Source organism: Phocoena phocoena, chromosome 19 (genome assembly GCF_963924675.1).
Source record: "Phocoena phocoena chromosome 19, mPhoPho1.1, whole genome shotgun sequence".
Classification (NCBI taxonomy): Eukaryota; Metazoa; Chordata; class Mammalia; order Artiodactyla; family Phocoenidae; genus Phocoena; species Phocoena phocoena.
Genome location: NC_089237.1, coordinates 32,707,281 through 32,779,369, shown reverse-complemented (window position 1 = coordinate 32,779,369; position 72,089 = coordinate 32,707,281). Strand labels below are relative to the sequence as shown.

Sequence of the window (72,089 nt, the reverse complement as noted above, 5' to 3'; positions counted from 1 at the left end):
ACATATATATATATGGACTCTAAAAAAATAAAATAATAAGTTTCTGAAGAACCTGGGGCAGTGCCAGAATAAAGATGCAGACGTAGATAATGGACTTGAGGACATGGGGAGGGGGAAGGGTAAGTTGGCACAAAGTGAGAGAGTGGCATGGACATATATACACGAACAGATATAAAATAGATACCTAGTTCGGAAGCAGCCACATAACACAAGGAGGTCAGCTCAGTGCCTTGTGACCACTTAGAGTGGTGGGATAGGGCTGGTGGGAGGGAGATGCAAGAGGGAAGAGATATGGGGATATATGTATATGTATAGTTGATTCACTTTGTTATAAAGCAGAGACTAACACACCATTGTAAAGCAATTATACTCCAAAAAAGATGTAAAAAAAAACCTTTAAAAAATCTAAAAAAAAAATAAAGATGTAGATTTTACAAAAACTATTGAAATGTAGATAATTTACAGTATCGTTTAAGTTTCAGGTGCACAGCACAGAAATTCAGTCATATATATATAACGTATAAGGGAGAAGAACCTGAAAAAGAATATATATTGATATGATTTGCATTTCTTTAATAATTAGCGATATTTAGCATCTTTTCATGTGCCTTTAGGACATCTGTATATCTTCTTTGGAGAAATGTCTCTTTAGGTCTTCTGCTCATTTTTTGATTTGGTTGTTTGTTTGTTTGTTTTTGCTATTTAGCTGCATGAGCTGAGTGTATATTTTGGAAATTAATGCCTTGTCATTCCCATCGTTTGCAAATATTTTCTCCCATTCTGTAGGCTGTCTGTTTATTTTGTTTATGTTTTCCTTTGCTGTGCAAAAGCTTTTAAGTTTAATTAAGTCCCATTTGTTTATTTTTGCTTTTATTTCCATTGCTCTAGGAGATGGATGCAAAACGGTATTTTTGTGATTTATTTCAAAGGGTGTCTCGCCTGTGTTTTCCTCTAGTAGTTTTATAGTATCTAGTCTTAATTGTAGGGCTTTAATCCATTTTGAATTTATTTTTATGTATGGTGTCAGAAAATGTTTTAATTTTATTCTTTTTCATGTAGCTGTCCAGTTTTCCGAGCACCACCTATTGAAAAGACTGTCTTTTCTTCATTGTATATTCTTGCTTCTCTTGTCATAGTTTAATTGACCAGTGGTCAGTGGGTTTATTTCTGGGCTTTCTATCCTCTTCCATTGATCTATATTTCTGTTTTTCCTCCAGTACCACACTATTTGGATGACTGTAGCTTTGTAGTATAGTCTGAAGTCAGGTAGCCTGATTCCTCCAGCTTCATTTTTCTATCTCAAGATTGCTTTGGATATTCAGGGTCTTTTGTGTTTCCATACAAATTTAAAAAATAATTTTGTTCCAGTTCTGCGAAAGATTTGGACTTTTTTTTTTTTTTTTTGGTGATACGCAGGCCTCTCACCACTGTGGCCTCTCCCATTGTGGAGTGCAGGCTCAGGACACGCAGGCTCAGCGGCCATGGCTCATGGGCCCAGCCGCTCCACGGCATGTGGGATCCCCCTGGACCAGGGCACGAACCCATGTCCCCTGCATCAGCAGGCGGACTCTCAACCACTGTGCCACCAGGGAAGCCCAGATTTGGGCTCTTAAAAAACTAGAATTTACATGTCAAAATATTAGACAAGAAGATGAATATTAGATTTTAAAAAATTAACTGAGACCTAGAAGGTGTTTAAAAAATCAAATAAAATCATGGAACCGAGAAAATAAAAACTGAAATTAACAACTCAAGATGAGATCCTAACTACAGAGTAAACACAAGTGAGGGTAGAATTAATGCATGTGAAAATAAGTCTACTGGAAATCTACAGATATAATCATGAAGATAACAGAAGAATGGAAAGTACAGAAGCGTCTAGAAAGATATGGATGAAGATGAAACATCACAATAAAAAAAGTCTAAAATATGTGTAATTATGATACCATAAGACTGAGAAAAGATAGTTAGGCAGAAGCAATATGTGAAGATATACTGGTGGAATAACTTCTAAAATTGCTGAAGGACATCAAAATTTAAGAAATGTTACAAGATTTAAGAAATGTTACAAACACTAAGGAGGAAAAAATATAAAAAAAACATTTTAATTCATCATAATATTAAATGATGAAACAAAATAAAATATTAAAAGCAGTCAAAGGGAATAAAATGATACTCTAGCTTAAAAAAAAATTCCTAAGGCCTGTGGCTGACTTTTCATCTGAAATGATGGAAGCCAGAGATAATTGAATGGCATTTTCAAAATATTGTAAGAATAAAACCCTGCCAATCTAGAATTCTACACACCGAAAAATATTCTGCAGAAACATTGACATAATAAAAACATTTTCTAAAAGCACAATCCAAGGGAATTCATCAGACACATAGTAGATATAATATTAAAAGTATATCTTTGCATAGAGGAAAATTGACTGCAGAATAAAAAATGGAAATGCAGAAAAGAACAAGTAGCAAACAGATTATATTTGTGTTTCAATCTAAAAGAGTGTTGACTGTATAAATAATGTCATATGGAGTTTAAACTATCATTAATTAAAATAAATTACAACATAGCACAAAAGAGAGTGAGGGTAAATAGTTTTAATTTTTTGCATTATTTTAACATAATAAAAATTTATATTTACATTAGACTTTAGTGAATCATGTATTCCTGTTTTATTATCAAGTATTTATATTAAAGAACTTGTTAAATAATGTATAATTAACAATCTAATAGAGGGAGGAAATGGAACAGTAATGAATGAATGGAATGAATGAAATGAAAAGATACATAGACATTTATTTAGTCCCAGGTATGTCTGTAATTACTTGAAATGTAAATGGATTAAATATTCAAACAAGTGGACAAAGATTTTCAGACTAAGAAAAAACCCCAACTATATGCTGCTTATAAAAGACACAGTTTAAATATAGAAAGGTTGAAAGTAAAAGCCTAAATAAAGAATGATGGCATATCTATAGGAATATCATACAAACTAGACCTTAAGGCAAAATCATTGATAGAGATTTTTTTCAAGGCATTTCATGGTGATAAAGGGTCAATTCACCAGAAAGAGAGCACAATCCTAAATTTTCATGCACTCAATAATATCACTTCAAAATTTATAAGGATAAAAATGAGAGAAGTAGAAGGAGAAATAGACAAACCCAGCATCATATCGGGAGGCTTTAATATATCTCTTTCAGGAGGTGAAAAACAAGCAGGCACCTTTAGTAATAATATAGATCTGCACTATACAATTAGGAAATTTACTGCCAGATTTGATTGTGTTTGGTTGTGCTTTCGAGACAGCATATAAGAAGTCCAGCTCTGCTTGCGCACTCTCTCTCTCTCCCCACCCTCTCTGTCTCTCCGTGATTTTACTGAAATCTATATGGTCCCACTGGAGAGAGTAATACATCGGAAGCATAAAAACATTTTTATTCTCCTCCAAATGAAGGCAAGCAGGCCACTGTGTTTCTAGGGAAGGGGCTCTCCTTAACATTCTAGAAGGGTAAATAGAAACCAAGTGCTTGGATTCTTTTTCAAAAGGCCATTAACTTCTTTATAATAGACCACTGAGTTCTATTATTAGAAAACAGAAGAACAATGAGAGCTTTTGGATTCAGAAAGGCAAGTGAGAAAGAAGAAAGAAGGGACTGGAACTCAAACATCTGGATACCTGGATGCCATACCTGAGAGGGACCCCCTAAGGAGAGTGCAGAGGCAGTACACCAGGAGAAGGATCTTATCACAGGATTATCCTGGAACTACTGGTTCATCCTGGCTCCCAAGGGCCTTTTGTGTGCATCTCTTCCCAACTCTAAGTTAAGTAACATCACATTAGTAGCTTAAAATCACCTGTGGTAGGAATATTCACACCACAGAAATGGCAAATGTTACAAATCAGAACGTTTTTTGAGGGAAGCTATTTTATAGACACTTACCACTATACCACTACCTGGGGACTACTGTCTGATACCCAGGGACTACAGAGGACCAGGAAAAGAACTCCATCCTCTTGGTCACATGACTATTTGCCAGGGTAAGTCGCCTATTGGAAACACAATCCACTGGGGAATCTGACTCCATTACTGGAATTCAGCCACTACTTTATTTAGTCATTGTGTAATTGGAAACATCATTCTATCTGTGCCCACAGTGGACCCCAGTCTATTATTCTGTCTGCAAAAGGGTAGGAAACAACACCCAACCCTATGGAGATAAATCCCTTCAGTACTTGAAAGTTCTTTCATGTCTCAAGGGGATCTCTGTACACCTACTGAGGGCAGTGGGGATTAAGAAATCAAGGCTCCTACCTCAACCTGAGGATGGACAGGAACCTGTGAACATACTCTGACTTTTGGATGGGAGTGTGGATATCACTACTACAGTCTTTGTGTTTGTGGGAGTAATATCAAAGAGTCTATTCCCTTTCATATATTTAAAGGCACAAGAAAATGTTGTCAGGTTCATCATAAAAAATCGGCTTGTGAAAGAGACAGAGATTCCCCAGCTGAGTCCTGGGAAGTAGTGACCTTTTATATGCCTAAGTTCCACACAGGTCATGGATGAATGTTAATCTGTTAATGACTCAGGAGGTATTTGGTGCACTTTCCCCTGTATTCAAAATGAAATTTACATACATGTACAGGAAAACAAGGCATAGCAGAACATGTGAAGAATAGCCATGAGAGGAACAGTAACTTTGGTGGCAGAAGTCCCTTCTTTATTTCCAGGACTTTTCTTTGATGAAGGAGTTAGGTTATAACGGAGTCTACAAAAGTGATCCAGGAAACATAGTCTAATTCTTAGGGCAATAAAATCATGCTGAGGGGTTATGGTGTTTTTTTTTTTTTTATCATCAGCATCATCACCATGACTGCTATTTGGAAACCACTGGGTTTATAACAGCTGTGTTCATGAAAGGCTGAGAGCTCTCAAATGTTCATAGAACTAATACAACTCAAGAGATTTCTACTGGCAGAAACTAGTCATCAGCATTCTGGGGTGCCCTAGTTTCTCCATTCCTTTCTCACTTGGGGCCTGAGAAGACTGATAATAAGTATCAGAACCGTACCTACAATTTTGGTTGAAGATGGAGTCTCTTCTTTTCCTTCTCATCTTCTCTGGGCATAAAGGATTCTTCCTTGGATCCTTACTGTCTTTCTCTTTGTAAGCTTAAGAGAACCCTATCTTGTACAAGATAGTAAATCTCTGACTGATACCCCATCCATGTTGATAAAATGCACTGTAAGAGATTTGACTGTCCTTGTTGTTAAACCACGTGCATGAAGCCAGTGATTAACTGAGCAATAAGCATACAGCTGAATTTTATAAAAGCAAACATCCCAACCTGGAGAGATTGGTGAAATGTGCTTGCTTTTTCACTTTCAATCATCTTCCAGCATTCTCAGGAGTTAAGACCCTGGAGTAGAGGAGAGTCAAGACAATTGTGACGTGCACAGCAATTATGTTGAATTCAATTTATTCCATTTGAAAATTCTATTTTTCAACCCCCTCTGAGTAAAATAAATTCCAACATTTTAAAGCTATTTATAACATTCTTTTTTTTTTATCAGGAATCAGTTTTATATCCCTTATCTTATTATAACCTCTTAAAATGCTAAGAGGAAATAAAGTAGATATTAGTGATAACGATAATTACAGTGTTGCTGAGAGTATTGGTTTTAATAATGATGATGACACTTCCTAAGTTCTAGGTCTTGTGATAGTTTCTTGACATATATCATTTAATGTTTCCAGCAGCCTTATGAAGTAGAGAACTAAAACCTAGATATGTGAGGATTTGTCTAATGTCATGCAGTCCATAAGTACTAGAACACATTTTGGAATCAAAGTCTTTTGTCTTCTGGCTCAGGCTCTTTCATGTACTCATGTATTTATTGCCAAATCTGATGCATAAAATGCCCTTCCTTCTCCTTAAGTGATGCACCTCACCTCTCTCAGAACTTGGATTAACCTTATGTCCTCTGAGAAGCATTCCCTGCTTTTTATCAGCCATGTAGTTTTAGGAAAAACTGTTTAACATGAATTTACTCATCCATAAAAAGCAGGTAAAAGTACTTGTCTTAAGAGTTGCTGCAAAAATCAAATGGGTCAACTTAGAAAAGTCTGGCCACTAGCACACACCCTCCAGATTGTTGTTTATTTATCTATACTGGCTGCTAGAATTTTATGCTTTATCCTAATCATGAGGAGTGCAAGCGACAAAAAGAGAGTCATGTTAACCCAAGGCTCACAGAATTTGGATGTCAGCACATTATTCCAGATCACTCATACTAGCCAACAAGTTGTAATATTTTCTTTCTGTACAGAGCTCTTAACAGCATTGCACTGGACTTTGGCCCTGCTACCACTAATGGAGAATAAAATTTCCTAAAGGAAGATGTCCAAAGAGAAGGGGAAAAGAGAGAACTCTGAGAAGTCAGTAATAGAATGAGCCAAAACTTGCACTTCTTCAGAGAACAACTTCTTTCCTCAACTCATTTAATATATGGCTTCTAAGAGGTTTGCCTAATAGACTTGAGCCAATGCCATATCAGGCACCTGCTGCAACACACTTCCCATCAATACCCGGCGAGGCAGTGGTGTCCAAGAAATATCGAGTCAGGGCAAAAGGAGCAACAACCCAGCCAACCCTGAATGCCACATCACTAGTTTCCTCCAACACTGGCTTTAAAAGACATGTTTGGTAAAAGACTGCTAAATAATACTTTACTATTTTTCTTCTCTGTTTCCAAACGAGAAACTGCAATTTGATACAAAAAAAAAGATTTAGGGTTTTCTTTCGTCTTCTAGTCCTCAAAATAGTGGTCGCTCTTTTCATTTTCTCTTCTCCTATAAAAGAGTCATCTTTTTCCTTAAAACAAGCAAAAGCTCTTTGTAAGCTGAGACTGAGTTCAGTCTCATTTTTCTTTTATTTTGAAAGGTTCTCCAGGCATTATTTTACATCTGTTATCTGTTGGCACTATGGCACCCCTTAGGGTAAGCAGGGCTAGTTTCACCATCTTTATTATACAGATGGGGAAGGAAGCTTGGAAAACTTTGTGACACACACTGATGTCTCAGGTCGTAAGTTGTGGGACCAGGACTAGAGCCTCCAAGTTCTGACTCTGCTTTCCAGGATCGGAGACCCGCAGAGCGTTTCTATATAAACCTTTGCTGTTATTGTTCTTGCTGTGTTGTATGTGTGTGCTGTGTATGTGTATGTGTCCTCCATACATGCCAAGTATAGAGATCCACTATGCTGAGTCATAAAAAAAGTGAAACCCCAAACAATGAAACTGCTATTACCTAGAAATTTACCTTCTGGTTGGCCTGTAAGTGACACTACCCTGAACAGAGAGCAAAGTCATTGTAACAAAGTGCTGAGCAAACCAGTGTTAGAAGCTGCATGAGAGTCATCAGAGAAGATTTCTGGGAATAGATCAGGATCCACCTTTCTGTGAAATTCAGGGCCCTGGTTTTCCCAGCTGCTGACACAACCAGGGGTGGGGAGACTGTCCCCCTGAGTGGCCTGTGCTTTTAGGAAGTTCCCTTACTGAGTGCGACTCTGAGGGGCTTTTATGACCTGCCACTGCCTTGATCACAGGAGTGAACTAGATCTACTCATTGTCCTTAAAACATGGCAGGCCAGGACTGCTTACCCCTGTCCTGCTCATGAGACTTGTAGGGGCTCCCTGTGGATGTAATATTTGAAAAGGGTTTCTAGGGACCTGGATCAAACTTCTCAGATGCCCCAGGAGTCAATTAAAGGAAACCGTAGTGTAGAGAGAAACTGGTATCAAAAACCTAAAGACTGAATCATGTGTTGATCTTATGGGGCAAGACTAGGATAAAATAATAGCTAGGCCATGTGAGTTGGTGTCAGAGTCAGGAGAATGAAAACAAGGATTGATGCATGCAGCAGCGGAAAACAGGTGGTTTAAGCAAACACTAAAACCTTAGATTTGTGTGTGTGTGTGCGTGTGTGCGTGTGTATGTAGTTACAACAAGGCTGCCAGAGTTCAATCAGGGCAGGCTGGACAGTTTTTACCAAGTTTTTCACCTTTCTTTCCCTGCTATTCCTTACTACAGTTCCTAAATTTCCTGCAAGGCTTAGCTCTAATTATTTTCTCCTGCAAAGAATTATTCTGAGCCACCCAGATTATAGGGATCTTGCTCAGTTATCATGTATTCCAAACAGCTCTGTATCTTCATTTTATTTGTTATATACAAAGTCTTTTCTGCTAAAAGAATATAAGCTTATTAGAGTAGAGGTGTGAATGTGATGCCTTTTGAAAATCCCAAAGCCCTTAGTACCGTAATCATTTTCATTATAGCAAACACACATTTGGGTCTTACATGTGCCATGGTCTCCTCTGAGCACTTTTCACACATCTCATTTAGTTCTGATAACAACAACTTATGCAGTACTTCCTATCATTAACATTTTATGCAAGCGGAAACTGAGTCCTAGAGAGTTTTAAGTGATATGCCCAAGGTCTCCTTGCTTAAACCAATGAGATGTTAGCTTCTGAGTTCTCCCCAGGTCCTGAACAATTTCTCCCAGGTGTTTTTGCCTCGCTCAGGTGCCAAGGAAGTAGGTATAATATGCAATCTGAATACAGCGCCTGGATGGTGAGCGTTGCTTGTCTGATGATTCACACTTTTAAATAAAATAATAAAGCCCTTCTTCCCTGGTGGCTCAGTGGTTGAGAGTCCGCCTGCCGATGCAGGGACGCGGGTTCATGCCCTGGTCCGGGAAGATCCCACATGCCACGGAGCAGCTGGGCCCGTGAGCCATGGCCACTGGGCCTGCACGTCTGGAGCCTGTGCTCCGCAAGGGGAGGGGCCACAGCAGTGAGAGGCCCGTGTACCGCAAAATAAATAAGTAAAGCCCTTGCCTGGACAACTTCACTGCCCCAGTCAAGCTGGGATGTGGCCACTGCAGTTCTAAACTACACTTGGGTGAAACTCCAAGTTGAATAGCATAATTTGCACATTCTTTGGGAAGTTCTGCATGGTGGCCTTGTGATCACAGTCCTTGTTCCGCACCTGCCAAAAGCTGGCTCCTGCTTTGGCTCCCTGTCCTGCTGCTCTTTGCTGGAAGCAGCATAGGGGAGGGTGGGATGCCTTCTCCTTTAGTTACAAATCTAAGCCAAAAGAGACAAACTGGGTGAGTGGCCCAAACTGAAGTCTTGGTTCAACCATTATTTACTGAGCACTTAGTATATATCAAACACTTCCCTGTATCTTATTACAGTGGATCATCCCAGGGGCCCTGTAGGGTGAATGTCGTGATCCATGCTTTACAGATGGGTCAGTAGATTCAGATGTGCTAAGTACTTGTCAAAGTCATTCAGCTACTAGAATGGAAGGGATCCAATTCCAAGTTCCCTGCTCTTGCTGCTACATCAGGGTGCTTCCAGCTCATTTTTCAGTGAATAAAGTGAAGAGTGGAGGGGAAATATAACCAACATGATGATCATAATAACAAACATCACTGCTAACGTTTATTGAGTTCTCACCATGTTCTGGGCACCATGGGAACACTTTACAAGCATCATTTCATTTCATCCTCACAACAACCATGTGAAGTAGGCTCCAGTACTTCCCTCATGTTACAAAGAAGGAAAACGATGCTCAGGGATGTTGTCATTAGACCAAGATAACAAACAATAGTGCCAAGATTGAGTCCAGGCATTTTGTCACTATAGCTTGTTGTAACAGCTATACATAAACATACAATATGTGGACTCTGAATTGGATTCTTCCCCTGCCCTGGATCTTGAGGGTGAGCATCAAGAAAGGGGTGAGATAATCAATTTCAGAAAATAGGTCAGACTGCCAACACTGCCAACAGAACCCATTCAACCAAAGTCACAGTTCTCAACCCTTATCTCCATGTTCTAAGGCTGAGTTAGGAAAATTGCAGACAGACTCTGGAGCAGATGGTGGAGATATTGAGATGCAGCGTCACCTGGCCTGGAGGTCAGGATGCCCAGGCCAGTTACCTGTGTCAGGAAGTCCTTCTTATCCCGTTTGATTGGGAGGCAACTGGGGAGGAAATGTGGGTGGATGCCTCAGCCTTTGAACATTCACAACCCTGTTATTGAGATATGAGAAGGACCCTTAGGTTAGTAGCGTTTTGACACCCCTTCTGGAAATGAACCAGTGGTGTGCCCTCTGCAGCCATGGGGATTGTCATTCTTCCCCAAGAGAGCAGTGGATTCTCCTTGCATAATGATTGAAAATAGAGTCATGCCTGACAAGAGAAAAAGGGAAGAAAGAGGAATGGCAGATTGAGGATTAGTTTTATATTAGTTTTGTGTGAGTATATTATTTGTTACACATTTTCCTTTCCCTCAATACAAAAAGGCATCATTTAAACAATATTATAACATCATTAGAAGTTTAACAAAGAAACTACTCACATTCTACTTTCATTCTGTATGTTCTTTGCTAGAATTTGCTCATATATTGTCCATTTTTATGTGTCTGTAGTCATAGACTAGAATGAGTGTTTTTCCATGCTGTCCCATATTCTTAAAAATATTTATTAGACAATAACTCAATGTGTGGATTACCCAGACCTATTACTTCTTTCTGTCTTCTCTTCATTGATATCTTTTTTTTTTTTTTTTTTTGGCGGTACGTGGGCCTCTCACTGTTGTGGCCTCTCCCATTGCAGAGCACAGGCTCTGGACACGCAGGCTCAGCAGCCATGGCTCACGGGCCCAGCCGCTCCGCAGCATGTGGGATCTTCCTGGACCGGGGCACGAACCCGTGTCCCCTGCATCGGCAGGTGGATTTTCAACCACTGCGCCACCAGAGAAGCCCTTCATTGACATCTTTGATGTCTGTGTCTCCATTCTAGAATGAGAGCTTATTCATATACACTCCACAGGCTGCAAAAAGCCTGAAAGTCAGGGGAAAAATGAATTTTTATACTCTGTCATATAGTCATGACTCCCATTAAAAATAAGACAGCTGTTAGAAAGAAGAAGGGAGAAGTAAAAAAAAAAAAAAAAGGTCAAAAGAGCTTTTCTTTTGTGGGGGAGTATATATATTTTTAAATTTTTTTTCAAATTTTATTTATTTTTTTATACAGCAGGTTCTTATTAGTCATCAATTTTATACACATCAGTGTATACATGTCAATCCCAATCGCCCAATTAATCACACCCCCACCCCCACCCGCTGCCGCTTTACCCCCTTGGTGTCCATACGTTTGTTCTCTACATCTGTGTCTCAATTTCTGCCCTGCAATCTGGTTCATCTGTGCCATTTTTCTAGGTTCCACATATATGCGTTAATATACAATATTTGTTTTTCTCTTTCTGACTTACCTCACTCTGTATGACAATCTCTAGATCCAACCAACCACGTCTCAACAAATGACCCAATTTCTTTCCTTTTTATGGCTGAGTAATATTCCATTGTATATATGTACCACATCTTCTGTATCCATTCGTCTGTCAATGGGCATTTAGGTTGCTTCCATGACCTGTCTATTGTAAATAGTGCTGCAATGAACATTGGGGTGCATGTGCCTTTCTGAATTATGGTTTTCTCTGGGTATATGCCCAGTAGTGGGATTGCTGGATCATATGGTAATTCTATTTTTAGTTTTTTAAGGAACCTCCATACTGTTCTCCATAGTGGCTGCATCAATTTACATTCCCACCAACAGTGCAAGAGGGTTCTCTTTTCTCCACACCCTCTCCAGCATTTGTTGTTTGTAGATTTTCTGATGATGCCCATTCTAACTGGTGTGAGGTGATACCTCATTGTAGTTTTGATTTGCATTTCTCTAATAATTAGTGATGTTGAGCAGCTTTTCATGTGCTTCTTGGCCATCTGTATGTCTTCTTTGGAGAAGTGTCTATTTAAGTCTTCTGCCCATTTTTGTTTTTGTTTTTGTTTTTTTTTGCAGTACGTGGGCCTCTCACTGTTGTGACCTCTCCTGTTGTGGAGCACAGGCTCCGGACGCGCAGGCTTAGTGGCCATGGCTCATGGGCCCAGCCGCTCCGCGACATGTGGGATCTTCCTGGACCGGGGCACAAACCCGTGTCCCCTGCATCGGCAGGCGGACTCTCAACCACTGCGCCACCAGGGAAGCCCTGCCCATTTTTGGATTGGGTTGTTTGTTTTTTTTAATATTGAGCTGCATGAGCTGTTTATATATTTTGGAAATTAATCCTTTGTCCATAGATTCGTTTGCAAATATTTTCTCCCATTCTGAGGGTGGTCTTTTTGTCTTCTTTATGGTTTCCTTTGCTGTGCAAAAGCTTTGACGTTTCATTAGGTCTCATTTGTTTATTTTTGTTTTTATTTCCATTACTCTAGGAAGTGGATCAAAGAGGATCTTGCTGTGATTTATGTCAAAGGATTTTCTTCCTATGTTTTCCTCTAAGTGTTTTCTAGTGTCTGGTCTCACATTTAGGTCTCAAATCCATTTTGAGTTTATTTTTGTGTATGGTGTTGGGGAGTGTTCTAATTTCATTCTTTTACATGTAGCTGCCCAGTTTTTCCAACACCACTTATTGAAGAGACTGTCTTTTCTACATTGTATATCCTTGCCTCCTTTGTCAGAGATTAGTTGACCATAGGTGCGTGGGTTTACCTCTGGGCTTTCTATCTTGTTCCATTGATCTATGTTTCTGTTTTTGTGCCAGTACCATATTGTCTTGATCACTGTAGCTTTGTAGTATAGTCTGAAGTCAGGGAGTCGGACTCCTCCAGCTCCATTTTTTTTCCCTTAAGACTGCTTTGGCTATTCGGGGTGTTTTTGTGTCTCTATACAAATTTTAAGATTTTTTGTTCTAGTTCTGTAAAACACGCCATTGGTAATTTGATAGGAATTGCACTGAATCTGTAGATTGCTTTGGGTAGTATAGTCTTTTTCACAGTATTGATTCTTCCAATCCAAGAACATGGTTTATCTCTCCATTTGTTGGTATCCTCTTTAATTTCTTTCATCAGTGTCTTATAGTTTTCTGCATACAGGTCTTTTGTCTCCCTAGGTAGGTTTATTCCTAGGTGGTTTATTCTTTTGGTAGCAGTGGTAAATGGGAGTGTTTCCTTAATTTCTCTTTCAGCTTTTTTGTCATTAGTGTATAGGAATGCAAGAGATTTCTGGGCATTAATTTTGTATCCTGCAACTTTATCAAATTCATTGATTAGTTCTAGTAGTTTTCTGGTGGCATCTTTAGGATTCTCTATGTATAGTATAATGTCATCTGCAAACAGTGACAGTTTTACTTTCTTTTCCGATTTGTATTCCTTTTATTTCTTTTTCTTCTCTGATTGCTGTGGCTAGGACTTCCAAAACTGTGTTGAATAATAGTGGTGAGAGTGGACATCCTTGTCTTGTTCCTGATCTTAGAGGAAATGCTTTCAGTTTTTCACCATTGAGAATGATGTTTGCTGTGGGTTTGTCATATATGGCCTTTATTAGGTTGAGGTAGGTTCCCTCTATGCCCACTTTCTGGAGAGATTTTATAATAAATGGGTGTTGAATTTTGTCAAAAGCTTTTTCTGCATCTATTGAGATGATCATATGATTTTTCTTATTCAATTTGCTAATATGGTGTTTCACATTGTTTGATTTGTGTATATTGAAGAATCCTTGCATCCCTGGGATAAATCCCTCTTGATTGTGGTGTATGATCCTTTAAATGTGTTGTTGGATTCTGTTTGCTAGTATTTTGTTGAGGATTTTTGCATCTGTATTCATCAGTGATGTTGGTCTGTAATTTTCCTTTTTTGTAGTATCATTTTCTGGTTTTGGTATCAGGGTGATGGAGGCCTCATAGAATGAATTTGGGAGTGGTCCTTCCTCCACAATTTTTTGGAAGAGTTTGAGAAGGATGGATGTTAGCTCTTCTCTAAATGTTTGATAGAATTTACCTGTGAAGCCATCTGGTCCTGGACTTTTGTTTGTTGGAAAATTTTTAATCACAGTTTCAATTTTATTACTTGTGATTGGTCTGTTCATATTTTCTATATTCCTGGTTCAGTCTTGGAAGGTTATACCTTTCTAAGAATTTGTCCATTTCTTCCAGGTTGTCCATTTTATTGGCATAGAGTCGCCTGTAGTAGTCTCTCAGGATGCTTTGTATTTCTGCGGTGTCTGTTGTAACTTCTCCTTTTTCATTTCTAATTCTATTGATTTGAGTCTTCTACCTCTTTTTCTTGATGAGTCTGGCTAATGGTTTATCAATTTTGTGTATCTTCTCAAAGAACCAGCTTTTAGTTTTATTGATCTTTGCTGTTGTGTTCTTTGCTTCTATTTCATTTATTTCTGTTCTGATCTTTATGATTTCTTTCCTTCTCCTAACTTTGGGTTTTGTTTTTTTCTACTCTGTCATATAGTCATGACTTCCCTTAAAAATAAGACAGCTGTTAGAAAGGAGAAGGGAGAAGTAAAACAATGAGGTAAAAAGAGCTTTTTAAGATGAGCTTTCATTCAAGTTATGAAAACCAAAGGTGAAGAAACTCACCAACAAGCTGAGGATCAGCTCTGCACTCTGCAGCCTTGGAGTGGCCCAGCAGCTACTCCCAGGGGAGGACACCTCTGCCTGCACCAGCAGCCTTGCCAAGGCTGGCCAAGGGGGAGGGAAAGAAATGCCTCATATTCCTTTGTCTGTGTTTAGTCACTGACTCGGGAAGTAGGTCTGTGTCACTCAGCTAGTAGCATCATTACCATTGTCTGGGAGTCCAAGAGTTCAAGTCCCACCCTAGAATCTTGGCAGTTTCCCGGAGGCAATACTTGCCTTGTCATTGAAGGTGGATGGAGGCACGCACTGGAAAAGGAAGCTCTTTCTCCTTGGTTCTTCCAGGGAAACAGGGATCAGTGGAGCAGGAGTGACACCACGTCACTCAGTTTAGTTTGACCCACGAACTCCAAAGAACTCAGGTATGAAACCTGCACAACTATAACCCGGTTGCAGGCACTTCCAAGAGGGAGGAATGATTGGGTCCCCTGCCCCACCATCTCCTTAACTCAGCACTCAGCTCAGCCTTTCTTCCCACCACAAGAATGTAGGGACAAGAATAGCACAAAGCGGTAGAGGGTCCTCATTGCAAGAGTGAAGAAGCAGAGGTCCACAGGTACAGAGTACACCAAACCTAGAACTCAGGGTCACATTCATGAAGTATAATCTCTTGATGAACTTTTTCTTTAAAATGCTTATATACAGCACTGCTTGACAGTTTAATATTACCCACAAAAGCAATTTATCACTTATAATATTTATAGTTAGTGTAAAAGTTTAAAAAGTATTATCACATTTGAAATTACTTGGAATTATTTATATTAAATACAGCTGTTAATTTTGCTTTTGACTAAATATTGGAAATTGGAGAACAAACAAAACTGGTGGTGAGAGGGTATATGTAGAAGATGAAGATGGTGATGGATCTTTTTAAATAAAATAAGCCCACCCCAATAAAAAATAAATCCCTTAAGCATGTAATACAATTTCTTCTTCTTCCTAAAGATTTTCTATGACAGCCTACATGGCCTGAAATATAGGTTTTGGTTGTTTGTGTGGGGGGCAATATTTAGACATATAAGTTGCTTCAGCGCTAGTTCTTATTGATTTATTTTGTGGACAGACCTGATTTCAGAGCCCTTTGCTCCAGGAGCATGGGAACCTGTGTGGGGGTGGGAATGATGCTTTTCTGGAGAACTTGTCTTTAGGATGGATAGGCTAAGGTAACAGGAGACACCTCTCAGCTGAAGGAATTACCCTCCCTCCTTTAAAGAAGACATTGTACTTGAGACCAGCTGTCCAGGGGGTAGGACCTGCATTAGGAGCCCACCGACCCCGCCGAGAGTCTCAGGTCTGGTATTTCTGTTCCCATAACATCCTTCACCATCTCCTCATGGATTTCATCTCTAGTCAGTTATTAGAAGCTGTCTTCCTGCTCCTATAAGTCCCTCTCTCCCACCCTCCCAGACCTAAACATGTGCCGAGAGAGAGTGACAGCTCCAGATGAAAGGAAAGCCCAAGCCGGAAGGACTCTGTGCTGTGTGGCTCTCCCTCAGCCCATGTGGTACCTGACTTTAGTTCTTCCTGCTTCCAATTGTTAACATGTTTTCTCTCTCTGTGAGGGCCAGGTTTTATGTTTTCTTTAACAGCTTTATTGAGGTGTAATTCACATACCATGCAATTTGTCCATTTGAACTGTACAGTTCAAGGGCTTCTAGTGTATCCACAGGGTTGTGTGACCCTCACCACAATCAGGTTTAAAACATTTTATTACCCCCCAGAGAAACCCCACATCCTTTAAACCAGCACTCCCCAGTTCCCCCATCCTCCCAGCTCTAGGAAACCACTAATCTAATTTTTGCCTCTATGGATTTGCCTGTTCCGAACATTTCATAGAAAGGAAATCAATGCTCATTTAAAGCTCCCACTTTTCTTCCAGAGAACCTGGAAAAAGACTTTGAACCCAGTAGATGTTTGATTAAGGTTAAATTAGTTACTTGTATTAGGTATATTAGATTACCTGGTTTTAGGATTACTATAACCCATGGTATGGGAAACTAGATAGTCTTAGTTAAAAAGCCTGAAATGCTGTACTCAAAGTGGGCTAATGGTCTGTATATGATTACAATGTAAGGACAGCCTAAGATTCATAGCTTCCCCTAGGTCAGCTCCCACAGACATGGCCTTCTGTGCTCCCAGCCTGTTCAGCTTTACAACAGAGACGCTATAAGCTCAGCAATTCAGAAATCGATTCCTTAGAAGACTGACGTTCTCTCATGAGCTGGCACACCGCTTTGCCTGTTAACAGGCAATAACACGAAAATGCACTAAAGACCATGTAATTTATTCCCAACATGTTGTTATTCTTTCCAAAACATTAGCTTTGGAGCAGAATGTTTGCTAAATGTTGTCTGTGTTTCCAAAGCTTGGGGTAAAGATCATATGCAACCAATGACTGAGAAATAATTGGCCACTTTACAGTTTCCACCTCAGATGAAGTCCCCCGTCTGAGTAAATTCCTCAGTTTACAGAATGTGAAAGCTTTAAGAAAGAATGAGCTTACAGACCACAGCATGGTCTGTTAGATAAATGACCAGGAGTAATCTTTCTTAAAACCACATCTTATAGACAGAGTTATCAGAAATCCCAGAAAAGAAAAAAATACCCAGTGGTTCAGCATTCATGCTTAAATGATGATAGCCTGTGTGCCGTCAGCCCAAGATGTGCCCGGGCTTGGAGGGAAATTGGCGAGGACTAATATCAAGAGCCTTTTGGGGCTGTTAGGCATTGTCTTCCTGGGTCTGACCTCACAGCCTTCTCTTTGAAGAGAAAGCAAAAGGTGACTGCATTAAGGCTTTGCTCTCAGAGTTGTGATGAAGAGTCCAGAAATCTCTTCACTTGCAGCTGGCTTCTTTTCACTGAGTTGGCATTGGTTCGGAAGTAAAGTGATCATTTTGCTTAATAGCTGGAGACATGAATGTCTTGTGCTTTTTAACCTAAAGACGGTCTCTGGCACTGACTCTAGATCCTTGGATGTTGAGAAGTATCTAAGAATGTTAGGGTGTTCTTACCCTGAGTTTAATGTTAGACCCATGCTTTCTTCCTTTGGATCATCATCTTTCCTGAGATCTGCCTCATGGTGACCTGATGACATTGACTTGTGTTTTTCAGAGTGGATAGGTGATTTTACTGTTTTAAGTTCAGATTTCACAGACTTGAGCCCCATGGTTTAGGATTCAGATTCTGCACAGTGGAAGGAAACATGAAATGGTCCCAGCCCCTCATCTACCTGAATAGAGAGGTGGTTGAAATCACCTACCAGAAAGGGCATCTGTCAATAGGAGCTCATTTAAGATTAAATTAGTAATTCAAGAAACATTGGTCCTGGAACTATCCTGAGTCCTGGGAGAGAGGGGAGAACTAACCATGGCTACTGCCTTCAAGGTGCTTATGATTTATTGGTGATTGATTGTGGGGGAGAAGGAGGAGAGCATTATGACATAGGTGGTATGGGATATGATGGAGCACAGCCTGGGGTGAGTCAAAAACTTCCCAGGGGAAGTGATTCCTCTATTGGGTCTTGAAGTAGGAGTAGGAGTTAGACAGGCATCTAGAAGTTCTCAGTTGAGTAGAAGAGACAGGCAGAGATACAAGCCTATGAAAAAGCACAGCAATAGAGATAGCCTGACATGATTCATTGTGTCTTGGGTGGATGGGTGTGTGTTTTTTGGAAGATGGGTTGGACAAGTTGGCAAAGATCAGAAAATAGAAGCCTTGTATTTGAAATGATACATAGTACTTTTCCTAGCTCTTCCTGGCTCCTCCAACATGGCAACTGTTGTCCTGAGTTCTATATTAGGAATTTTGACTCTACGCATGTCTCTCTCTTTTTCCCTAAACAGAGAGATCTGTAATCAATGTGTGGCTGTGCCAATTACTATGTACGTAATCTTAGACAAATTAGCCACACAGAGCCTCTGTTTTCCTCTTCTGAAAAATGGGACCAGGCTAGGAACAATATCATGGGACTATTGTATTATCAGACTCAAAAAGCACAACTTCTGGCATTAAAAAGTTCACATAAATTATTTGTGGAATCAAAATGGGCATATGAGTTAAAAGGAAATTCTACTGCCTGGAAAACAGCCTTTAGCTTTCCAAACACCAGTAGCTGCCAAAGCAGCCTAGGACACCTGGAAAGAGATAGAAAGAGGATCTGAACACTGAAGAAGAGTGACAGGAAGCCAGGGATCCAGAAACAGGAGACAGTAGGCCAGAAAAACAGATCAAAGTGGGAGAGATGCAGCTTGCCAGAACAACAGGGCATCATTAGGTCAGGAGTGCAGACAGGAGGGAGGGGGTGGCAGGTACTTGCTCATAGGGCACTTCAGGGAATGGATGCACAGCAGCCCGTGGCTTCCTCTTTCCTGATGTCATCCTGATGTCCTACCAGGTTCTGGAAAGAAACCAAAAAAAGGGGAAAAAAGGGAAAAAGAAAACAAGGGCAAAATAGAACACCTGCATTTTTGTATTATATAATAACAATAAAATTCTTTCATGATAAATACACTCAACGAACTAGGAATGGAACTTCCTCAACCCTATAAAGACCATCCATGAACAGAAAACAGCTAACCTCATTCTTAATAATGGTAGATTCTTTCCCCCTAAGCTCAAGAACCAGACAAGATTGTCTGCTATTGTCATTTCTGTTCAAAAATTGCACTGGAGGTTCTGACCAATTAGGCAAGAAAAAGAAAGAAAAGACATCCAGATGGAAAGGAAGAAGTAAAACTATCTCTTTTTGCAGATGACATGACCTTCTATATAGAAAAACAATCTTGAAAAGAAGAACAATTTTAGAAGATTCACAGCTTCTGATGTCAAAACTCACTACAAATCAACATTGATCAGGACAGTGAGATATTGGCATGAGGATAATCATAGATCAACGGATCAAAATTGAGCGTCAGAAATAAACCTTTTCAGTTAAAATCAGTTGATTTTCCAAATGTCCATAGAGACAAAGAGTAGACTAGTGGTCGCCTAGGACTGGGAGGTAATGCAGAGTGACTGTAGTGGGTATTCGGTTTCTTTTGGGGGTGATAAAATGCCCTTAAATTGATTGTGGTAATGATTGCACAACTCCTTGAATATACCAAAACCCACTGAAGTGTACATTTTAAATGTATAGGTTGTATGGTATGTGAATTATATCTCAATAAAGCTGTCATAAAAAATAACAACAACAATACTCACAGCTGTCACTAACTGAGTACTTTCCAAATGCCATATGCCAGGAAGGTTTTTATTATATTTATTTACAATGAAAACACATACATTCCAAAATGTTAAGGAACTTGCCCAAGGTCATAAAACCAGTAAGTACCATAATAGTTGGGAGTTAGGACTCTGACCCATTTTTGTCTCACTCTGAGTGTCAGGGGCTTATTAAAAGGTCTTAGGTGGATCTTGTGAGCCTTTCTGTGCTCCAAGTTCAGTGTTTACAATATGACCAACTACCAAAGAGCAGGAGTTAGTGAAACCTCTGCTTCCCAAATTTCCCACCAGGGAACTGTGGTGAGGTGTTGGGTCCCAGTTGCTGCTGGATACGGGGTGGAGAGGACTCTGTGCTCAGTTAGCTGTGTTCTCTGGCCTTCTTAGGACACATTTGTTGTAAGACTCTCTTAACTACCCCTCAGATGTGTCACAGCTGTAATTCTGGAAGTGAGACTCTCGACCCCCCACCCCCAGCATCTGATTTTACAGATTATGTCTTGTGTTTGAAACTGAGTCCTGTTCCTATTGAATCTGTCTGCTTCCAAGTTCCAAGATATAAAACATGAGAAGGAAGGTGTTAGGCTCATGAAGACAAAGGCTTCAAATAGTTCTGACCAAGGAAAATTTGGATGAGTTTTGGGAAAATGACTCTGAAGCAGATGGATTACATTTTCTGTTTGCACTCAGCAATTAAGGGGAAAAGGGGGGCCTCAGCCAAATGTGCTTGGGATCTTGTCAAATTCCCAATGTCGGAAAACATTTCAGGATGTTTGACTGAGCTTGGCAAAATCAGTACCTTGACCTTGCCTCCTCCTTCTTAGATAAAGGTGACCGAACAACTTACAATGATCCAAGTCCAAGTTAAGCCACAGGCATGATCACCCTTTTGTGGGAAGTGGCACAATGGCACCTCCTGTCAATGGAAATTGCAATGGGGGTATTAACTATGAACACAGTTATGATAACAGGGTTTTTGAAGAAGAGAGTGAAAATCAACTGAAGTAACAGAATTTAAGTCCTAAAGGGAAGCAATGTATCCTTTTACTCTGTTCTTTGTGATCAAGAGCAGAGGCTGGAAGGGGAATTGTCTTTCCATGACTGTCCCCAATCTCTTACTCTGTGGATCCTGAAGTATTCTCAGGAATTTTTATGGCCTCATCTCATCCTTTGATTTTCCCACTGGATTCTTTAGACTCAGAGCAGAACAAAATGGGATGCTCAAGATCAGAGAGCCATCCTCTAGTTGTCAGTAAACCCAAACTCTCCATGATAGATTGAGTGGAAGGAAGGGGAAGGCAAGGATGATGTCATGGGAACAGCTGAGCCCTTGTTGAAACACTGAAATGGGTGTGAGGCTGTCCATATGCAGATATGCTTTCAAGTTGGTTTCTCTCATTTATTCACAGTATTTACTGAGTGTTCACTACATTCTATGCATTAGAAAGACAGTAGTAAATAAAATAGACAAAATCCCCTGTCCTCCTGGACTTCACATTCCAATGGATAAAAAAACATTGTCATGGGCTTCCCTGGTGGCGCAGTGGTTGAGAGTCTGCCTGCTGATGCAGGGGACACGGGTTCGTGCCCTGGTCTGGGAGGATCCCACATGCCGCGGAGCGGCTGGGCCTGTGAGCCATGGCCGCTGAGCCTGCGTGTCCGGAGCCTGTGCTCTGCAACGGGAGAGGCCACAACAGTGAGAGGCCCGTGTACCACAAAAAAAAAAAAAAAAAGTCATTTGGGACATATAATATTAAATTACTAAAGTTTTTAAAAGTCAGCTGCTGAGTTGGTCAAAGAGAGTTAGAACTTATTTTATTTCTCCTATAAGCAGCTCTAATACCCTGTTAGACTTTTTACCCTAGTACTACAAATATTTATTCTACTTCACTGATAAATTTTAACTTTGACCCCCACTGTTACCTCAGATGGAACATGTTGTCTTTACCATTAATATAACATCTTATGCCCAAAGTTAAACTTTTGAGAAAGAGAAGCAACGAGATGCATCTCTTAATTTTTTTCCCAAATGACTAAAAAATGGAGATTGGGAAGTGATTACAACAATTTGGAGCTAAAGCTTCCTCTGTGGATATGTCTTTCCTTGTCCTTGTCTTCTCATCATCAGATATTCTTTATTCACTGAGAAAGCAAAATTTGAAAGTAAATATATAAAAGAGAATCTTATGAAAGAAGTACCCAGGAGCCTTGTATTTTTGCTTCAACATGAAAGGATGGTTCCCAGTCTCCCCTTCCTTTTATTTCTGCATATCAATGTCATATATGAGTTCTTTTTGGTAGGAAAACTCATTTTTAGTGCATTTCAGTCCAGGCAGTTATTAAGAGAGCTTCTGTACGGTTACCGCTGTGGACACATTAAAATGTTCAACATTTTCAATGCTAGATTAGCACCAGCTTTGCTTTCACTGCTTCTGAGTCCCCAGCTACTCACAGCTTCTTCTGCTGATGCTCCCCAGCTAGAGTCTCAATCCCTTCACCTACTCCAGATGGAGATGAATAATTCAGCATGACTCCCGTTTCAGGTTGGTATTATATTATCCCAGACCCAAGATTCATGACCCCGGAATACTGAGGGGCTCCCACACTGCTTGCCACTAATTAGATCTGAGATCTTCTAGCAGGACTGGTTACCAGGAGGGATGGGTAAGACTGGGTTTGCAGCTCACTTCTACCTTCTTCCCCTACATTCACCCAGTCCACAGACTAGGGCTGCAACCTTGATGCCCTCTCCTTTGTCCAATTACTTTATACTTCTAGTTCTCTAGTCCAGATTCTATGGTAGTGACCCAGTTACTAACTTGGATATTTTCATTTTGCACAAGACCTTGGAGAGTGTGTCCACCTGGTCTGTTAGACTGGTCAGTGTCCACCAGTCTAATTCTAGCTCCACTGACTGGATGCAAGTTGTTGGTACCGACATTTCCAAAATGATGATGGAGACAGGTACAGCCCGAGCTGCACTGGGCATGACCTGATTTCTAGTACTCTGGAGCTGTCCCTTGTCTCCCAACTTAGTGTGCATGTTTCAAGCTAACTCCCTCTCCAACCCCCAGCTCACCTAACAATACTGTAGGAAGCAGGAGTATCCTGGAAATTCTCTGGGACTAATCCAAGGCCCCATTAAACTCCCTCTTAGGACATCCTGGGATCCACAGTTCCAGATTCCTTGGTGTTCCCAGAGCATGGCATGGATTTCAGTCATCACCAGCCCCTTTTAATGTTTCTACATTTTTCTTTCATTCCCTACCCCAGTGAGTCCTTGAAAAAACCTGACTTTGGTTGTACAAATGAATTTGGGAGTGGGATGGAGGAATTTGGAAGAGAAAGTGCAGTTAAGAAGAAGCTTGTTTAGATAACCAGATGGCTCTTACCTTGGGAAAGCTGGCTACATTCACAACTATTCCGACTACATTCCACTACATTCCCAACTACATTCCCAAATATTCCCAAGATATTTTTTAAAGTATCCTTTTTTCTTACTTAAGAAAAATAACAAGTTGGACAAGTATATGACTCATTGTCAAGTTTCATCCAAGTCCAAACAGGGTTTAAGTCTGCTAATACAAACTCTGAGAGCCCGTTCCTTATAGCTTGAGGAATGGACATTCCCTTCTTTTAAAAATTCTGTGATTCTCCAAGTCAAGTGCAAAATAAGGATGAGACAAGCTCAAGGCTGCTTCTATTTTATGTTGAATAAATGCTTATGTGACATAGAGAAGCAAAAGGAAAAAAACAAAGGTGAAATGGTTTGGTGAGTTCCTAGAAAATTAATTGTTGGATGTTACTGTCATCTGGTGATGATTTAACACCTGGTTTCCAGGGGAAGGTGAAGAGTCATCTTTTGGCTACAAAGACAGTGGCATCGCCTTACAGTCTGTCAAAGCTTCACAGGCTCTGGAATGGAAGTGACATCTGGGCAAGCTACTAAAACCAGAGGAAGGTAGTTGGTGAAAAAGTCTACTCTTTACAACTCTGAGAGCACTGCATGGCCTTATATTAAATCTTAAACCTCTGTCTATTATATTTCTGCTTTTGTTTTTAAACCATCATTGGAAAAAACCCGGCTTCTTTAAATACAACTCCACCTTCCCTAACACATTTCTCGTGTCGCCAGAGATCAAGTTCTATAGCACCCCTCCCTTTGTCTTTCCACAGCCTTGGCTTTTCCCAGAAGCATCATTAAATCTCTAATTCCAGGCACATTCCTCCTGTCTCTGTTGTACTCACATGGTACCTGGGTTGGGGGCAAAGAGGGAAGAAGGGAAATACTATGATTGTTTGCCTACCTTGTGCGAGGTGCTTAACTGTCATGGTGACTTTCACTTTAACCTCATAAGGTGAGGTCATCTCATTGTGAAAGGTAAGGAAATTGAGGTTCAAAACGTTTAGGCAACTGGCCAGAAGTCACACAGTTAACTGCAGGGGCAGAGGTGGTGTCTGAACCCAGCATGTCTGGTCTCATATTCTGGGGAGCTTTTTGTGGCTTGGTAAGCACAGCGAAACAATACTGGGAAGGACCACTGCTAATTCACTAGGTGGTATCAGCCAAGCAGCCATCTCTCTGGGCATCAGTTTCCTTCCTCATCAATGAGAAAGTTGAACTGGGTCAGAATTTCCAAAAGCATGTTCCCTGGAACATTTTCTTTCAAGATACTTCTTACGAGAAATGGTTCTGTGGCCTTAAATAACTCAGAAAATGCTGTGTACCGGGCCTGCCTGTGGTGCATGTAATGGATTGTCTTATTCAATGTCTTCCCCAACAGTTGTCTAGTTTACTACCTAAATACTTGTATTTCCCAAATGGCTTTGCACTAGAGTCCAGACAGGATTTGGGCTGCCAATAAGATGCATTTGTGCATCAGGACCTGAGGTAAGTGGACAGGGAGACATCCATTTAACAGGCATGGTATATGGTCATGGTGGCAACTTCCTGATTGTAGCTGGGTTCCCTTAGCAAGCCAGTTCTCTGCCGTGGTTCTGAAAGTTGAAGGAATAGAACAGAAAATATTGCTACCCTTACTTAGATTTATCAGTTGTTTACATTTTGTCACTTTTGCTTCTCTAAAATTTACACAATTTTTAACTGAACGATTTGAGTGTAAATTGCAGGTATCATGCTACTTCACCTCTAAATTGAATGATTTATGCTTTATTGCTTGCAGTACACATATATGTACATATATATGACTCATGCATATGCACACACACTTATATACACACATTTTAAACATTTAAAACTTTATTGCTGAGCAGTACTTCATGGATGGATATATCACAATTTGCTTTATCAGTTCACTCATTGAAGGATATTAAGTTGTTTCCAGTTTTTGGCTATTACAAAGTAAGATGCTATAAACATTAGTGCATACATGGACAGTGTTTTCTTGCAGTATGTGGACCTCTCACTGTTGTGGCCTCTCCCGTTGTGGAGCACAGGCTCCGGACATGCAGGCTCAGCGGCCATGGCTCACGGGCCCAGCCGCTCTGCAGCATGTGGGTTCCTCCCGGACCGGGGCACGAACCCATGTCCCTCGCATCGGCAGGCGGACCCTCAACCACTGCGCCACCAGGGAAGCCCGACAGTGCTACTTTCTTGTCTCTTGGGTAAACACCTAGGAATGGAATGGCTAGATTGTATTGTAGTGTATGTTTAACTTTTTAAGAAATCGTCAAAGTTTCCCAAAGTATTTGTACCACTTGCATTCCGACCAGCAGTGCATGAGAGTTCTATTTCCTCCACATCCTTGCCAAGACTTACTTTGGTCAATCAATTTAATTTTTACTAATTTCAGAGCATATCATATCCCATTGTGATTTTAATTTATGTTACCTTAATGAGTAAGGATACTGAGTATCTCTCATGTTTTTATTTACCACCAGTATATATTCTTTGGTGAAATTTCCATTTAAATCTTTTGCACATTTTTATTGGTTTGTTTGTTTTATTACTGCATTTTGAGAATTCATTCCATTAAATTTTAACATGCACAAGAGACTAAATTAATCAATATATCTTAACTACCTTCTACACAAAACTGTAACTTTGCCCTCCGCTGTTTTTGTTTTTTGCTGTTTAGAATTTTAGTTCCACTTTGTTTCCATACGTGCATTTGTCTATTCCCTCTTACCCATCCACCTTGCCTCCTATCCTCTCTGTTCTCTTCTTTGAAACTCCAGTCAGAAATGTTTTACCTTTTCAGTGTATCCTTCATGTCTCTTAATTAGTCCTTCACATTTTCCATTTCTTTATACCTCTGAAGAATTTCCTCATAGCCACCTTCTTATTTCCTTCTTGAACTGTGGCAGGACAACTCTTTTACCTCCTCTTTCAACTTTCTAATTTTAGTTACTTACAGTTTTTACTTGTACAAGGTGGTTTTGTTCTTTTGGTTCTTTTTCAAATTCATTTATCTCTTTCTTGTTTTTCTCTTTTCTAGACCTTCTTTTACCTCTTATATTATCACAAATACGTGTTGAATAATTACTCTCATATTGGTCTGTTATCTGTGGTTCTTTGGTTCTGATGGTCCTGTTTGCACATCTGCTAACTCTCTGACATGGAGAGTTGTTCCCTCAGGTCTCTGTAACTCACTTTTCTGTACATGCACCTACTTGTGGGTGTTGTTTTCTCTTGGATAATTGCACGTGTCCTAGTTGTGAAAGTGTCACTGGTTTTGATTCTGGCAGGGTCCCAGGCATTTCAATGGTCCTTTGTGTTAATTTATCTCCTTATGTCTCCCATTCAGTTGCAGGTAATGTAAATTTAAATTCCATCTCTGGCATAGGCTTGGGGTGTGGTTTCTTCCAGTTGCCTTTTTGTTTCTTTCTACCTAAGGCTTCGGGAAAAGCATGAGTTTCCTTGAGGGCTCCATGGTCTACAGGCTGGGGATTTTCTGGTTTCATTGGAATGGAAGGGGCAGCTCTTAGGGGATCCAGGCTCCATGAAGAAGTCCCTGGTCCAGCTTCCCACCAGCTATGGCCCAGCACCAAATCTTTAGTCCATGTTTGAGTATTAGAACTCCAACTCAAGCCCATAGAACTTTTGTCTATTGGAATTTTAGGAAGCTCCAAATATATTATTCCTCTCTTCACCACTTGCCATATTCTGCAAGTTCCTCTAGAGAGTTTTTCACAAAGGAAATAGGCTGGCCTATTATAATAGACAAGTCCTGAAGAACAGGTCTTTCTAGACCCCTTTCAAGCCCTTTTCCAGACTTTTGCCACAAAATAAAAATTATTTCCTAATGTGATTCTTTCCTTCATTAGCTGTAATAAAATAAACATGGTTGTGAATCTCAACATACCTAAATATATACACATTTACCTTCTGAGTTTAGTATACTTTTAAACACGTGTAATAAATACAATATAAACTTCCTGCCTTATATCATATCTTTCATAATGCCATTTATACTTTCATGCTTGTCTTCATTAATCAACTGCTATAAAGTGGTAAAGGTGCAGCTTTATCAAAGCTCACCTTTAAAATGGGATTCCTTTACAATATTTGAAAATACTCCATAGCCGATGGTTTCTGATGAAATTGTTTTTTTAAGCAATTGAATTTTAAATACATTTTTATAAATAAGAGAGAAGCTAAAAGGCATTATAAAACTGTAGTCTCTAATCCCTTGTGCATTTAGTGTAGTGAACTACCCCATCCGTCCTCCCATCCTCATAAAACAGAACAGAACCAGCCTTGAATTGAATACAGCAGCAAGTTATCTATGCTGCCAAGTCTGATCATTTTCTCTTCTTGGAAACTGGCATAAATGCAGAGTTTGCCATCAACTTCAAGGCTTTCTTTCAAGTACAGAAGGAGAAACATTTCAGTATAGAAATGTAAAACAAGTGGACATTTTAATGAACATTTACTTTGATAGGCACTGTGCAAACACTTTCTATGTTTATTTTCTGTAGTCACCTCCTCAGTTTTAAAGTTCTGCACAATCCTTATACCATTTTATGTGCTTGAAAACATGGGTTGCCAGAGTTTACTGGCACCATGTGATGTTACACTGATTGATGTTTAAACTGTCTATTTTACTCAAACCTAAGTACAATCTGTTGGTAAGAAATATAGTAACAACCAAGGGACTTGAAGGAAAGAAACATGTTTGAGGTGCAAAAGATCTAAATTATGCAAGCTGCAGAAATCCTGGATGGATACCATGATACCTTCTTAGATCATCTTTCACCCTCCAGGTGGCAAATTACAATTATAGATTAGATTTCTTAATCCTTTTTGTGCCACGGACCCCTTTGGCCTTCTGGGGAATCCCACGGACTTCTTCTCAGAATAGCGTTTTAAAGTGCATAACAGAAAGAATGGAATATTGTTTTAGCATCTGACCCTTGAGATTTTCAAGCATCTCGCCTCCCACGTCTTCCAAACCATTCAGAGACCTTCCCTAACCTTCTTCAGAGAAGGTAAAGGAGAGACATGCAAGCAGGTTTGAAGAGAATGGTGTTGGGGAAGAGATGCTTTTGAGATGACATTGGTGTCTTCCTTTCCCCTTCTTTGTAGAAGCCTCCCCATTTCTAGCACCTCCATCTTTCCCCAGATCAAGCCCCGTGTTCCTCTGGTTTTACTTCTTTTCCGTCCTCGCTCATCTCTGGCTCAGCCCAGTCCACTTCTCTAGACCCACCCCTAGCTGCCTCCTCACACTAGCTCCTTCTCCCCGCTAAGTCCCGCCTTCTACCCTGTCTCTCTTTGTGTTTCTGCCAATCACGCCGGATCACCCTCTCGCCCACATCTCTAACACACACCAAGCCTGTCCCCGGCCTCCCCTGCAGGCACAGTTGCTGTGGCAAATGAAGGATGGCCTCTGCTGCCTGCTGCTTCTCCGAGGAGCAGTTCAGGAATCTCTGCGCGGAGCTCCGGCCGCCCGGGGTAGGCGGGGCCCGCTGGGAGCTGCTGGTGAGGAGCATGGGCGTCAGCATCTATTGGCAGCTGAACCAAGTAGTGGTTGGTGGGCTAAAACCGCGTGAGGCAGCAGCGTGCGGGAGGGGAAGGGGCCCTGCCCGCGGGGAGTGTAGGGCTGCAGCCCGGTCCGGATCCCGCGGGTCTTCTGGATCTCGGAGGACTGAGAGCTGGAGGTGCCTCCAGCTGGCTTTACCCTTTTCGGGTCTCAGGGAGTGGGGAGGTCATCAGAATTTAGGCTCAGGTCTGAGGCCCGACAGGGCAAGTCGTTTGTTACAACTTACTGATAGAGTTAAAAGGTGGGTCTGCTGATTCTTAGCTCCATGCACTTGCCTGCAAGGGACGTGGAGCCCCGCTCCCGGGTGGATGCCAGTGGTGTCTGTGTGGTGAGAAGTATTTTAGGGTTGAATACAGGTAGAAAAAAGACTGGACTTTTCAGAGAGCGGATGTGCAGGGTGATATGTGTGGGGACAGGAGTGTTGCTGAGAAGGGACCTACTGTCATCTCTAGTCATTTTACTGACTTGCTCCGTTTGGATGCTCCCCACTTCCTTGTAAATTGGACTTAATAACTTGTCTGAAGCCTCCCGGGAGATAGATTAAAAGGGTAGGAGGAATGGAGTTGGGGGCCTGCCTGGAGGCTTTTGGAGCCCCGTGGAATGATGGCCAGTCATCAGTTGCTCTGTTTGCGGGTAGCTGCATGGCAAGTAGCTTAAAAGTCACCTTTAGACAAGGTAAGTGAAGTTGAGGTTTCCTGGCAGAAGATCAGAAGATTAGAGTGTTAGAGAAGGGAGAAGCTCTGAATGTCTGTGAGTACCAGGGTCACTGGTACAGCAAGATGAACACGAAACTCAGTAAAAAACAGGCAGAATTAATTTCCAACTGTCCACCAGCAGCTACCCTGGTGCAGAAAGAGACATATTTTCTGACCATTACCTTCTGACCATTCGTTTTCCGCATCAGCCATGCCCAGGCATTTGCCAAGTGTCATTTTATGCTCAGATGTATCTGATGTCTGGCCTGTTTACCTTCCTTTTTTTCCCTTTCCCTTTGCCACGTTGGGTGGCACCTCTCACCTAGAATTACTGTGACTTCTTAACTAGCTTCTTGGCCTTCTACCTCTCTGATCCCTTCCATCCTATACGTTTACAGCCCAGTCAAGAACCTGAAAGAAAGGTTGTGATCTTATCACGCCCCTTCCAGTGGCACTGTTGATTGCAGAATTAATAATAATAATAACTACTGTAATAGCTAACATGCATTGCATGCTTTCTTAGGCTCCGGGCACGGTCTAAATGCTTTGCACACACTGACTTACTCAATCCTCACATCAGCCCTATATTGTAAGGTACTATGTATCATGTTGTAAGGTCCTATGTGTGCATATGTAAGGTACTATGATTATCACCTTTTTACCATTTTGGAAATGGGTATGTAGAAAGGTTAAGTTGATTGCTGAAGACTCAAACTGGGATTGGAACTCAGCTGTCTAGGTCCAGACCTGTGCCACAAATACGTTCCTGCATTGACTCTTTGAAAGAGAGCAAGTGCTGGCACGTGGGCTATGCATGCAGAACTAGGCTGGTCCAGCTTTACCTCCCATGACTCATCCATACCCCTCCTGTCTTCCAGTCACACCAATCGCTCCCCCCACTTACCCCCACAGGCTTTTTACTCTTTTGCTTTTGTGCCTTTTATCCACAACGTCCACTGCCTGAGCTGAGACCAAGTGACTGGCTTTGTTTTGTATATTGTTTCCATTGTGTATTGTTATGTAGCAGGGCCCACCTTCTTCCTTTGGGGAGGATGTGAGTGGTATTCAGAATAGTTCATATTGCTACCAACCTTATAAGATATGTCTTATTTCCACCTGTTCTGGGCATGAGGGCAGTCATGGTACTTTGATATAAGCTACAAGTCTTTACAGAAAATGTTCATAAGTTGGAGGCCAGACGATTACTATAGGTGTTGGCCTTGAGCCTCAGTAGCTAGGATGAGCTAGGACTGCCCACTTTGATCTCCATCTGTATTAAATGTCAAGAGGCCCTGCTGGGTCAGGGTACAAGCCCTTTCCTAGAACCTTTACTGGATTCTAGCATATTGAGCATTATTTGCTGCCAGACTCATTTTGCTAGAGCCTCATCTTCTTTCCAGGTTGACTCCCATCCTTTTTCTCCTTGAGGAAAATTTCCTCTCATCTCCAGTTAATAAATCTTGTCATCTGAATACCACTCTGCATCAAAAGTGAATTCAGCTTGTCCCACACTGCCTAGACCTGCACTTATCTCCCTTAAAGCCCTTTGCCCTTTTCTATCTTATGGGCCAGTATGATTTCATCCACCATGTATGTTGTTGCCATTATGCACCTCTTCTTTCTCTTCCACCCACTTCCCTGCTCATTTTACCTACGCATGTGCATGTGGCCTTGCGTCTCCAGGTCCCTGACTGGAGGTCAGACCAGAAAAGCCTGGCCCCTCTGGCAATCTCCAGGTCAGGGTTTTCATTGCAATCTTTTCCTTACTATCACATGTTTTGAAAAGACTGAAATAAGTGTAGAGGCACTTGAAAGAGTTTGCAATGTAACAAATAAATTTTATTTTACAATCAAAAGATTGTGGCTTCATTTTAGTAGAACCAAATATTTCTGAGTCTTGTTCTTGGACAAATGGCTACTTTTGATATACACATTTTGATACTTTTTCCCTTTCTCTTTTTCTATTAAATCACAGAATTTTATTATTTTTAATTAACTTTTATTGGAGTATAGTTGCTTTACAATGTTGTGTTAGTTTCTACTGTACAGCAAAGTGAATCAGCTATACGTATACATATGTCCCCTATTCTTGGATTTCCTTCCCATTTAGGCCACCACAGAACATCGAGTAGAGCTCCCTGTGTTATACAGTAGGTTCTTGTTAGTTATCTCTTTTATATATAGTATCAAGAGTATGTATATGTCAATCCCAATCTCCCAATTCCTTCCACCCACCCCCTTCCCCATTGGTATCCATACATTTGTTCTCTACATCTGTGTCTCTACTTCTGCTTTGCAGATAAGATCATCTATACAGTTTTTCTAGATTTCACATATATGTGTTAATATATGATATTTGTTTTTCTCTTTCTGACTTTCTTCACTCTGTGTGACACTCTCTAGGTCCATCCACGTCTCTACAAATGACCGATTTCTTTCCTTTTTATGGCTGAGTAATATTTCATTCTATATATGACCACATCTTCTTTGTCCATTCCTCGGCTGATGGACTGTTAGGATGCTTCCATGCCCTAGATTGTAAGTAGTGTTGCAATGAACATTGGGGTGCATGTGTCTTTCTGAACTGTGGTGTTCTCTGGGTATATGCCCAGTAATGGGATTGCTGGATCATATGGTAGTTCTATTTTTAGTTTTCTAAGGAACCTCCATACTGTTCTCCATAGTAGCTATATCAATTTACATTCCCAGCAACAGTGCATGAGGGTTCCCTTTTATCCACACCCCCTCTAGCATTTATTGTTTGTAGATTTTTTGATGATGGCCATTCTGACCCGTGTGAGGTGATACCTCACTGTAGTTTTGATTTACATTTCTCTAATAATTAGTGATGTTGAGCATCTTTTCATGTGTTTGTTGGCCATCTGTATGACTTCTTTGGAGAAATGTCTATTTAGGTCTTCTGCCCATTTTTTAACTGGGTTGTTTTGTTTTTTGTTGTTATGAGCTGCATGAGCTGTTTGCATATTTTGGAGATTAATCCTTTGTCAGTTGCTTCATTTGCAAATATAGTCTCCAATTCTGAAGGTTGTCTTTTGGTCTTGTTTATGGTTTCCTTTGCTGTGCAAAAGCTTATAACTTTAATTAGGTCCCATTTGTTTAATTTTGTTTTTATTTTCATTACTGTAGGAGGTGGGTCAAAAAGGATCTTGCTGTGATTTATGTCAAAGAGTGTTCTGCCTGGGCTTCTCTGGTGGCACAGTGGTTGAGAATCCCCCCAATGCAGGGGACAAGGGTTCGTGCCCCGGTCTGGGAAGATCCCACATGCCATGGAGCAGATGGGCCCATGCGCCATGGCTGCTGAGCTTGTGCAACCAGAGCCTGTGCTCCGCAATGGGAGAGGCCACAACAGCAGTGAGAGGCCCACGTACTGTGAAAAAAAAAAAACAAAACAAAACATAGAGTGTTCTGCCTATGTTTTCCTCTAAGAGTTTTATAGTGCCTGGCCTTACATTTAGGTATTTAATCCATTTTGAGTTTATTTTTGTGTATGGTGTTAAAGAATTGTTCTAATTTCATTCTTTTATATGTAGTTGTCCAGTTTTCCCAGCACCACTTATTGAAGAGGCTGTCTTTTCTCCATTGTATATTCTTGCCCCCTTTGTCATGGACTAGGTGTCCATAGGTGCATGGGTTTATCTCTAGGCTTTCTATCCTGTTCCATTGATCTATATTTCTGTTTTTGTGCCAGTACCATGCTCTCTTGATTACTGTAGCTTTGTAATATAGTCTGAAGTCAAGGAGCCTTATTCCTCCAGCTCCATTTTTCTTTCTCAAGATTGCTTTGGCTATTCAGGGAGGGTCTTTTGTGTTTCCATACAAATTGTAAAAAATTTTTGTCTAGTTCTGTGAAAAATGCCATTGGTAATTTGATAGGGATTTCATTGAATTTGTAGATTGCTTGGGGTAGTATAGTCATTTTCACAATATTGATTCTTCCAATCCAAGAACATGGTATATCTGTCTATCTGTTGGTATCATCTTTAATTTCTTTCATCAGTGTCTTATAGTTTTCTGCATACAGGTCTTTTTTCTTCCGAGGTAGGTTTATTCCTAGGTATTTTATTCTTTTTGTTGCAGTGGTAAATTGGAGTGTTTCCTTAATTTCTCTTTCAGATTTTTCATCATTAGTGGATAGGAATGCAAGAGATTTCTGTGCATTAAATTTCTATCCTGAAACTTTACCAAATTCATTGATTAGCTCTTGTAGTTTTCTGGTGGCATCTTTAGGATTCTCTATGTATAGTATCATGTCATCTGAAAACAATGACAGTTTTACTTCTTCTTTTCCAATTTGTATTCCTTCTCTTTCTTTTTCTTCTCTGATTGCTGTGGCTAGGACTTCAAAACTATGTTGAATAATAGTAGTGAGAGTGGACATCCTTGTCTTGTTCCTGATCTTAGAGGAAATGCTTTCAGTTTTTCACCATTGAGAATGATGTTTGCTGTGGGTTTGTCATATATGGCCTTTATTATGTTGAGGAAAGTTCCCTCTATGCCTACTTTGTGGAGGGTTTTTATCATAAATGGGTGTTGCATTTTGTCAAAAGCTTTCTCTGCATCTATTGAGATGATCATATGATTTTTATTCAATTTTTTAATATGGTGTATCACATTGATTGATTTGCATATATTGAAGAATCCTTACATCCCTGGGATAAATACCACTTCATCATGTTGTATGACCCTTTTAATATGTTGTTGGATTCTGTTGGCTAGTATTTTGTTAAGGATTTTTGCATGTATATTCATCAGTGATATTGGTCTGTAATTTTATTTTTTTGTAATATCGTTTTCTGGTTTTGGTATCAGGGTGATGGTGGCCTCATAGAATGAGTTTGGGAGTGTTCCTTCCTCTGCAATTTTTTGGAAGAGTTTGAGAAGGATGGGTGTTAGCCCTTCTCTAAATGTTTGATAGAAGTCACCTGTGAAGCTGTCTGGTCCTGGAATTTTGTTTGTTGGAAGATTTTTAGTCAGAGTTTCAATTTCATTACTTGTGATTGGTCTGCTCATATTTTCTGTTTCTTCCTGGTTCAGTCTTGGAAGGTTATACCTTTCTAAGAATTTGTCCATTTCTTCCCAGCTGTCCATTTTTTTGGCATAGAGTTGCTTGTAGTAGTCTCTTAGGATGCTTTGCATTTCTGTGGTGTCGGTTGTAACTTCTCGTTTTTCATTTCTAATTTTATTGATTTGAGTCTTCTCCCTCTTTTTCTTGGTGAGTCTGGCTAATGGTTTATCAATTTTGTTTATCTTCTCAAAGAACCAGCTTTTAGTTTTATTGATCTTTGCTATTGTTCTCTTTGTTTCTTTTTCATTTATTTCTGCTCTGATCTTCATCATTTCTTTCCTTCTTTTAACTTTGGGCTTTGTTTGTTCTTTCTCAAGATTCTTTAGGTGTAAGGTTAGATTGTTTATTAGATATTTGTTGTTTCTAGAGGTAGGTTTGTATAACTATAAACTTCCCTCTTAGAACTGATTTTGCTGCATCCCATAGTTTTTGGATTGTTGTGTTATCATTGTTATTTGTCTCTAGGTATCTTTTGATTTCCTCTTTGATTTCTCCAATGATTTATTGGCTATTTAGTAATGTATTGTTTAGCCTCCATATGTTTGTGTTTTTTATGTTTTTTTCCCTTGTAATTGATTTCTCATCTCATAGCATTGTTGTCAGAAAAGATGCTTGATATGATTTCAACATTCTTAAATTTACTGAGGCTTTACTTTTGACCCAAGATGTTATCTATCCTGGAGAATGTTCTGTGCACACTTGAGAAGAAAGTGTAATCTGCTGATTTTTGATGGATTGTCCTATAAATATCAATTAAATCTATCTGGTCTATTGTGTCATTTAAAGCTTCTGTTTCCTTATTTATTTTCATTTTGGATGATCTGTCCATTGGTGTAAGTGAGGTGTTAAAGTCCCCCACTATTACTGTGTTACTGTCAATTTCCTCCTTTATAGCTGTTAGCAGTTGCCTTATGTATTGAGGTGCTCCTATGTTGGGTGCATATATATATTTATAATTGTTATATCTTCTTCTTGGATTGAGGCCTTGATCATTATGTACTGTCCTTCCTTGTCTCTTGTAACATTCTTTATTTAAAGCCTATTTTATCTGATATGAGAATTGCTACTCCAGCTTTCTTTTGATTTCCATTTGCATGGAATATCTTTTTCTATCCCCTCTCTATGTGTTCCTAGGTCTGAAGTGGGTCTCTTGTAGACAGCATATAGATGGGTCTTGTTTTTGTATCCATTCAGCAAACCTGTGTCTTTTGGTTGGAGCATTTTATCCATTCACATTTAAGGTAAGTATCAATATATATGTTCCTATGACCATTTTCTTAATTGTTTTGGGTTTTTGTTTGTTTGTTTTAAAGAAGATGTTGGGGTTAGGAGTTTTATTAATTAATTTATTTATTTTTGCTATGTTGGGTCTTTGTTTCTGTGCAAGGGCTTTCTCTAGTTGTGGCAAGGAGGGGCCACTCTTCATCGCTGTGCATGGGCCTCTCACTATTGTGACCTCTCTTGTTGTGGAGCACAGGCTCCAGACGTGCAGGCTCAGTAATTGTGGCTCACGGGCCTAGTTGCTCCGCAGCATGTGGGATCCTCCCAGACCAGGGCTCGTACCCATGTCCTCAGCATTAGCAGGCAGATTCTCAACCACGTGCCACCAGGGAAGCCCCTGGGTTTGTTTTTGTAGGTCATTTTCTTCTCTTGTGTTTTCCACTTAGAGAAGTTCCTTTAGCCTTTGTTGTAGACCTTTGTTCTCTTAGTTTTTGCTTGTCTGTAAAGCTTTTGATTTCTCCATCGAATATGCATGAGATCCTTGCCGGGTAAAGTAGTCTTGGTTGTAGGCTCTTCCCTTTCATCACTTTAAGTATATTATGCCACTCCCTTCTGGCTTGTAGAGTTTCTGCTGAGAAATCAGCTGTTAACCTTATAGGAGTTCCCTTGTATGATATTTGTCATATTTCCCTTGCTGCTTTCAATAATTTTTCTTTGTCTTTAATTTTTGCCAATTTGATTACTATGTGTCTCAGCGTGTTTCTCCTTGGGTTTATCCTGTATGGAACTCACTGCGCTTCCTGGACTTGGCAGGCTATTTCCTTTCACATGTTAGGGAAGTTTTCGACTATAATCTCTTCAAATATTTTCTCGGGTCCTTTCTCTCTCTCTTCTCCTTCTGGGACCCATATAATGTGAATGTTGTTGTGTAATGTTGTCCCAGAGTTCTCTTAGGCTGTCTTCATTTCTCTTCATTCTTTTTTCTTTATTCTATTCTGCAGCAGTGAATTCCACCATTCTGTCTTCCAGGTCACTTATCCATTTTTCTGCCTCAGTTATTCTGCTATTGATTCCTTCTAGTGTGGTTTTCATTTCAGTTATTGTATTGTTCATCTTTGTTTGTTTGTTCTTTAATTCTTCTAGGTCTTTGTTAAACATTTCTTTCATCTTCTTGATCTTTGCCTCCATTCTTTTTCTGAGGTCCTGGATCATCTTCACTATAATTATTCTGAATTGTTTTTCTGGAAGGTTGCCTATCTCCACTTCATTTAGTTGTTTTTCTGGGGTTTCATCTTGTTCCTTCATCTGGTACATAGCCCTCTGCCTTTTCGTCTTGTCTAACTTTCTGTGAATGTGGTTTTTGTTCCATGGGCTGCAGGATTGTAGTTCTCCTTGCTTCTGCTCTCTGCCCTCTGGCGGATGAGGCTCTATATTTTAGTTTGAATCATATGTGGTTTACCATTTTAGCCCAGACCACCCTTCAAAGTAAATCTGCCAATCTTGAGCATGCATAGAAGATAAATACCAAAAAAATCTTAAATAAATCATATTCAAACTCAGAAAACCAAAGAGAAAAAGAAAATCTTGAAAGAAGCTGCAGCAGGAAGGATGGGGGAGCGCTTTAACCACAGAGGAATACAGATGAGAATTACAGCAGACATCGCATCAGAAACCACCCTGCAAAAATAGGGTGGAGTGAAATACAAAATGTTTTGAAAGGATAAACCACTGACCTAGAATTCTATATCCAAATATGTCTTCTTCAAAAGTGAAGAAGAAATAAAAACTTTTTCAAACAAATAGAAACTGAAGGAATTCATCAACAGCAGACCTGTTCTGGAAGAAATGTTAAAAGAAGCTTTTCAGGGAGGAAAAAAATGGTATAGGTCAGGAACTCAGATCTTCATAGCATAGAAAGTGCCTATTTTATTGTCTTAAAGCTTATGGAAGGCATGAACTTTGTCTTATTCTTCAGGCACCACCAGGGCTTACCAAAACGCATGCACATAATAGGTCCTGAAAGTCTGCTTGAATGGGTACATGAACGAATATTCTGGAGTTTTATTCTTACTAGGGTATATTCAGAAAATCCAAAGGTAGCTATGGAATGGTGTGTTTCCTAAACTAAAAGGAAAGATAAGGTAGCTATGTATATCTGTAAAATTTTTTGTGTCTTAAAAACACATTAAAAGGGACGGAGCTTCAAGATGGCAGAAGAATAAGACACAGAGATCACCTTTCTCCCCACAAATACATCAGAAATACATCTACATGTGGAATAACTCCTACAGAACACCTACTGAATGCTGGCAGAAAACCAGAGACCCCCCAAAAGGCAAGAAAATCCCCACGTACCTGGGTAGGGCAAAAGAAAAAAAAAAAAGGGATGGGACCTGCACCAGTGGGAGGGAGCTGTGAAGGAGGAAAGGTTTCCACACACTAGTAAGGTCCTTCACGGGCAGAGACTGTTGGCGGGGCAGGGGGGGAAGCTTCGGAGCCACGGAGGAGACTTCAGCAACAGGGGTGTGGAGGGAAAAGCAGAGAGATTCCCACACAGAGGATCAGTGCCAGCCAGCACTCATCAGCCCACGAGGCTTGTCTGCTCACCCGCCTGGGGCTGGCGGGGGCTGGGAGCTGAGGATCCGGCTTCGGAGATCCCAGGACTAGGACTGGGTTGTCTGTGGGAACACAGCCTGAAGGAGTTAGTGTGCCACAACTAGCAGGGAGGGAGTCCAGGAAAAAGTCTGGAGCTGCCGAAGAGGCAAGAGACTTCTTCTTGCCTCTTTGTTTCCTGATGCGCAAAGAGAAGGGATTAAGAGCACTGCTTAAAGGAGCTCCAGAGATGGGCACGAGCTGCGGCTATCATGTGGACCCCTGATATTGGCATGAGACGCAAAGGCTGCTGCTGCAGCCACCAAGAAGCCTGTGTGCAAGCACAGGTCACTATCCACACCTCCCCTCCCATGAGCCTGTGCAGCCCGCCACTGCCTGGGTCCCGTGATCCAGGGACAACTTCCCTGGGAGAACACACGGCACACCTCAGGCTGGTTCAACATCACGCTGGCCTCTGTCACCACAGGTTTGCTCCACACCCTGTACCCCTCCCTCCCCCTGGCCTGAGTGAACCAGAGCCTCTGAATCAGCTGCTTCTATAACCCCATCCTGTCTGAGGGAAGAACAGACACCCTCAGGCAACCTATACGCAGAGGCGGATCCAAATCCAAAGCTGAACCCCAGGAGCTGTGCAAACACAGAAGAGAAAGGGAAATTTCTCCCATGAGCCTCAAGAGCAGCGAATTAAATCTCCACAATCAACTTGATGTACTCTGCATCTGTGGAATACCTGAATAGACAACAAATCATCCCAAACTGACGAGGTGAACATTCGGAGCAATGATACATATATATATTTTTTTCCCTTTTTCTCTTTTTGTGAGTGTGTATGTGTATTCTTCTGTGTGTGATGTTGTCTGTAGAGCTTTGCTTTTACCATTTGTCCTAGGGGTCTGTCTGTCCGTTTTTGTTTTTTTTTTTCTTTTTGTGTAGTTTTTAGCACTTGTTATCATTGGTGGATTTGTTTTTTGGTTTGGCTGCTCTCTTCTTTATTTTTTTTAATTACTTTAAAAATTTTTAATAAATTTTTATTTTAATAACTTTATTTTATCATCTTCTTTCTTTCTTTCTTTTCTCCCTTTTATTCTGAGGTGTGTGGATGACAGGCTCTTGGGGCTCCAGCCAGGCATCAGGGCTGTGCCTCTGAGGTGGAGAGCCAAATTCAGGACACTAGCTCAGCTCCATATAATATCAAATGGCGAAAATCTCCCAGAGATTTCCATCTCAACACCAAGACCCAACTCCACTCAGTGACCATCAAGCTACAGTGCTGGACACCCTATACCAAACAACTAGCAAGACAGGAACACAACCCCATCTGTTACCAGAGAGGGTGCCTAAAATCATAATAAGGCCACAGACACCCCAAAACACACCACCAGACGTGGGCCAGCCCACCAGAAAGACAAGATCCAGCCTCATCCACCAGAACACAGACACTAGTCCCCTCAACCAGGAAACCTACACAACCCACTGAAGTAACCTTAGCCACTGAGGACAGACACGAAAAGCAACGGACACTACGAACCCACAGCTTCTGAAAAGGAGACCCCAAACACAGTAAGTCAAGCAAAATGAGAAGACAGAGAAACACACAACAGATGAAAGAGCAAGGCAAAAACCAACTAGACCTAACAAACGAAGGGGAAATAGGCAGTCTACCTGAAAAAGAATTCAGAAAAATGATACTAAAGATGATCCAAAATCTTGGAAATAGAATGGAGAAAATGCAAGAAACGTTTAACAGGGACCTGGAAGAACTAAAGAGCAAACAAACAGTGATGAACAACACAATAAATGATAATAAAATTTCTCTAGAAGGGATCAATAGCAGAATAACTGAGGAAGAAAAATGGGTAAGTGACCTGCAAGATAAAATAGTGGAAATAACTACTGCAGAGCAGAATAAAGAAAAATGAACGCAAAGAATTGAGGACAGTATCAGAGACTTTTGGGACAATATTAAATGCACCAACATTCGAATTATAGGGGTCCCAGAAGAAGAAGAGAAAAAGAAAGTGGCTGAGAACATATTTGAAGAGATTATAATTGAAAACTTCCCTAAGATGGGAAAGGAAATAGTTAATCAAGCCCAGGAAGCACAGAGAGGCCCATACAGGATGAATCCAAGGAGAAACACACCAAGACACATATTAATCAAACTATCAAAATTAAATACATAGAAAAAATATTAAAAGCAGCAAGGGAAAAAATACAAATAACTCACAAGGGAATCCCCATAAGGTTAAAAGCTGATCTTTCAGCAGAAACTCTGCGAGCCAGAAGGGAGTGGCAGGAAATACATAAAGTGATGAAGGAGGAAAACCTACAACCAAGATTACTCTATCCAGCAAGGATCTCATTCAGATTTGATGGAGAAATTAAAATCTTTACAGACAAGCAAAAGCTAAGAGAATTCAGAACCACTAAACCAGCTCTACAACAAATGCTAAAGGAACTTCTCTAGGCAAGAAACACAAGAGAAGGAAAAGACCTACAATAACAAACCCCAAACAATTAAGAAAATGGGAATAGGAACATACATATCGATAATTACCTTAAATGTAAATGGATTAAATGCTCCAACCAAAAGACAGACTGGCTGAATGGATACAAAACAAGACCCATATATATGCTGTCTACAACAAACCCACCTCAGACCTAGGAACACATACAGACTGAAAGTGAGGGGATGGAAAAAGATATTCAATGCAAGTGGAAATCAAAAGAAAGCTGGAGTAGCAATTCTCATATCAGAGAAAATAGACTTTTATACAGAGACTATTACAAGAGACAAAGAAGGATACTACATAATGATGAAGGGATCAATCCAAGAAGATATAACAATTGTAAATATTTATGCACCCAACATAGGGTCGCCTCAATACATGAGGCAAATACTAACAGCCATAAAAGGGGAAATCGGCAGTAACACAATCATAGTAGGGGACTTTGACACCCCACTTTCGCCAATGTAGGGATCATCCAAAATGAAAATAAATAAGGAAACAGAAGCTTTAAATGGTACATTAAACAAGATGGACTTAATTGATCTTTATAGGACATTCCATCCAAAAACAAAAGAATATAAATTCTTCTCAAGTGATCATGAAACATTCTCCAGGATAAATCATATCCTGGGTCACAAATCAAGCCTTGGTAAATTTAAGAAAATTGAAATCGTATCAAGTACCTTTTCTGACCACAACACCATGAGACTAGATATCGATTATAGGAAGAAATATGTAAAATATTCAAACACATGGAGGCTAAACAATACACTACTTAATAACCAAGAGATCACTGCAGAAATCAAAGAGGACATCAAAAAATACCTAGAAACAAATGACAATGGAAACATGATGACCCAAAACCTATGAGATGCAGCAAAAGCAGTTCTAAGAGGGAAGTTTATAGCAATACAATCCTACCTTAAGAAGCAAGAAACACCTCAAATAAACAACCTAACCTTACACCTAAAGCAATTAGAGAAAGAAGAACAAAAAACCCCAAAGTTAGCAGAAGCAAAGAAATCATAAAGATCAGATGAGAAATACATGAAAAAGAAACAAAGAAAACAAAAGCAAAGATCAATAAAACTGAAAGCTGGTTCTTTGAGAAGACAAATAAAATTGATAATCCATTAGCCAGACTCATCAAGAAAAAAAGGGAGAAGACTCAAATCAATAGAATGAGAAATAAAAAAGGGGAAGTAACAATTGAAACTGCAGAAATACAAAGGATCATGAGAGATTACTACAAACAACTATATGCCAAAAAAATGGACAGCTGGGAAGAAATGGACAAATTCTTAGAAAAGCACAACCTTCTGAGACTGAACCAGGAAGAAATAGAAAATATGAAAAGACAAATCTCAAGCACTGAAATTGAAACTGTGATTAAAAACCTTCTAACAAACAAAAGCCCAGGACCAGATGGCTTCACAGGAGAATCCTGTCAAACATTTAGAGAAGAGCTAACACCTATCCTTTTTAAACTCTTCCAAAATATAGCCAAGGGAGAAACACTCCAAAACTCATTTGAAGAGGCCAACATCACCCTGATACCAAAACCAGACAAAGATGTCACAAAGAAAGAAAACTACAGGCCAATATCACTGCAGAACATAGATGCAAAAATCCTCAGCAAAATACTAGCAAACAGAATCCAGCAACACATTAAAAGGATCATACACCATGATCAAGTAAGTGGGCTTTATCCCAGGAATGTAAGGATTCTTCCATATATGCAAATCAATCAATGTGATACACCATATTAACAAATTGAAGGAGAAAAAGCATATGATAATCTCAATAGATGCAGAAACAGCTTTCGACAAAATTCAACACCAATTTATGATAAAAACCCTCCACAAAGTAGGCAAAGAGGGAACTTTCTGCAACAGTATAAAGGCCGTATATGACAAGCCCACAGCCAACATCGTCCTCAATGGTGAAAAACTAAAACCATTCCCCCTAAGATCAGGAACAAGACATGGTTGCCCATTCTCGCCACTATTATTTAACATAGTTTTGGAAGTTTTAGCCACAGCAATCACAGAAGAAAACAAATCGGAAACAAATCGGAAAAGAAGGAGTAAAGCTGTCACTGTTTGCAGATGACATGATACTATACATAGAGAATCCTAAAGAGGCTACCAGAAAACTACTAGAGCTAATCAATGAATTTGGTAAAGTAGCAGGATTCAAAATTAATGCACAGAAATCTCTTGCATTCCTATACACTAATGATGAAAAATCTGAAATGAAATTAAGAAAACACTCCCAGTAACCATTGCAGCAAAAAGAATAAAATATCTAGGAAAAATCTACCTAAGGAGACAAAAGACCTGTATGCATAAAACTATAAGACACTCATGAAAGAAATTAAAGATGATACAAATAGATGGAGAGATATACCATGTCCTTGGATTTTAAGAATCAACAGTGTGAAAATGACTATACAACCCCAAGCAATCTACAAATTCAATGCAATCCCTACCAAACTACCACTGACATTTTTCACAGAACTAGAACAAAAAATTTCACAATTTGTATGGAAACACATAGGACCCCAAATGCCAAAGCCATCTTGAGAAAGAAAAAAGGAGCTGGAGGAATCAGGCTCCCTGACTTCAGACTATACTACAAAGTTACAGTAATCAAGATACTGTGGTACTGCCACAGAAACAGAAATATAGATCAATGGAACAGGACAGAAAGCCCAGAGATAAACCCATGCACATATGTTCAGCTTATCTTTGATAAAGGAGGCAGGAATATTCAGTGGAGAAAAGACAGACTCTTTAATAAGTGGTGCTGGGAAAACTGGACAGCTACATGTAAAAGTATGAGATTAGAACACTCCCTAACACCATACACAAAAATAAACTCAAAATGGATTACAGGCATAAATATAAGGCCAGACACTATAAAACTCTTAGAGGAAAACATAGGCAGAACACTCTATGACATAAATCACAGCAAGATCCTTTTTGACCTACCTCCCAGAGAATGGAAATAAAAACAGAAATAAACAAATGGGACCTAATGAAACTTAAAACCTTTTGCACAGCAAAGGAAACCATAAACAAGATGAAAAGACAACCCTCCGAATGGGAGATATTATTTGCAAATGAAGCAACTGACAAAGGATTAATCTCCAAAATTTACAAGCAGCTCATGTGACTCAATATCAAAAAAACAAACAACACAATCCAAAACTGGGCAGACCTAAAAAGACATTTCTCCAAAGAAGATATACAGATTGCCAACAAACACATGCAAGAATGCTCAACATCATTAATCATTAGAGAAATGCAAATCAAAACTACAATGAGATATCATCTCACACCAGTCAGAATGGCCATCATCAAAAAATCTAGAAATAGTAAATGCTGGAGAGGGTGTGGAGAAAAGGGAACCCTCTTGCACTGTTGGTGGGAATGTAAATTGATACAGCCACTATGGAGAACAGTATGGAGGTTCCTTAAAAAACTAAAAATAGAACTACCATGTGACCCAGCAATCCCGCTACTGGGCATATACCCTGAGAAAACCATAATTCAAAAAGACTCATGTACCAAAATGTTCATTGCAGCTCTATTTCCAATAGCCTGGACATGGTAGCAACCTAAGTGTCCATCATTGGATGAATGGATAAAGAAGATGTGGCACATATATACAATGGAATATTACTCAGCCATAAAAAGAAGGGAAATTGAGTTATTTGTAGTGAGGTGGATGGACCTAGAAGATGCAGACCTACTAGAGAATGGACTTGAGGACACGGGGAGGGGGAAGGTAAGCTGGCACAAAGTGAAACAGTGGCATGGACATATATACACTACCAAATGTAAAATAGATAGCTAGTGGGAAGCAGCTGCATAGCAAAGGGGGAAGAGCTCGGTGCTTTGTGACCACTTAGAGGGGTGGGATAGGGAGGTTGGGAGGGAGGGAGATGCAAGAGGGAAGAGATATGGGGATATATGTATATGTATAACTGATTCACTTTGTTATAAAGCAGAAACTAACACACCATTGTAAAGCAATTATATTCCAATAAAGATGTTTAAAAAAAAAAAAAAAGAAAGAAAGAAAAAAAAAAAACATTAAAAGTCCCAGGCTAAAATTCAAACAGTGGTATTCATATGGATTCTCCCTTTCTTTCAAAACTATATTCATTTGCATCGTTTCCATGAAGGGTAAAATAGCCTCCCAAAATAGTGTCAGGGAGTGGTGAGCTTGTGTCTCCCACTGGAGAGCCTGCTAGAGCTCTCCTCCTGCCCTTAGGTGGTGATTTTGATATTAAAGGCAGGTTGGAAGGCCAAGCAAGAACCGTCCTCTATGTGGCCCAGTTCAGTCCCCAGTTCACCCAGGTATTGGTATGGTGTTATGTCTAAAGATCCAAAATGTCCAAATCCTTCATTCCTCAAAGTGAGTTTACCAATGGTCCATATCTCATATTACCATTGGGTAGATGAAGTGGGATGACCCCTGTAAAACAGTCTGCCCATGGCCTGGTATTTAGTAAGCACTCAATAAGCATTAGTTATCAGTGTTATCTTACCTAGCTCTCTGTAGTCCTTCAGGATTAAACCTGCCATCTGATTTTGGAGAGACCTCAAATATTAAATCAGATTTACTCAGCTGTCTTTCTTCATACAGTCTTGGTACACACAGCCCAGTGGCACCTGCATCTTTGACACCTGCCATTTGGAGTGATTCTCCTCAGTGAAAAATGCTTACTTTTCATACCATCTGAGCCTGTTACTTGGCACAGAGTGTGGGAGTTGGACAGCTTCCACAATCATAGACTGGGGAGGCTTCCTGGCCCCTGAGAAATGGAAATGACCTCCTCTATGAGAAGCAAAGAAAATTCAGTGCCCACTCGAGGTGAATTTACAGGATTAGAGAGATGTGATTCATCGAGGCTGTCTTGTAGTTAGTGATGTAAATGCAGATAAACACTATAATTGAAGAGAAAGAGTACTGTTTTTCTTTTCTGCAATATTACAGGACTGAGGTCACGAAGGGCTGAAACTATATTCAGAGGGATGGGAACCAGGTCCAGAAAACTGTCTTAATTCATCCAGATAACCAAAAGTAACTCATTTGAAGTTAGGGAGATCATTATCTTTATACATAATTATCCCTTTTACTCAGTATGTGTAGAAAATGGGGACCCACTATTCCTGAACAGAAGCTAATTGTCTCTCTCCTAAGGCATTAAAATGTGTGGGTGTAGATGTGTGGTGTGTACAATCCCTCACTCTCTCCCCATCTGTGAGCTTGAGGGGAGGAGACAGGAATGGAGGGAGTTGTTTCTCTTGAGTCCTGCCCTTCCTATGGGGCATCCATGGCACAGCACGTAAGGGGGTCACACCTACCAGCTTGTCATTTGCTGGTTGGAAACCCTTGGTATAAAGCCACATACTTTTGGAACTGAAACATCCTTATGAATTCAGTTTCAATTTTACCTTCCATTTCCTGCCAGGTACTTTCATATACATCTGAGATTCCTAAACTGGGATATGCTTATCCCTGGGTTATGCCACTTGAGTCAGGAGACCCTTGAAGCCTCTGGATCTCTAGAAAGATTCCCCATGTCTAGCCAATAAGATTCTGTTAGCACATGGCAGTATGAGCATACCCAAAAGCTTCACTTTTGTTGGTTTTGTTTGCTTTTGCACTGAAATTAATCTAAGAGCCATTGGTTTAGTCTTAACAGTAGAGCCTTTAAGCAAGGTGAGGGTCAGGAATTGTTAGCTGCCATTGTGTGGAGAGTAAAGTGTGTAGTGTCACCAGCTCAAGCCCAGAACCCTCACAGAATAAGGCTTAACATGCAAACAGGGAAAATCTCTTGTACTTAGGAATCTAGAAAGTATATTTTTCTGAGTAAAAGAGACTAGTATGATTTGAACCTGGTGTTTCTTCCTCCTTTCACTCTTTTGTATACAAGTTGTTTACAGAAAAAAGAAGCAGCTGGTGAAAAATTCTGTCTTGGAATTGGTAAAATGATGTGTTGGGTTTCGTTATGCCCCATGTGTATCTAAAACAGTAGTCTGAACCCTGAATGCTAGCTGCCTAGATGACACCCCCACACGGATGTTTAATAAGCACCTGAGACTCAACTTGCCCAAGGTAGAACTCTTGGTTACCACACATCCCACAAATGGATCTCCCATCTACCTGGTTGTTTAAGAAAGGTTCCAAGAGTTATCTTCAATTCTTCGCTTTCTGTCTCCCCACGCCAGTCTGTCAGCATTCCTTTTGACATTACTTCTAAAATGTGTCCCTAATTCACCGACTTCTCCCCATCACTGTTGTTTCCTCCCTGTCCAATCACCATCATATCTTATCTGCACCATTGCCCTGGTCTTCTAACCCATCTCCTTGCTCCCTTATGATCTATTTTCTATAAAGCAGCAAGAATCACCTTTAGAAAAGTCATTCTCCTGTTTAAAGTCATTCATTGGTTTTCCATAGCAGTTAGAATACATTTTTTACATCTTTATCCCGGTTTACAAAGCCCTTTGGGCATGGCCTCTACTACCTCTCTGACCTCAGCCCCTACCACTCTCCCCCAACACAGTTCTCTGGACTCCCTGACTTTCTTTTCTGTGAGTAAAGCCATCCATCAACCTTAGGACCCCCTCCCAACAAGGAATGGGCTTTCCTCATCTTCCCATGGCTGGATCCTTCTAATATTTAGACCAAACTGTTCTGATACATATTATCCCTCATAGAGGCCATTCCCCACCACCTGACAGTATTGAACCCCTGCCCTCCAAACCCAGGCACCATTTATCACATAACCCTCTTTTATCCTACTTGAATTACCTGGATAGTATTTAGAGCTGTCACCACCACCAAAGCCTAAGGACAAATATAAGACCCATGAGAGCAGTAGTCTCATCTGTTTTTTCACCGTGGTGTCACCAAAACCACAGAGGAGACGCTCAATAGTGGTGCTGCATGAACAGCTGTTTCTTCATATGCTGTGTAATCTCAGCTTGGGAATCAATGGATTGTTTCTGCCTGCTCTGTTTTTACAGCCAACTGGACATTATAAGGCCTTTGGTGTTCTGGATGCTTTCCCACCGGATCTACTTGCAGATGTCTCTATGGACTTCAACTGTAGAAAAGAGTGGGACGAATTTGTTAAATGTGAGTGACACCTACAATTTTTAAAATCAGTTATAGAGTAGAATCTATTGGTATTTACTCTAGCCAATAGAAAGCAATAGGCTTAATTTCTACAGTGTTATATTTCATTTTAAATTTTGGCTTAAATATCTGGAGTTCTGGGCTGAAATGTGACTTGCTCCTTGCATATTCTTAGATTTACTCGCCAGTTTGCTTTGAGGGCTACTTTGCTCTTACTGTAAGTTTATTGTCATCTCATGCACCTGGGTGGCCATGGAAGTCTTCTTGGAGGAGGTGGTGTCCAAACTTTGTTTTAGAAGTTGAATCAAAATTTTACAGACTTGACACATGTGGAGAGGTGAGAGGGTGAGGGGGTAAGTGGTATAAGGACATTCCAGACCCAGGGAACAATATGACTAAAGTGTGGACGGCATGAAACAACATGGAATGTTAAAAAACTGTGATCAGGGGCTTCCCTGGTGGCGCAGGGTTGAGAGTCCGCCTGCCGATGCAGGGGACACGGGTTCGTGCCCCGGTCTGGGATGATCCCACATGCCGCGGAGCGGCTGGGCCAGTGAGTCATGGCCGCTGAGCCTGTGCATCCAGAGCCTGTGCTCCGCAACGGGAGAGGCCACAACAGTGAGAGGCCCGCATACCGCAAAAAAAAAAAAAAAAAAAGAAAAAGAAACAAAAAAACTGTGATCAGTTTGGTGCTGTTGAGTTGCTGGGGTAGCAGAATCTGGAACTAGAGTGGGAGGAGGGTCCAGAGCCCCAAAGGCCTAGGCTAGCCACTCAGCTACACTTCTTAGATTTTCCCTAGAAGTGATGGAGTGTTATGAGAGGCATTAGATAGGGGCTCTTCCTGCCACCTAGAGTGGGGAGTGGCCTCTGCCATCCCAGTCACAGTGGAATAGGTACACAGCAGCTAGCCCAGGGACACAGAAACTCTGACAGACCCTTGCTGTGGTCGGGACTTTTGGTTGCAAGTAACCAAGCACTAACAAATGCCAGTGTAAGAAAAGGAAAAAGTGTTTTTGGTTCATGACACTGAGAATCCATGGGTGTCTGGCTTCCAGGACAGCTACATCCAATACTTCATTTCCAGCTTGACTCTGTTTTCTTCTGTGTTGATCTCATTCTCAGGCAGATTCTTGTGTCATGGCAGAGATGCCAGGCAGGCTTACATTCTAACCATGTACGTAACCCCAGAGGAATAGGAACTTTCCTACTGATGCAGCCAGAGTCCCAAGGTTGGCTTTCGTAGCCTCAACATGGATCATATATTTACTTCCTGGGGATGTTTATCATGGTTTTGGGTCACTTAGTGTTTTCAAATACCCTTCCTATCTAGAGGGAATTGTGATGCCACCTATTCAAGGGAGAAGCCAGACATTCTCTGTCCACCTCCCTAGCAGCCAGGTTCAGTCGTGTGCTACAGACATTGGCAGAGTCTCTGATGTGTGGTACTTGGCATCAGCAGTCCACACTCTGGAGTATGGTCCAGAGACAGCAGTAGTTTGGCTTCTCTGGAGCCATCCTGAGGTTCTAACCTAACTCTGGTCCTCCTAGATCTTCTGCAAGCTACCTGAGAGCCTTTACTAAACCACTTTTTGGGCTAAACTTGCTAGAGTGGCAAGCCAAGAGTGTCTACAAGTGCCTTCCCTAAACTAATCACTGTGGCCATGTCTGGCTCAATTTCCCAGCCCTGAAATTACTGCTGAGTCAGTCCTGCATAAACCACATAGTGGAGAAGTAGGCGAAGGGTGATGCCTTGGAGAAGAATGAGATGCTGGTCCAAGAAGGGGAGAGTCAAAGCTGAGCAGGAGAAAGCAACAGATGTCTACTCCTTCCCTTCCTTTCAAGGGCATCTTCAGCCTCTTGTACCAATGGGCTGGCAAGCTCTTTACCCCGTGGTCTGCTTCTAATAGACTTTTTTTTCAAAAGCTAAATTAATTAACACATTTCCACAGTCAGCATCTCCTTAAGGGACTCCCTTGGTTACTTCAGCAACCTTAGCTTGGCTCCTTCCCTAAATGGTTAGTTATAAGCTTCCCACACAGCTTGGGGGGCAGAGGCTGCGCACTTCTTAGAATTTCTTTGCTATCCCCCTTTGAGAGCTAATGCTATTTGCATTCAATAGGATGGTGGATATTAAGGAGATTTGGTCCCTATAGCTGTGATATAATGTAACATGGGAGAAAGGCAAGAAACTTAGGGTTAGCATGGTTAAGCCACTTTCTAGCTGTTTAGGAAGGACACTGCCTTCTCTGGAACATTTTTTTCCCAACTGAACACACTAGGCTGGGTGGCTTAGTCTCAGGACACCTGTAATATATAGAGAAGTCTAAAGAGGGGCATAAGGACACAACAGTAAAACTATTGGTACTCTAGTGACATCTGGTGGTTTCTCTGATTTTTAAACCTGAAAATTTATTTTTTAATGCCTAATTTTATTTCACTGCAGTTTACTTGAGAGTGTTGTTTGTGCTATATGTTGAACAACTTTTGTTGTGTTCTTTTATTTTTACTGTGTTTTTATATCTGCTAGACACTGTCCCTGGGCAACAAGTTTTCAGTGGTAATGAATCTGTCTTTTTCTAGAATTCTGTGCCTTATAAGTCAGTGGTTTATCATTCTCTATGAGATCATCATATCAAAGCTTCTTGTTAATTGAAGCCACATAGGTTTCCAGATGCAGTAACTTCTTTTGTTCTCCTTAGAACTTTATGAAAGAGAATGCAGCAGAGAGGCAGTGGTCTACTGGGAAGTGGAGAGCCCTTCTCCCAAGTTCAACAGAGATGTATCCTTTCCAGAGAGGCACCATTACTCAGCTTTCAAAGTGTTTCTGCACCCTGTGACCATCACCCAATGGTGTATGTCCAGCAGGTGTGGACAATATCGTCTTTGACTCTTTCAGAGGCATCTGCTAACAGCTGTTGCTTCCTGTGTGGCTTTCAGAGACCTCAGAGTGTGATTTCCATGTGCAGCATCCGTAATTGTGGTCATGGGAAGGCAGATAATACCTTCCTGAGAAGTTTTCTAGGGATTGAAATTGTTGGGACACAGAATTGGGGACCTGAAAGCAACTTTTCATAAACAGTATTCAATACACTCTCTCAATCTATAGGAGAGGAAGTAGGGACCCAGAGGGGCAATGTGACAGAGGCTCACACTCAGGTGGTTAGCAGCAGACTGGGGGCTGGGACTCAGGCTCCACATTTCCAGCTCCCTCCACCTTCCCTCCTCCTCAAATATTGGATCTGGACACTGTGTGTATGTTTCTCCCCTCAGTTTCCTTGATTACGATATGAAGCAGTTGAATGGATGTGAGGAGTCTTAGCTGACACTCCAAGGCTCTATGAGGCCCCCTTAGGGCCAGCCTGGAGATGTTTGATGGACATTTGCTGGGGGGGCAGATGGGGTAGAATATAGGCGGGGACAGGTGAGATTTCCATTCCACTGTTCTCTTCAGTCTTAGCGTCTGAATGTTCTACACACTGAATTTCCATAAAGGATCCTTTTAACAAAGGGTCTGTGGAATTAAAAAAGAAAAGCTTGGAAACCACTGAACTGGGTGATCACCGGAATCTTTTCTAGCTCTAATATTCTGTAAGCCTGTATGTTCCTAAATAATTGTTATTTAGATAGAGAAGGGGCATGGGGGTGGTTTGTGGGTATTATTTCTGTGTGTTTTGTGTGTATGTGTCTACCCTGGCCCAGCTAGATTACAGACTCCATAAGGGATTATTTTTGGCCAAGTTCCCACAGACTGCTAGATGCAGGTGGTAGGTAATTCAAGATTGTGGTAGATTTTATGTGGTTTTCTCTCCTCCTGCCAACAACTGTGCAGGGTAGGAGCCATCATCCGCATCAGTCAGGGAAGGAAACTGAGGCAAAGGGAAGTTCAGAGCCCTGCTCAGGTTCTCATCAGGTTCTCAACACTAGTGGGCGGCAGAGGGAGGCCTGGGCCCAGGTCCAGCTGTGACCAGAGTAGGTGATCTGGACCAGGGAAACACCACTCTCTGACCTCACAGGGACACTCCTGGGGGGTGTTCTCAGTGGACACTTAGGTCTGCTTGAAGTCTATTTCATTGTCTTTCTAGTGCCACACAATCCCATAATGAGTTTCTTAGTCTTTGTATATACACATATGTCACATATATGCACAATAGACTATCTGCAGTTCCTGGGGGAGGGGCAGCCCACCGTGGGTGCTGTAGAGGCTCCGAGCTGGCCTGGGGCTGTGGTTGCGGCTATTGTAGTAAGTGTAACTGTGTTAAACTTAGAGTGAGTTTTTGGATTATTTTAGGCTTTAATTCCTTCTATTGTGAAATCTAAAATTCTGCCATTGAAAAGTTTAATGAGCACATTAAAGAGTTGAGCCCTGTACAGCCGTGAAAATCTCACCAGGTTTTGGAGCCTGATCTGAGTTCAAATTCAGGTTACATCACTTCAGCTGGGTTATGGGATCTTTGGCAAGTTTCTTTACTTCTGAGAGCCTCAATTTTGTCATCTGTAAGATGGAGATACTTAATGGAGGATTCACAGGGACTTTCTCAGGATCAATACTGATGCTGCATGTTAAACACATGAAGTATGTACATGGTAAGGGCTCAGTAAGTGGTGACTCCTGTCGTTTCTCAGGATTGAATTATCTTCCCTATAATAGTACCATAGACATAGTGGTCATTCTGTGAGTATTTATTGAGATGAAATGGCTTTGTTATTCTTGGTAACCCAGAACAAGTGAGGATCTCTGCCTACTAAATATTCAGATATTCATGTGTCTTCCTGTGATCTCCAGGTGTAAGTAACCTTGCCTGACCATCCTCTGTGCATAGAGGTCAGTGACTGGGGCTTAGGGGGAGGACAGAGAGAAATGGCCCCATTGGGGCAGTGTGACGCCCCCTTCCCTGGGTAAGGACTGAGTCTCAGAAGAGTTGAGTAACTTACCCAGGATCACACAGCTGATAAGTTACCAATCCTCTGAAATCTCATTGCCATCTTGGAGAAAGGAGAAGTGGGTTCCCCACATAATTAAAGCAGCAAGGAACCATTCACAGTTGGGTAACACATGCTCTCAAATGAGAACACCAGGTGGGAGGAGCCACAGTTTTGCAGAGCAAGTAGGCAGACAGGTCAGGAAGTGAAGTAACAGTGCAAGGGAGCAAATGCCAAGTGGAGGAACAGAATCATTTCCCTTTGCTTCTGGCTTGTGGGTTTTCCTTCTGCCCATCTGAGATGCTGGCCTCAATGTCATGCCTTGACTGGTGGTGTGGTACGTTTATGTGCATCAGTGGCAGGAGCTGGACTTTAAGGGTAGAAGATCCATGTGATCCTGGCCCAGAGCACCTCCATGCCGCAGTGTTCAGAGAAGTTGTGTGTGATCCAGGTGAGGCAGTTCAAACAGAGGCTGGCGATCCAGAGCAATGGCAAGAGGGGAAGCAAAGGTAAAAAGGGGGCACGTGTTGGCGCACCAGCCAGGACCACCCATGTGAAGGCCAGGCTGACTGCAAGACACATAAAATGCAGGATGCTTTATTCCCTGAGGTCAGGGACTGGGCATGGGTGCAAAAAAGCAAGGGAGACTCAATTCACCCCAGAAGCTTGGCTACAATGCAAGGTGGATGTTTAAATCTGATCAATTCATTCTTTACCGACTCTTGCATTGTTCCGATGAAATCAGAACATCCAAGTGAACTAGAAGGTTTAGAAGCTCACTTCAGGCTGGTCCTGTCCATGCACACACTGGCCAAGGCGGGGCAGGAGGGCTGGTGGGACCGTCTCTGAGGAGGCAGCTCCTGCTCAGCAAAAACCCAGGGACTCAGAACCTGCCTGCCTTGAGTTCCAGCCTCTGGAGAGAGGCTGAGAGGGGTCCATGTGGCCACCTGCTGGACTGGAATCAGTGTGGCCTTAAGGCTGCAGCAAAATCTGAACTTAGTGGTGACGTGTGTTAGATCTGCCACCTTGGGCATGTCACCCCACTCTTCTGAGTCTCCATTTTATCATTTATAAACTGGGGTTCAATTTCATCAACTCCTTAGGATTGAGATGATTAATGAGAGAAATAATTAAATGAGAGATATATCCAAGTGTCTAGTACTTGTCAGGCGTTTAATAAATAGCAGTAGAATGTTCTTTGGCTGTTTTCCAAAATGTTTACATGTAAGTCTCCCATAAGGCAAGGCGAGGGGCGAGTTCACTTGAATTCCATGTTACCTCCCTCCTTACTTTCTGGGCCTGGATATAAAGATGGAAGGTTTGCAGTGTTTGTACTGTATCTTTCTAATATTTTTCTTCCTTCTGAATTGTCCTTCTTTTCCCTCTCTAGTTTTCATGTATTACCTTGATAACCTGGATTGCCCAGTTCCGAACTGGCTCTTTAAGTGGGCTGCCAAGGTGAGATCCCAGGAGGCAGGAGGGGAAGTGTGTTTGACCAATGTTGACTTAATCTGTGGGGCTGTCAGCCTGAAGAGATGCACTGTCTTAGGCTTCATGATGCTATTTTATGAAGCTACTCTGTTGAGTGACTATGGTTAGGACTGGGATTGCCAATACCCAGCACAGAGGCTGGGACAAAAGACAAATAATCTTTAGGAGGAATGCCAGCCCCTCCTTGCTTTGCCCCAAGACTCTACCAGGATCACTCTCTGGAACCTCCAGAGCAGTGGTACTCAGATCACTAGGGACTTCCTAGGACCTGGAATCATGGCGACCATTCCTTCTGCTTTGTAAGGTCCTACTTACTGGCTGGAAGGCTCACCAATTCCCTGGGAGAGTGGAAAAGCACATAGGCTTTGAGTCAAACATCATATATTGAATCCTGGCCCTGCTTCTAACTGGGTAATCTAGGGAAGCCATCAATTTTTTCCCTTTTAAAAATGGAGATGGATATTCTCACCCTGTAGAGAAGGAGTAAATAGAACTATGTTTGGGGAAAGTCTTGGGCAATGTTCAACACTGATTTAAGGATGACATATCCTGCCCCTTGCCCCCAGTCCTTACCATTGTCTAAATCTGTAAAGCAAGTCCTTTCTTTCATTTCTTTGGAAGAATCCCACAGCCCAAGCCAATCTCATTTCCTGTTTTTAATTTTTTCTTTTCCAAAAATGGTGTCTTAAAAATATCTTAGATTTTTACTAGCAAAAGCCAAAATATACAACAAGGTCCTATAACAGTGGCCCCTACCATCCAGCCTTACCTGTGCCCTGCATCTTACCTTTTGTCACTATCTATAGCAACATTCTGTTGAAATCTTGTCAGGGGCCCTATTGTCATATGTATTATTCCCAAAGCCATCTTCCTTTACCTTTGCCACATCCCAAAGAATCAGGAGTAATCACTGTGAGGACATAGAAGTGACAGTCTTCTTTCCTTTGCAGAAAGGAGTTCCTACCTACTTGAAAAACATGGTGAATACCTGTGATAACTATCCCAGGAGATCCTAAGAGAGAAAATTGGGAGCTCTGTGTCCATGGAATGATGTCTCCGGAAGTGCCACAACTACTGATGCTCAGCCTGCCTTTCCCTTTTCAGTCCTCAGAGGCCTGCTTCACACTCTCCATCACCTTATCCCCAAGCATGCTTGCCTGACTCCTGCCTTCCTTTCCCACTCTCCCCACCCCAGGACCCACTGCCTTCTTCCAATGTTGAATGTGGCTCAAAATAGGGAAACTTTGCTTGTTTATTTTTTTAAAAGGGAGTCCTCAGTAGGGAAAAAAGTCATTTCATTGTGCCATTCTTGGGGGGTCATGTGTGGAGGACTGGCAACACCACCTAAGACTGACTGATCCCAGCAAGCTGGTTCCTTCCCACATGTGAGTTCTTGTAACCCAGGAGGGTGAGTCCCTGCTGAAGTTGCTTTGCCTTCAGAGCTGACTCTCAGTGCACCCAGACTTGGAAGACTCATGTCCATTTGCCTTATGCTTTGCTGACTTGATTTGCATGATTTGAGATGATAATCCACTGTCTCTCCCCATTCCTATTTGTGGAGGATCATGAGTTGTTTTGATATGAAACTATTTTGAAAAACATTGCAGGCCTGACCAAGCACACAGTGTGATAACATTTTTTTCTCATTATCCATGTCTGGGTTTTTCTCTTTCCCATATGCCCCTGGGGAAGTCTGTCCGTACCCCACTAGTTCAGCATTTTACTGGACACTGAGGCATCAAGACTGCTCTGGCAGTTACCAGAAGCAAATAAAATATTACTTATTATTCAAAAGATAATAACTGAGTTTTACTTCAGTAACAGGTATGCGTGTATTTTTTTTTACTTGTTTAGTTCTCTCCTGTTAGAATCTTTGTCTACATAGGGTCTGGCAGTCATCATGGGCTTGTTCTAGGTTCTCCATGTTCAAATTATTGCTAATCATTCCTGGCTGTTCTTACTCTAAAAAATGATTCAAGGAGGAAAATTGTTCACCAGTAGTCACCTCAGCTGACATGTTGATGCCTGTGCTCTCCTGTGGCTGCTTTGCTCCCACCAGCACCTGAGGTGGCCAAGTTTGGTGAGAAGCAGAGATGGGATTCAGCCCTAAACAGTGGAATCTCAAGGCCTTACTCATGGACGTGAACATAAAAAGGAATCTCAGGCTCACTTACATGCAAGGCCACGTGTAGAGTAGTCTCAGGTAGAGAATGGTACAGGTGCTTAACTTGACATTAGGAATCAATTCTGTTCTTCTTCAAGCTATCTTTGATATTAGGCTGTGTTTGATTGCAGGATGGCTGCTAAGAGAAGAAAGTAGGCCTGCATCTTCCCAGGTTCATGCCAAGTCAAAAAAAGACAGCATTTCTTTCCAGTTGATCCCAAACTATCCCATGGTTCCCTCAAAACCATGTGGCAATCCCTGCCCCAGTCATTGTGATCACGTGTATAGAATTATGCAAAAAAGTGAATACTTCATAAATTTATCATTAAAATATCACTATCAGTAATATAGCTGGAATTTTAGGTAAACTAACTCTAAATGTCTCATGTAATAAAGGTCATGTTGACATTTTATGTATAGAGTCATTGAAACACAAGCACTAGGATTACAGTCTTTGAACAAAGAACCAACATAAAATAATGTCATGCAAACCATACCTTTAAACACTGTTTGATAATCTGCTAAGAACACTGAGAATAATAAGAATTCTGAGTTTTTAGCTAAGGCAGTTTACAAAGTCACGTAGCTTGCTATAATTAGTAGAGTTAAGACCCTTTCACATTCACGCTTGCTAATTTGGAGAAAATAGTCCTACACAGCATTGATATATGAGATTACCTGGGAAACTGAGAACCCATGAGTCAATAGTAAGTGTCAGAGGCCCAAAAAACATAGAACTGTTACTTTGGAGGTTGTGCTGAATTCTTCAAGGTCTGCCTCTCCACAGGGGCTGAAAGTATCATTGGAATTTGAAAGGTATAAATATATTCTCATTATTCTAGCACTTTGTTTCACTTATTTCCCCATGTCTGTCTCTCTGAATAGACAATAAAATCTTTGTGGATAGAAACCCTTCTTTCACTTTTATTACTGCTCCCTAGGGAATGTATCTTAGGCACTCAAATGGTAACTAAATGAGTGCCTTTAATGATTTGGAGAAGATTGACCAAATGACACACACCCAGAAGGCTCAACCCATCCAAATATAGAGGTTTGAATTCATTACATTAAATATTACTTTAATGTTTAATAACTTAATTCAATCCAAATTATTTCCCCAAGTCATTTTAGGGGTTCAAGATTCCTCAGGTTCCCATTGGTCTTTCCATGAGAGCACCAGGTTCTTTATTTGTTAAGGGGTGGCTTTGCTGGTGTGGCTATGGGTTATACTTACATGTTATGGAAATGGCACAGTCTGGACTGAGTCCAGCTGAGATTAGTCAGGATTTCAGGATTTTCATGATGAAAGTAGCATTACTGTTGGTGCTAAATTTTTTCCACAGGCAAATTATTCACGCTGCATAACAGTTCAAAGTTAATGACCACCTTGGAACTGAGGAATTCCAGCAGAGGGTCACTTCCTTGAAAATGTTCCTATTTCACAATGAGGGTCCTGGCCTGGCTCCCTGGCTGAGATTCCTCGCCCAGAATCCCCACCTCTACTGCCTGCCCTTCAATCCTGTTTCCCAGCTGGGTTTGAAAGAGAAAGAAAGCAGGCAGAGCCCATTTGGTTCTCATGTTTCTGGTAGCACCACCCAGTCGGCTCAGAGAATTATCTTTAAAAGTTTTAAGATGTGTGTTCACTTCACAGATATTTCTTAATGGTCTGGTGTCCATCTGACAAGGGGACAGGCATGGCAGTTCCTGGGATGAGTGAGACAGACTTGGTGTTCGCTCTCATGGAGCTTATCCAGTGAAGAAGACACAATGGACAAGCTGTTGAAAGGTGATGAGTTGTGAGAAAGGGCAAGTAGAGGGGGCTAGAATCTAAACCTGGGGGCACTAACCAAATTTGAGGGATCAGGGGAGTGCACGTTGGATTTAGCTGGATGAAGGTTGGAGAAGAAAACTTCCGCATGGAAGCAACCATTTCCACAAAACCCCTCAGGCCGGAGAACCAGTCTCTGAAGAACTACCAAAGGCCAGTAGGTCTGAGCAATGAAAATGAAGGAAGGCATCTCACATGTGGCTGAAGAAGGAGGCAGTGAGGCCGTGGGAGACCCTGAGAACTATGGCAAGGATTTTGAATTTCATACCCAGAAAACCAGTAAGCTTTGAAGGATTTTAGGCTGAACGGTGACCTGGTAAGACATATTCATTCCTAACAGCAGCTCATTTCCCCCATGGTTCTTCACCATCTCTAACACCCCTCCAACATGGCATGGGAGTGCTCTCCAAGGTGCTCTAAGCCTTGTCACTTTGAATCCTCCTCACTCTGAGGCAGCGCTCTGAGTATCCCACACCCAAACCTAGTTTCCAAAGTGGAGCATCAGCCTCTGAAGTTTGACCAGAGATAAAGGGGAGCAGGGAACACCCATGGACACAACTTCTGATGCTCCTGGCCCACACTATTGTCAACATGCCCTTCAGTGTGACTGCATCATGCACCCTGTCAGAGCAGAGCCACTGCAGGAGCCAGAAGTGGCAGAGAGAAAGGAAGGACATACAAAATGCAAGCAGGTCTGCCTCCCCAAAGTTTATGTTTCTACACTCCTCCCCAACTACAAGGAAGAATATATATATATATATATATATATATATATATATATATATATATATATTTTTTTTTTTTTTCTTGCGAACACAGAAGCACATTGTATTCTGAGGTTCTCAGAGTTGAGAACCAACAAAATAAGACGGCTTCATAAAATTATTTATATTGCTAATCTATTTATATGTAGTTTTGTGTATGTCTGCTTGGATACATATGATATATGCTCCATTTCATAAGATATAATAATGGAACAACAACTAGGCAGCATGTTATGTGAGTAACTTTGAAAGTTCTCTACATGATGTGCCAGGCTCAATGCTAGGCAGTGGAGTTCATAAAAGTGAACAAATTTTTCCCTTAAAGAATTAGCAGACTACAGAGGACATGGAATATGTGCCCAGTTTATAATGAGAGAATGAGATTACCACCTTTTATATGGAAAGTATATAATATTTTAAGAGTCTGTGGATAACTGCCCTTAAAAATAAGACCACAGGCCCCAGATGGAGTCACTTATGCTAAGCCCCACATCCAAAGCAAGACAGACTTACATACAGTTTCAGCTCTCCCAGAAATGGAATCTCAAACCAGTCAATCAGGAATTGTCTGATCAGCACTAGTTAATCTTCCTGATAGACCCCTGCCCTCTTCTAAAGGAAAGTAACTTTGCAATAACCAACCTACTTTTTTAAAATATAACTTTCTATTCTTGCTCCCTTCTGCCTATAAAGCTCTCTCATTTTGTACAGCTCCCTGAAGCTCCTTTCCATCTGACAGGTTGTGTGCTGTATGATTCAAATTGATTTTTAATGTGCCTCAGTTTATCTTTTAACAGTTCTGGTGTCAGAAAAAGGAGCTGAAGGAGGCCCTTGAAGAGCCCCTGGAGCAAAAGGAACCAGACTTTTCTTTGACACTTCTCAATCTTGAGGAGAACAGGTGCTGGTCAAGAGAAGGAATAATCGTTTGAATAGAAAGGCTGATCATAAACTTGGCAGACAAGCTCAGTTTTAGTGGGACTTGGATTCAAGCCCCACTCCTGTTTCAACCTTTCTCAAATCTTTCAGGGAACAACAGGCCAACTGCTGTGGCTACTTCCTGCTGAAACGGGGCATAATCCTGCCTCAGTTTGGAGAATGGACACCAAATTGAAAATATTCTTGACTTCCAGGTCCTGGGATCTTGTATGATCAGGATCTCAGTCCCTTGATCTGCCATTTTGGTGCAACAGGCCCAATAAGAAGTAGGAGGAGTGACAACCTGAACGTTAATGGACAAAATAGATCTCATTACCATATGAATTCAAGAGAATAAGCCTGAAACCCAGTCTGGATCTATCACTTCAAGGAGACTTTTAGCCAGGTATCCAGTTGTCTAATTTTATCTAAGTAGGTCTAAACTTCTGATGTGGTATTACACGTAACAGGAGCTATTGGCCACTACACATATATCTCTCTTTTTCTGCTAATCTAAAGCAATTATATTGTCTAAAATCTAATAGTTACAAGGGGAGACCTTGAAGCCATAAAGTTGCAGCTTCCACCTGCCAGCAGAAACTACCTTGAGAATGGCTAGTGGCATCCTGAATCTGTCACAGCTCAGAAAACTCTAAGTTCCCAGCAATATAGGAACATGTCTAAAATCACATCTGGGACTTCCCTTGCTGTCCAATGGCTAGGACTCTGCACTTCCACTGCAGGGGGCATGGGTTCGATCCTTGGTTAGGGAACTAAGATGCCATATGTCGTGTGGCGCTGCCAAAAATTTTTTTTAAATAATTAATTAATTAAAAAATAACACTGGAACCAGCTCAACCACACCCAGGCCCCAAACACTGAAATCCTGAGATAAGAAATGTTATTTTTAGCCAATAAGTTCTGACATAATTTGGTACAGCGTTAGGTGACTAATTCTCTATCTCACTTTACTCAGGTCTCTGCTCAAATGTCTCCCGTTTCACCTCCAAAACTAAGCAAATCAACAAAAGTGATCACACATTATTCTCTATCCCCTTACCCCCATCGGCATTATTCCTTATGGAAATTATCACTACTTACTTATATATTATGTATTTATTTATTAGCTAGCTTCCCTACTAGAATGAAAATTGAATGGAAATGATGTCTGTCATTTTGCTGGTAAATAAGATGAATATATATTCGCCCTGATGGTGCTTAGGTCTATTTGACAAATACTTATTTTAGGGCTACTATATACCAGGTCCAGTGACCATGGGTTATTTCTTCTTGTTCCCTGGTGTCTGGGCTGTTTAATTTTAGTCTCTTGGCTAATTATTGTTTTTCCTTGTTATCGTTGTTAAATTGCTCTGTTTTGATAATGCACATTTCTATGCCTTTAATTGAGTATTTAAGTAAAATACAAACATTTTGTCAAGGCTAGAGCTTGTATGTGCTCGCTTGAAGTCCCATGATGGATGATCACAATTATTTGAAAATTTCTTACTTCACACTGTACTGAAATCTAACTTCCTATTACTTTCATCTATTGACCTTTCCTTTACTTTCAGAAATAATAAAGAACATAACTATTCTGTTCCACAAACCTGGTTCTAATTATTGTACTAATATTAACTCTATTTCTTTGGGTATAAGGTCTGTTTATTGAATTTATTGTCTCTTTTTTATGCTATAGACTTTTCTTGGATGTTTGGTATTTCCTCATTTGGTGCTCACCTTTGCAATTGAGATTCCAATTCAACTTTCTGCTTCCTTAGAGGAGGTGTGGGAGCTACTCCTGAGGCTCACTGTCCCCCAGTTTCCACTGAGAGTGGGAGGGCCCATAGTGCCATTATCCAGGCAAAAAACATTCAAGGTGGGAAAAGTCACATGAATCAAGGTATCAAAAGAAAATGTCACATTCCTTTATTTTTCCCAAGAAGTTTTTACCATTTTGACCCCTTGTGTGAGTTCGAATGACAAATTCCAGGTCCTGCCAAGTGACTACAAGGTATTTCTCAGTCCCTCTCTTTATCCTCCCTCCTGTCCCTTCAGTGAAGTCCCTGGAGGGTAAACACTTTTATTAGTAATCTTACCACTAAAAACTGTGAGAAACCAATGTTTTCTGCCCTTTGGTTTTCAATCTTAATGACTCCTTACCCCACACAGACCACTCCTTGTGCTATTCACACTTTGCAGGTGAAACCAAAGCCTTGTTTCAACCGTAGTCAAAGAAAAGGAATTCTACACAATTCCGCACATGTACATACACTAACCCTCCACTTTCCACCAGCAACTGAAACTTAAAACTTAATGATCATGACATGAGATGTTTCTAAAGAGCTATCCCCTTTGTTTTCAATTTTATTAAAGGCACAAATGTGCAGTTGTGCTTAATGGTGTTTACTTGGAAGTGTGCATGTTTACCCTTGAAAACATATTATGCATCTTCTACCTTACAGTGAACAAATGGGCATTGTAATTTCATGTACTCTGACTGCCTACTTAAATTTAGGTCTGCACTCAAATGAGAAAATGCTTGAGTATCAGTCATCTTTGAATCCAAGGGACTTATTCATAGAGCATGTGGGGCTCTATTCATTAATGATTTATGTCTTTGCGTAGAAGGGAGTGGGGGCTGTGTGTGTGTGTTGTTCAGGGAACCATTGACCGCCTCTCCTGAGTAATTTATACAAGATCAATATTTATCAAACTGAGTCAAGAATTGTGTCATAACTCTGTGAAAGCCAAATACTTCATTTCAGTTCCTTCATCCATGGAAGGGAGCACAACAGATTGAAATGTTAGTTTAAAAACTACTTAGTAGTTTCTCAATTGGTTCCTGTTGCTTTAGGTGCAGTGTGATGCTTTGCTTGAAAAGGCAGATTTCTGTTATGTATGTGGCTCAATGAATAACACATAGTAGATATTCAAAAATGTATTTGTTGAATAAATGAGTAAAGAGAAATAAGCAAACACTGTTGACACTGTTCCTAAAGAAAAAAGAGGGTTGCCCATTGGGTTTACTATTTTAACATATATTGATTGAGCACCTGCTAGGCAATTTGTGTTGAGTGAGGACACAGTTGTTAAAGGGAATGCTCTCCCAGACATATGTATAACTAATAAAAAAACATAATAATGAAAAGTGCTATGTTCACTATTAAAGATTTTAAAAGTGTTCTGGAGATCCAGAGAAACGATCAACTAATTATGCTCAGAGAAATTTAGGAAAGAATAAGACTATAGGAGTTAAACAGGCTTGTAATGAATAGGGAAGATAATTTTAGGAAAAATTATGGCATGAACAAAAGAAACATAAATTATTCCTTTATGACCCACCTCCTAGAGAAATGGAAATAAAAACAAACAAACAAAAAAAAACAAATGGGACCTAATGAAACTCAAAAGCTTTTGCACAACAAAGGAAACATAAACAAGACCAAAAGACAACCCTCAGAATGGGAGAAAATATTTGCAGATGAAGCAACTGACAAAGGTTTAATCTCCAAAATTTACAAGCAGCTCATGCAGCTCAATATCAAAAAAACAAACAACACAATCCAAAAAATGGGCAGAAGACCTAAACAGACATTTCTCCAAAGAAGATATACAGATTGCCAACAAACACATGCAAGAATGCTCAACATCATTAATCATTAGAGAAATGCAAATCAAAACTACAGTGAGATATCATCTCTCACCAGTCAGGATGACCATCATCAAAAAATCTACCAACAATAAATGCTGGAGAGGGTGTGGAGAAAAGGGAACTCTCTTGCACTGTTGGTGGGAATGTAAATGGATACAGCCGCTATGGAGAACAGTATGGAGGTTCCTTAAAAAACTAAAAATAGAACTACCATACGACCTAGCAATCCCACTGCTGGGCATATACCCTGAGAAAACCATAATTCAAAAAGACTCATGTACCAAAATGTTCATTGCAGGTCTATTTACAATAGCCAGGACATGGAAGCAACCTAAATGTCCATTGACAGATGACTGGATAAAGAAGATGTGGCACATATATACAATGGAATATTACTCAGCCATAAAAAGAAGTGAAAGTGAGTTATTTGTAGTGAGGTGGATGGACCTAGAGTCTGTCATACAGAGTGAAATAAGTCAGAAAAAGAAAAACAAATACCATATGCTAACACATATATATGGAATCTAAATCAAACAAACAAAAAAATGGTCATGAAGAACCTAGGGGCAAGATGGGAATAAAGACGCAGACTTACTAGAGAATGGACCTGAGGATACAGGGAGGGGGAAGGGTAAGCTGGGACAAAGTGAGAGAGTGGCATGTACGTATATACACTAGCAAACGTAAAATAGATAGCTAGTATGAAGCAGCCACATAGCACAGGGAGATCAGCTCAGTGCTTCATGACCACCTAGAAAGGTGGGATAGGGAGGGTGGGAGGGAGCGAGACGTAAGAGGGAAGAGATATGGGGACACATGTATATGTATAACTGATTCATTTTGTTATAAAGCAGAAACTAACACACCATTGTAAAGCAATTATACTCCAATAAAGATGTTTAAAAAAAAGAAACATAAATGACCTTCAGATTACAAAAATGAGATGTCTTTCCATGAAAGTGTAGAATACTTGTGTCAGTAACAAGTAAGTCTGAACTTTTCCATTAGAATTGGATTGTAAATGGCTTTATACACACAAACAGTGAGCTGTTACCTTCTTTTATAAGCAAGAGGAGACCCTCATTGATTTTTTAAACATGGAAGTGGCATGATCAGTTCTCCCTTAATGATGTATCTCTGGTGGCACTAGCTATACTAGCTACATACCATCTGTATGTATGAGAAAGATAGAAAGATGATGACAAATGAGACTCCACTCTCTTATCAAGTCTACTAGTGTCTGTATGGAATGCTGCTTTGAGAAGGACTTCAGAACTGTACCTGGACTCAGCAGGAACATATCCAATAAAAAGGAAGTGATGCTTGTCATTAATGTAAGAAGAGAAATAAGAGAGAGCGGCAGCAGGCACGACTTAAGCTTTTGCCATCCCTGAATTAGCAGGATGTTGGGAGAGCCTAGGTGGAAATCAAAATCCTAACTTAGGGCAATCTCAGTGTGTACGTGGTAGGTGAGGGGATCATATTTAAATATTTTATACTATATATACTAAATATGTTAAATATGCTATTATATCATATATCATATATACTCCTGCATATAGAGGACTTGATGAAACATGTGAGGTTTAATATAAAAGAATAGAGAATGACTTTATAAAGTTTGTAGTGTAAGATAAGATCCTGGGGAAACAACCATCATTAATTAAGACAGGAAATAGAAGAAGAAAGATACGTTGAGAGAATAAGGAGGTAGAAAGGAAGATGATGATTTCATTATTGGCCATATTGAGTTCTAGGAGCACAGAAGATATCCAGAGAGAGGTATTCCATGAAGTATTTGAAGTCTGGGGTTGAAGCCCTGATGAATGTTCTGGGATGGATTTATAAACTTGAGATTCATCAGAATATGGGCAGCATTTCATGCCTTGTATGTATAGTACCACTCAAGCAGAAAAGCTGAGGAACACCAACATTTAAATAATGGTCAGAAGAAAATGAAGATCCATGTGGATGATTTAAAACATCCACAAGAATATTTACAATTTGAGAAAAATGTGAAATTGTCTCTCAACCTGTCATTATCACACACATATAGAAAAACAGAAAGGATTTCCATTTCTGGCCATGATAGACTAGCTTGTTTCCACCAGCCATTCTTCAGGGAATAACTGGAAAAGGTAGATTAAAGTTTTAAAACTCTGCTTGAAAGCATGGGAGAACTACAGAGAAAGTGGTGACTTAGGAGGGAAAAATCCAGGGAGAAGTACGGGTAGATGAACCTGATATTAAAGGTTTTCATATTCCCTGGTGTTCCAGTAGTTAAGACTCCCAGCTTCCACTGCAGGGGGCATGGGTTCCATCCCTGATTGGGGAACTAAGATTCCGCATGCCCATGGCACAGCCACAGAAAAAAAAATTAAAAATAAAAAAACTTTATATTTCCTCTTGAGGTTTTTGCTTATTTATAAGTCAAGGCAAAGAAATTGAGAAGCTAAGCAGAGCTTAGGAAGTCTTAAGGCATCTGAGAAGCTAAATCTGGAATTTAGAACATGTCAAGGAAAAAATGCTTGGTAAATACCACAGATTTTCAGTTCGTACCAAAGCCAGGACTAGGATGAAGCAAATTTGGTGTGTATTGTGCAAAATGTTAGGAGGCACCCACTTATTAAATCATGGGCTTTACTTGCCTCATTTGGCTCACGCTACTCCTGACTCTTTTAGGACACTTGAAGAGTTATCTACAAACAGTAAAATAAATCTGAAACTAGATCATCCTTCACAAATTCCAGCTTTAAAATAGATCAATCCAGAATTGTATTGTGACCTACCTCTACTATAGATAGAAGCAAAATTTTATCCTCTCTGGAGTAAAAGCATATCACCCAGAAACTCATATTATCACTACATCTTTTTCTGACAAAATACCTTTCAAAATAATTTACCAGCTCTGCAAGGATATAAGACCTAATGACTGAAAAAGAAGAATAAAATCAGATAAGAGTAGAAGGTCTGTATGATATTCAGATCTTCTTTTATAAGACTTAGACTTTTTTTTTAAATGGGGGTTTGTATGTTCAAAATATTAGATGAGATGAAAAATTTTAGCTGAGACTAGAATATATTTTTAAAAATCAAATAAAATCATGGAAATTAAAAAATAAAACTGAAATTAAGGACTCAATATAGGAACATAACAACAGATTACACACAAGTAAGAGGAGAATTAAAAAATGTGAAAATATACAGAATCACTGAGATAACAGAAGAACGGGAAATACTGAATAGTCTAAGAAAGATATGGAACAAGAAGAAAACATCTAAAATACATGTAAGTGTGATACAATAAGGATGGAAAGAGATGGTAAGGCAGAGGCAATAGTTAAAGAGATAGTCGTGGAAAATCTTTTAAAATTGCTGAAGGACATCAAGCTATAGATTCGAAAAGTGTTACACACAGGAAAATAATACAAATAAAACTACACTTCAATTCATCACAGTATTAACTGATGAAATAAAGTATTAAAAGCTGTCAAAGGGAAAAAAGAAATACTTAACTGAAATTATGGAAGCCAGAGATAACTGATAGTCATTTTCAAAATATTATAAGAATAAAAATTAAAACCTGCCAATCTAGAACTTTGTCCACTGAAAAATATTCTTCATAAATTTGTTATATTAAAAGCATTTTCAAAAGCACAATCCTAGGGAGTTCATCAAACTCATAGTAGATAGAATATTAAAAGGATATATTTGCATAGAGGTAAAATGATTGCAGATTAACAAAGGAAAATGCAGAAAAGAATGAACAGCAACAGAAAGATTAAATTTGTGTTTAAATCTCAGTGAATGTTGACTGGATAAAACAATAATAACAATGCCACATGGGATTTAAAATATGTGTATAATTAAAATAAATTATAAAACTAGCACAAAAGAGAGCAGGAGGTAAACTGTTTTAATTTTTTTGCATTGTCTTAAAGTGATAAAATGTTATATTTATATTAGACTAATAAATCAGGCATTCATGTTTTATTATAAAGGAAACACATTAAAGAATTTCTTAAAGAATGTATAATTAATAAGATAATAGATGGTAGAATTGGAATAATAATGAGTGAAATGAAAAAATACATAGATAATTAGTTAATCACAGGTATGTGTATAACACTTGAAATATATATGGATTAAATATTCAAACTAATACATAAAGATTTTCAGAGTAGAAAAATAAAAACTAACAATATGCTGCTTACAAGAAACACAGTTTAAATATAGAAAGGTTGAAAGTAAAAACCTAGATAAAGAGAGATGGCAAGGAATATCATACAAAATAGACCTTAAGGCAAAATCACTAATTTTGATTTTTAAAAAACATTTCGTAGTGATAAAGGGGTCAATCCACCAGAAAGATAGCACAATCATAAATTTTCATGCACCCAGTAATATCACTTCAAAATTTATAACGAAAAAATTGACAGAAATAGAAGGAGACCTGGCATCATAGTGGGAAACTTTAATATACCTCTTTCAGGACATGTAAAACAAGCAGACAGGGCCTCCCTGGTGGCGCAGTGGTTGAGAGTCCGCCTGCCGATGCAGAGGACGCAGGTTTGTGCCCTGGTCTGGGAGGATCCCACATGCCGCGGAGCCGCTGGGCCCGTGAGCCATGGCCACTGAGCCTGCGCATCCGGAGCCTGTGCTCCGCAACGGGAGAGGCCACAGCAGTGAGAGGCCCGCGTACCACAAAAAAAAAAACCCCAAAAAAACAAGCAGACATGTTCAAGAATAATATAGGTCTGCGCTCTACAATCAGGAAATTTGTGTTCTTTTGGTACCAGATTTGACTGTGTTTGATTTTGTTTTTGAGACAGCATAAGTCCAGATGCATTTGTTGTTTCGTTCTCTCTCGGTGATTTTACAGAAATCTCTTTGGTCTTATCGGAGAGTAATACATCTGGAAGAATGAAAACATTTTTATTCTCCTCTAAATAAAGGCAAGCAGGCTACAGTGTTTCTAGGCAAGGGGTTCTCCTTTTCATTCTAGAAGGATAAATAAGAAACCAAGTGCTTGGATTCTTTTTCAAAGTGCCATTAACTTCTTTAAAATGGACCACTGAGTCCTATTATTAGAAAATAGAAGCACAAAGAGAGATTTTGCATTCAGAAAGCCAAGTGAGAAAGGAGAAATAAGGGACTGGAACTCAAACATCTGGATACCTGGATGCCATACCTGAGAGGGAACCCCCTACAGCGAGTGCAGACGTAGCATACCAGGAGAAGGATATTATCACAGGATTATGCTGGAGCTACTGGTTCATTCTGGCTCCCAAGAGCCTTTTGTGTGCATCTCTTCCCAACTCTAAGTTCAGTAACATCACATTAGTAGGTTAAAATCACCTGTGTTAAGATTATTCACACCACAGAAATTAGCAAATGTTACAAATCAGGACATTTTTGAGGGAAGCTATTTTATAGCTACCACTATACCACTACCTGAGGAATACTGTCTGATGCCCAGGGACTACACAGGATCAGGAAAAAAACTCCATCCTCTCAGTCACATGACTGTTTGCCAAGGTAGATTGCCTATTGGAGACACAACCCACTGGGGAACCTGACTCCATTACTGGAATTCAGCCACTATTTTATTCAGTCATTGTGTAATTGGAAACATCATTCTATCTGTGCCCACAGTGGACCCCAATCTATTATTCTGTCTGCAAAAGGGTAGGAAACAACACCCAACCCTATGGAGATAAATCCCTTCAGTACTTGAAAATTCTCTCATGTCTCAGGAGGATCACTGTACACCTACTGAGGGCAGTGGGGAATAAGAAAGCAAGGCTCCTACCTAAGTCTGAGGATGGACAGGAACCTGTGAAGATACTCTGAGGTTTATTTTTTTGTTTGTTTTTTGATGGGTGGGCAAATTCTTTAGAGCAGCCTCTTTCACACTTTTTTTTAAAGATTTTTTTTTTGATGTGGACCGTTTTAAAAGCCTTTACTGAATTTGTTACAATATTGCTACTGTTTTATGTTTTGGTTTTTTGACCATGAGGTATGCAGGATCTTAGTACCCTGACCAGGGATCGAACCCGCATTGCCTGCATTGGAAGGTGAAGTCTTAACCACTGGCCCTCCAGGGAAGTCCCAATACTCTAAGTTTTGGATGGCAGTGTTAATATTCCGCTACAACGTTTTTGTTTGTAGAAATAATATAAATAATATAAATATATATATTTATATAAATAATATGAATAGTCCCTTCCATTTTGTATATTTTAAGGAACATGAAAATATTTTCATCTTCATCATAAAAAAATAGGTTTGTGGAAGAGACAGGGATTCCCAAGTTGAGTCCCAGAAGTAGTGACATTTGCAGAACGTATATTCTTACGTTCCACACAGGTCAGGGATGAACGTTACTCTGTTAATGACTCAGGAGGCATTTGGTACACTTTTCCCTGTGTTTAAAATTAAATTTACATACATGTATAGGAAAACAAGGTATATCAGAACATGTGAAGAACAGCCATGAGGGGGAGAGTGATTTTGATGATGGTTGTCTTTCATTCTTTTCCAGAAATTCCCTTTGATGTTGGAGTTAGGCCATAATGGAGTCTACAACAATGAGCTGTGAACAATAGTCAAAGCTTTAGGGCAATAAAATCATGCTGATGGGTTATGATGATTTGTTTAATCATCAGTATCATCATCACCATGACTGTTACTTGGAAACCACTAGGTTTACAGTAGCTGTGTTCATGAAGGGCTGAGCTTTCACATGTTCATAGAACTAATACAACTCAGAGATTTCTACTGGAAGAAACTAGTCATCAGCATTCTGGGGTGTCCTAGTCTCTCTATTCTTTTCTCACTTGGAGCCTGGAAGGACTGACATAAGTATCAGAACTGTATCTACAATTTTGGTTGAAGATGGGCTCTCTTCTTTTCCTTCCCATCTCCTCTGGACACAAAGAAAATCCTTGGATACTTATGACTTTTATCCCTATTTGTAAGTTTAAGAAAACCCTGTCTTGTATAAGATAGTAAATCTCCTCCTGTTACCCCATCCATGTTGATAAAATGCACTGTAGGAGATTGAACTAAGCTTCTGCGTGAAACCAGTGATTAACTGAGCAATAAGTATACAGCTGAACTTTATAAAGACAAATATTATGGCCTGGAGAGATTGGTGAAATGTCTTTGTTTTTTCAGTTGAAATCATCTTTCAGCATTCTCAGGAGTTAAGACCCTGGAAGAGATGATTTTCAAGAAATTTGTGAAATGTACAATTACCTTAAATTCAATTTATTCCATTTAAAAATATATTTTTCAACTCAGAGTAAAATAAATGTCAACACTTTTAAGCTATTTATAACTATTTTTTTGGCAAGAATCATTCTCATATCCATTATCTTATTGCAAACTCTTAAAATGCTAATAGTAAATAAAGTAGATATTAGTGATAATGATACATACATTGTTGGTTAGAGTAATGGATTTATAATGATGATCCTGATAATGCTTCCTGGGTTCTAGGTTTTGTGATAGTTTTTTGACATATACTACATTATTTAATCCTTCCAACAACCTTACGAGGTGGAGAACTACAACTTAGACATGATCATGTCAGTTTTGTTTTTCCTTTTGTTGATGTGGTGTATCACATTGATTGACTTGGATATGTTGGACCATTCTTGTGACACTTGATCCAATCCAGCATGGTCGTGGTGTATGAACTTTTTAATGTATTGTTTGATTCAGTTTCCTAATATTTTGTTGAGAATTTCTGCATTTATATTCATCAAAGATATTGGCCTGTCATTTTCTTTTATGATAGTGTCTTTGTCTGGTTTTGGTATCAGGGTGATAGTGGCTTCATAGAATGTCTTTGGGAGTGTTCCCTCATATTCAGTCTTTTGAAAGAGTTTGAGAAGAATTGGTATAAGTTCTTCTTTGTATGTTTGGTAGAATTCCCAAGTGAAGCCATCTAGTCCTGGACTTTCATTTGTAGGGATTATTATTATTATTTTTTATTACAGATCCTATTTCACTTCTAGTGATCTGTCTATTCAAATTATCTCTTTATGCTTGATTCAGTTTTGGTGGGGTGTATGCTTCTAGAAACTTGTCCATTTCTTCTAGGTTGTCCAATTTGTTGGCATATAATTTTTCATAGTATTGTTTTATGGTTTTTATCTTTCTGCAATATTGGTTATTATTTCTCTTCTCTTGTTTCTTATTTTGTTTATTTGGGTCCTCTCTCTCTTCTTCCTGGTGAGCCTGGTCAGATCTTTGTCAATTTTTTTACCCCTTCAAAGAAC

The 72,089-nt window shown here is 40.2% G+C and overlaps 1 pseudogene; it reads left to right on the top strand.

Annotated features, from left to right (window-relative positions):
• Window positions 1-28,624: 28,624 nt before the first annotated feature.
• On the top strand, window positions 28,625-55,494 carry LOC136138740 (phosphatidylcholine transfer protein-like; annotated as a pseudogene).
• Window positions 55,495-72,089: the final 16,595 nt, after the last annotated feature.